Genomic DNA, 55,384 nt, shown 5'->3' with positions numbered 1-55,384 from the left:
ACAATGAAAAATTTATTCTTGCCAACATGCAATTAATTAGGCACAGCGAATAACTGGGTGCCAGTTAAGTACTTATTTAATCAACGTAGATATTTTTCCATCTTTTTCCCAACGTTAGACCTAAACTGTGGTCCTTTTCCCAACGTTACTTCCCCCTTGGTCGCTCTCATGGAAAATGGGTGAGGCTTTCCAATTAGTGGAAGATTTGGCAAACTAGATGTTAAGGTCCCCGCAACGGTTTATGGTGCATGAGGTCCCACGAATTTTGATTGACTCAAGCGTTTTATATTAAAATGTGATTTTTGGTCAATTATTGCTAATTTTATTATCATTTGTTGGGTAATTTGGTGAGAGGCTCCGCTGAACTGAAAAAAAAAAATTTGTTGAAATTAGTTAAAAACTAATTAATTTGTTTGGGTTTTTGGTTTGCGTAAAAGAAATATTGAAGTTCTTATTTGTGTAAGGTGAATCAGCAGAATAAGTTAATGAAGATCATCATATTCAATTTAAGTAATCTGAATTACATGTTCTTAGCTTCAAACAGTGAAATATGGAAAGGATTTCTGTCCATTTATTTTGTGAGGTAAATTGATGGAATCCCAGTTTGTTATGTAATGAATTCTTCAGATCTACTTTTCTGTACTATTTTCAGAAACAGTTGCAAAAGCCAACTCTGTTTTAATTTATTCCCTTGAATAGCAACCCCACACCTTCAATTAGTTTCAACTATACGAGTTAATAGAACAACATGGACTTGGTACAAATTAATTACTTTATATATGCCAATGCCAACTGCTAAAAAGTACGATTTTGGTGGCTGAATTGCGGTTCGGTCCGAATTTCGGTTTCGGTATTTGGTTCCAAGTGCTCACTCCTAATTAGAAAGGTTTTACTTATCTTCCTTTAGGAATGTTATTTTCAAATATTCAAGTCTTTTATCCTTATCTCGTTTTAAGTTGGCACAACACGTACCTATCACTTTCCACACATTTGAGATCACAGAGTTACCCAAAAACTTGACTTCACTAAACCCCGCACAGCTGTTTATTGACTCCTACCAATCATCAATCTTTGACGGTGTACTTGCTCTTAATCTTAACGTCTCTTATAATTGGAATGAAATACTTTTTGTCTCTCATGTTGTGTTGTTTAATCATTGTAATTTATTTAGAATCTCGAATATCTTTTATGTTCACATATTAAGTTGAGTACATTGAAGGAAACCGAACACTAAATTCTTATCGCATGTATCTTCACTGTCGGAGCTAAACTCTAATGAGTCGAGTTGGGTTAGTTGCAGGTCAGTTTTCGGAACCAAGTTAATTTGTGGGGTCGTGCTATTGATTTTTCGTAACACCTTTTAATGACGAAAACAACAAGACGTAATTTACTTGTTCAATTTCTGGATTGAAAAGGCAAACCAGATCCGTGATTTGACTGTAGGGAATTAAGGATAAGTTCATTCTCTCAGAAATCAAATTGCACAGAAGTTTACCTTTGCAAATTAAGGGGCACTATGTTTATATATAAAACAAAGATTAGCAACAGAGTCCATAAAATTCCTACCAAACTCTACCATTTTCAAGAAGATCCTGTCAAATTTAATCTTAATAACTTATTATTTTCATTAAAAATAGTATATATTTCAACTAGGAAAATTGTAACTCAAGCTTGGTTTGGTTACAAGCAATGATGTTATTCTAAGATAACCTAAAGAGAGAGGAAAGTCACAACTTGGAGAACAATATATCGAACAGAAAGACTCTAACCATTAGAGCAATCAAGCACCTGCATAATTCAAGCTTGTTTCTTTTTACTAGTTGAATTTTTCTCTTTCTCAAATAAAAAACCTCATCAAACTTATACAGAGCTTGAAGTTTTCGAGCAAGAAAGTAATTTTTGCACACTTAAGTTTAGTGTTTTACCTTTATATTTTACAAATCAAATAAATTTAATAGGCAAAAATGAACAAAAATGTTGCAAAATAAGAGAAAACAAATCCAGAAAACCATTTCCCCGTCAAGAATTGCCCAATTTGGTATCTCACATTTTGATGCATGTGCATGGAAACGGAAAAGGATTTGAAAGAGAATCAGATTTGAGAAAGGTAAGCCTGCAGCAAGAATAGGTTGGCCAAAAATATCAAATGAACAAGTCTTATTGGGGTTTCATATGGCAAAGTCAGGGGCGGATCCACCTTGGGGCAAGGTGGGTCAGCTGATCCCAAAGCTTAGAAGTTCTCCACCAAAGCGTTGGCTGATACTCTTTGAAAATATCATGTCCTTAAATATTGTCTGCCAACTGCTCGAGGAATTACCTTTATGTGCACTGGACAGGGTAGCTGCTAACCTCATTCATTTGTATGCATTTCTATCGGCATCTTTTTTATAGGCTTACTCGGCATATGTTCGAATCTAACGGCATGACCACTCAAAAGCTATTGACATTAGTTGACATGCTCGCTCGGAAGTTGTTGACATGCCTGCAAAAATGACTTAGCAAATGACCTCAGAGCTACTAAGACTCAATGAAATACCAATTTGCATATTATTTCGTCCAAAAAAATTTTGCGTGCAACATAGTATTCTTAGTGAGCCCTCAATGATATTTACTAGATACGCTACTAGACAAGTAATGGAATTTCAAAGTTTTCAGACTGCGAAAGAATCCTCGATGGAAATTGATTTGTAAACCAAAATTAAACAAGTAGGTGAGATTTGTTTTTGGACAAACGGTGGTCATCCACAAATCAGGTATGTCAATTATTGCAATTTCAACAGCTATCCTTATTGAAAAAAAAAATGTAACAATCTCGAAATAGGGCCGTGGCCTAATTGAAAACGAAAATAAAAATTATGTCTCGAGAGGAATTAAATGCTACCATATTTGAGGTCACCAGACTTTGATTGTTTATCAAATTGTTGTTTTGTGGACCTATAGTTTAATGGGTACATACATATGTGCCCCATTTGCACATATTTTTTCTAGAACAAGAAATAATGTGAAGCATGTGAATCTACTAAATACAAAGGATGTAGAAATTATATATCATTTCTTTATATTCAAGCTACGTGAGGATAGAATAATCGAACATAGGATTTTATGTGTGTAAACTAATACTCTTAAACATTTGAGTTACAAATTCTTTGTATAATTTAATCATTTTAAGTTGACATTTAAACGACCATATTGTTGTTCACCTCTTAAATATAGACTAACCACAATTGCAATAAGACCCACATGTATTAGAAAGGTATTCAGTAATATAGCTACTGTGTTTACGAGAAAACCTACATGTATCAAAGAGGTATTCAACCTCATGATCAGTTTTTACGTCTAATGAGCATTACTCATCTATTATACGTAAAATCACATGTGTTAGAGAATAATCAACGATGTAGTTAAGTTTACATATCTATAATATTTTGTCCACCAACTTAATGAGAGAAATATTTACCCTACAATCATTAAGAGAGCTCCTCATTTTGTGAACTCAGAGCATAGCAACAAAATGTCGAATGTGCCCTCATTCTTATTGACAATTTAAATGATGAATGACGTATGTTTTGTTGGCAACAATGTAAGAAAATTACAAAACTAGCCGTTGGAAACCACAATTTACCATTTTATTATATATATATATATATATGTATATATATAATGTCGATATTCCAAACCTACAATTATCATTGATTGTATATAAAGAAAATAAACAAATCCAACATTTTATTTGTGGGAAAGAAAAAATCCAACAAAAAATCTCCGGTGTAAATACCCATTAAACGAAGGGTAAAACTGTCATTAACCGGGATTCTTAACCAAAGTGCTGGAATACTTCAGGGACAATTCTGAGATTCCAACGTTGTCCGTACATGTCTTTCGTGCGTCCGACATCTTGCGGCGTGAAATTCCATTTAAATCCCAAACTTTAAAAAACTCTCTCTCTCCTCCTCCTCCTCCCTCTCTCTCTCTCTCAAATCCCTATGTCGATCTGTGTCCACGATTCTTGGGCTTCCAAACCGAATAGCATCCGGAGAAAGCACCCCTCGCTTTCCACAAAAATAACGGGAACGCCCCTGCCTTAGCGAGTTGACCAATATGCCCCTGATGGATCCCCACAATCACGGCATCTCGCCCACATCGTCATCATCTCCAATTCTCTATCTGTGTCCCCCTCTCACAACTCCCGAGAATCTGATTATCTGTGAGCAAAGCATCTGCTTTCCTTTTTCCACCGGCTTTTTCAAGAAAGTTGGTCAAAACCATTACCCTATCATATAATTTCCCCTTTAAGGTAGGCTGATGAGTAAAAACCACTTTCACTTCTCGGGTATTTAGTATTGACCTTTTAATCAAATTGTTTCTTTCTTTTACGTTGGCATAAATGGTTACTTTGATTTTTTAAATTTGAAATCGATAAAAATGATTTTTAAATTTGTTCATCGTTAATTACTTTAATCATGCTGTAAAAAATTTCTATTAAATAAGGATCAAAATGACAAAATACCCTTAATTAATAAATAATAGACAAAATGATTTGGTAAAAATTAGGGGTATTTTGGTAATTTTATCTTATTTAATTAATATTTTTTATTGAAAGGCTAAAGTAATTGATGATGGACAAACTCAGTTACTAGTTATATCGATTTTAAATCTTAAAGAACAATTTTGGCTAAAAAACCCTTTACCATCAAACATTTCAAAAATGTAAACTTAAAATACGGTTTTATTCATAAAAAAACAATTTGGTTATGATAGCCGCTAATTAGTCGGATGATCAAAATTTCTTATAAAGGAATTAATCTCACAGTATTTCGATATCATTGAATCTCACTTAAGTTATTGTGAGAGTAACCTAACCAAACTGCCCGCAATCGTTGCTCTATCAAAAAATGTACTCTTGTTTAGTGTTTATTTTATTACAAACAAGGATTTTCACTTCTATTTTGCCTTCTATTTTATCAACAAATGCATATAGTTAATATCAACCTAAGAAGCCACTTAGTACTGCGGTCTGAAAGTTTCTTCAATTGTAAGTGAATGATCTTATATTTGATTTTCGTCCATATTATTACTAGTTCATTATGAGGCTTAGTCTACTCGTACTCGTTCACCTCTTTATATAGATACATCACCTTAGGTGTAAGAGGTCAAGTCTGTTTTAATATAGTCAAAAGAGGTAACTGTTAGGTACAGGATTTGATCCCCCTTGACTGGTGAGTTAAGGCTCTAGGGACAACCAACCACTGTTTTAGTAGCAGCAAGATAATGATGTTGGAATTTTACTGTGGTGGCCACATAAGTCATTAAACTCAATTTAATTAAGCATTTAATCGTCGGTTTGGTGCACTATGCAAATCATTGGCTTATCTATACTACATGTTAATAAAATATTTTTAATGAAATCTTTACCAACTCATAATTTTTATGCAATATTTCATAATATTGACACTGAAATTAACATTAAATTGTGAAGTAACAGAGAGTTTATATAGAGTCCCACTTTGAGAAATTCTTCTTAGCATTTCCCATACTATTTTCCATGCATGATTAAAAGAAAATATCACAAAAAGAATCATAGACGTTAAAGTAGTTTTACAACATATTGCCAAAGCATGTCTCTAATTTTTTTTTTTTCCTAAAAAAATTATTCAACTCCCACTTTTCATCTTTCTTTCACATTTCTCTCCAACTTCCTTGTCACATCCCCGCCCGGGGGGACCACTTCCCGGGCCCGCTCCACCACCATAGCACGATATTATCTGTTTTGGGCTTACCATTCCCTCACGGTTTTGTTTTTGGGAACTCATGAGCAACTTCCCAGTGGGTCATCCATCATGGGATTGCTCTAGCCCCATTCTCGCTTAACTTCGAAGTTCCTACGGAACTCGAAGCCAGTGAGCTCTCAAAAGGCCTCGTGCTAGGTAAGGATGGGAATATACATATAAGGATTACTCCCTTGGGCGATGTGGGATGTCACAATCCACCCCCCTTAGGGGCCCGACGTCCTCGTCGGCACACCATGACCAGGGTTAGGCTTTGATACCAATTGTCACATCCCGGCCCGGGGGACCACTTTCCGGGCCCGCTCCACCACCATAGCACGATAGTATTCGCTTTGGGCTTACCATTCCCTCACGGTTTTGTTTTTGGGAACTCACGAGCAACTTCCCAGTGGGTCACTCATCATGGGATTGCTCTAGCCCCATTCTCGCTTAACTTCGAAGTTCCTACGGAACTCGAAGCCAGTGAGCTCCCAAAAGGCCTCGTGCTAGGTAAGGATGAGAATATACATATAAGGATCACTTCCCTGGATGATGTGGGATGTCACATCCTTCTCCTTCATATATATAATTTTTAAATCTTTTATATTTTACACGCGCTTATATGAGCTTCATCTAGCTTGTATTAATCCAGAAACTTAAAAGTATTCTTTTTAGAAAAAAAAAAAAACTTAAAAGGAATAATTTATATCGAAATCAGTTTTTTTTTTTAAATGATTAATTTATAACAGAATCAGCTTAAAAAGTGTCATTGCAAATTTTAAAAAATATCCAACTTTCTTCTCATTCATATATATAATTTTAAAATATTTTATATTTTACACGCGTGTTATATGTGCTTCATCTAGCTTGTATTAATCCACAAACTTAAAAAGATTCTTTAAAAAAAAAAAAACTTAAAAGGATTAATTTATAACATAATCAGCTTAAAAAGTGTCATTGGAAATTAAAAAAAAAAAATATATATATATATATATAATTAAAAGCTTGTATTAATCCATAAACTTAAAAAGATTCTTTAAAAAAAAAAAAAACTTAAAAGGAATAATTTATAACATAATCAGCTTAAAAAGATTCTTTAAAAAAAAAAAAACTTAAAAGGATTAATTTATAACATAATCAGCTTAAAAAGTGTCATTGGAAATTAAAAATATATATAAAATTAAAAGCTTGTATTAATCCATAAACTTAAAAAGATTCTTTAAAAAAAAATTAAAAGGAATAATTTATAACCTAATCAGTTTTTTTTTTTTTCAAAAAAAAAAAGGATTAATTTATAACATAATCAGCTTAAAAAAGTGTCATTGGAAATTTAAAAAAAAATATAAAATTAAAAAACGCTAGAAGGAGGGTTCGAACCTCCGACCTTGTGGTTAACAGCCACACGCTCTAACCAGCTGAGCTACTCCAGCTTGTTGTTAATTATTATTCAATTTTATATTTAATTTAATTATTATGTATGAGACACTTTAAGCCTACGTGGGCTTTTCTCTGTTGCTTGCGCAACATTTCAGCAAATCCTTTAGGCCCAGCCACTCGATGAAAATAAAACTCGTACTGGGATTTCATCCTTCTTAAGAAGATGCATCTCACCAGCTCAGTAGGCTATGGATTCCAGAAGTCAATCAAAATAATAAGGTTCAAAAGGACCATTAGAATATGTAAATCTCCACTATATGTCTTCAATTCTACCTTATTCCATCTTATTTTCATCTATAAATGTTGTTTGATGTGCGGAACCGTCTTTCATCTAAACCATGAGTAGCCAACAATCAATGAAGTCGGAAATCGCCTGGTTATCTAAATTTTATGAACCTAATACGTTTGTTTATGTTTGTGTCATTGTTTTATGTAAACTCATAGGTCACTTAACACATAGAACAATATGAAGTTAGAAATATATTTACTTAATATAATATTAGCTGAACAATGTTATTTTGTCCGAATCGTGTTGATAATGATACAATAGTCTTGTGTCGTTTTATGTCAAATTCTATAAAGAAAAATTTAATATACAGTTACATAATCTCTAGAAAACTCTACAGTACAAGTGTATCCAATCCATGCCATAAAGGCCTTTCTCGCAATTAACCATTTCTGGGTATGACAAAAAGGGTAGATTTGGTAATATGACGTCATAAATTGTACGCCGGACTGTTACATGTAATCTGACTGTGAAATTGTGAATGACTGATACATGGTCATTTTCCACTTCAGCGAGTCAGAAAGAAGAAAAAAACTAAAAACCGACGAGTCGCGGGGCCCATACCCGAATCTACTCCTGCAGATGACGTCATCCTGTGGGGCCACCGCATTAATCAAAGGCAACTCCTTCGAGTACGATTATCAATTTATCACTCTTTATGTTCTTTCAAATTTTTATTTCTTTAAAAAAAAATAAAAATAAACAACCGATAGCAAGTGACGATTATTCGCTTATTTCGGAGATCGAGAAGATTCACAAAAGTATTTCAGTCTCTTCTTGCCACAAGTCTGGTTTCCACACCAGTAGAGAGTTTCAAATCCGAGACCTCCAATTTTTAATTTTAATAAAACCTCGTGATCTCTCATTTACTACTAAGTTACCTGTTTTTTGTTATTCCAACTTTTTATTTAATTTCTTTATAAAACCCCCTTTTATTGCATATCTCGCCAATGTAGCCATTTCTAACCCAAGAAGGTTTTAAACCAAATTATCTCGTGTGTGCGTGTTTGGTTTTTATTTCAACTTAAAACTCTTATATTTGAGAGAATTGTTAATAATACTCTCTATTTTATGGTCTTTAAGAATTAATTAATTATTGTTACTTAATATTATAATTTAGTGATATTTCTCTTCACTTATAAGTGAGAAGTTTTAAGTTTAACTTTCGTCAAAGGTGAGTTTGAACAACATTATTACTTACCTATTGTGAGGCTAAGTCTGACTCTTTAAAATAATATTAAAACAATATTATTTGTTAAAAAAAGTTAATTATTTAAAATAATATTGAAACAATTAACATTAATTATAAGCTCTTTAAAAACGTATTTTTCTTTTCAGTATTTAAGAGCTCCTGAATATTTGTCTTGGACGTGGATCGTTAAGGAGCCCATTAGAAATGCTTTGAGACTATTATTATTTTGAACAATATTTAAATATTTAGGCACACGAAATTGATAAAATTTATGGTAACATTATTTGACACGTGTGAAAACACCATAAAATAGTAGGGCCCACCTACGTTAGTAGTGGTTTTTTTTTGTATGTCCAAATGATTTAATAGTTTTAACCAAAATTTACTTACTGTTCAACAAGGGATGGTAAACGTTGTGATTTCATCTTGTCTCGTATCTAGACTATACTTGGATGCTTTAGTATTTAAGTTATTATTACTATTGGAACCGGATCCTCTCCTGAGCTTTGTAAATTGAGCCTCCTGAGCAAATAATCCGGACTGTTGAAATTTGATCGAACGGCTAAAATTATTATAACTTTTAGAGGGCCTTCTGTTTGTAGTCATTGAATCAAATTTCAACGGTCCAGATCCTTTACTCAGAAGGCTCAGTTTACAAAGCTTAGGAGGGGATCCGATTCCGTTATTATTATTCTTTTATAAAAGCAAACATTAGAGGTGAGGGAGTTCGATGTTGTGATTTTGGGTATAAAGATACAAGCTATGTCTTAATTGATTGGGCTAAAAGCCATATACAAAAAAATTTCTTTTTGAACAAATAATATTATCTACATCAAGGAGTTAAAGAGTTGGCTAAGCCTCACAATGGGCTAGCAGTAATGTGGTTCAAATTTGTTTTTGATAAGAATATAACCTAAGACCTCTCACGTACAAGTGAAGATGAATACTACTAAATCATTAAGTGGCAACTCTTTGCAAAATATAACATTTTAATATGAACAATTAATATAATTTTCTCACTCTCGTCAATTGTCAATTAAGATGTTCATGAGTATCTACAAACTCTTTGCAAAATTTTATATTTGAAATGCCTTAATTTTGATTCTTATGAACAACGAGTTCCATACTTAATTATGACTAACACATTATGTGGCTTAGCTGATAACTAGCTCTCTCACTATCATTAATTGTAAGGAGAAAAAAAAAAAAACACCATATACCAACGTTGCAACTCTCTTTCTTATATGACATCCCTTGTGATGACATACAATCCGTTGGTATGAAAGGTGTTCAATGGTAGAAGGGAAATCCGAGAACCCTAGATAGGATAATGCTAGGAAGAGCAAAATTTTAAACCGAATTTGCAAATCAATTTATATATCACCAATAAGAAATAAGCACGTTAATCAATGCTTGAGTAATAATTCAATTATCAACAACCACATCATTTAGTTTGTAAATATGGTTTAAAATTTGTTGTCTCCCTAACTTGCTCTAACCTTTGGCAAATTCCGGCCAGTGTTTGACATTGGGTTAGTGGGCCCCCACACACACAGGTCATGTCGGCCACAATAATGAGCCCAACGACTCTTTAACGAATTGAACGGTGTTGGATATTGGACTGTTAGTTGATCCCACGGTCCATATTGAAATGTATTTAAATTTTAGTTTTATATTTATAAATTCATTGAATTCAACAATTGATATCTAATATGATCAAATCTCACAGTAAGAAAAAAGGTATAACAACCCAAAATTAAATCCAACAGCTAAAATAATGAAAACATAGATCAATATACTTTTATGGTGGCGGTTTAGTGATGTTTCAATAATCTAAATATTTTTAGGTTCAAATGTTCATAAAATAAAATTAAGATAGCCTACATAAAAAATAAAAAATAAAATTAGTCTAAATTCATTTTTTGACAATCTCGGACTAAAAATTTAACTCAGAATAATTGAAACAAAAAGATTTTAACCCAGGATTGGAGATGGACTGAGGATGTCTAAAGAGGACAAATTCAATGATCACAATTGGGATCTATGTCATCACAAAGAATGCTACATGTGCGTTAAATAATCTATTAGTTAGCGTGTCCAAAATAATCTCTTTTTTTGGCTTCAATTCCTTTATATTTGTTCTCAAACAAAAATAAAAGACATTAAAAGAAAAGGAGAAGAAAATCAAATTAAGAAAAACATATTGTGGTTTCAAAATAAACTTCAAAAATGTCAAATATATATATTTTTTAGACTCCAGTTCTCGGAATTATGTATTATCCTTATTTTCTTCTTACCCAACTCTCATTTCTCTCTCCTTTCTCACATTTTTTTTCTTCCGTTTTCGCTTTGACTACAAAAAAACTAAATTAGAAAAAAATTATTTTACCAAACATACCCCACTTCTCCACCTCACATTTCACCATTCAAATCATAGAGGGAAGCATGATCCTATATTAATCCTTTTTCTTTCTAATCTGAATTTCATAATCACCTTGAAAGCTTTAAATCAGAAAATCAAGAAGGAAGATCAGTTCAGTTTGAATCTGTCTATTTAGTTTAGATTCGATTAAATCATTAGGATATCTCTCGAATCAAGAAAGAAAATCGATCTTTAGTTTGTCGCGAGCGCACCAAGAGTACGTAGGAATGGTGAGCAAAGGAAACTCGATGGCAGCAATTCTATGGGTGGCGCTGTTGATTGTGTTCTTGGTTTTCCATTTTAATCTCTTATACAAGTTGAGATTTTACTCAGAACACTGTCATTTGGTTGCAACTAGGACTACATCACCAGGTATTTGCCTCTCACTCACGCACGATAATTTTAAATGTGGTTGTTCTTGTCTTTGTTTTTCATTTTTACCCTTTTCTTTCTTCTTTGGCTCTTTATTTCTTTTGTTATTTTTGTCGGATTAAAGATAGTAGTAGTCACAACATAACAAGGAAGGAATCAAATGTCGATTCCCCACTTATTCTTTAGCCCTTCCATTGTAGGGCGGAAGATAGTGATTGTGAACTCACACAGGAATCACACTTTTACAGTGGTTCGGAAAATTTGAGTATGATACAAATATATTGAATTGAATTCATGAGTGTGATATTAATATATTGAACTCACATTAGTGCAACAATACTATTACAGGTAACAAACTCAGGTTTTCTAAGTCTTATATATAGGCATCAGACTCACTCAAAGTACTGTGACATACCTTAGTGTTAATACGTCAATGCATTTGAATAACTAAGAGCTCATTTGGATGTGCTTCTAAAATGATTGAAACCGTTTTTGGTGAAAAATATTTTTGAAACCAATCTTTTGTAAAAATGCAAGTAAATTCTGGAAAAACACTTAAAGTGCTCCCTGGAATTAATGCTTCTTGCAGAAAGCACTTTAAGTGCATTTGGAATCCAAGAACATTTTCTCTAAAAACGTTTTCAGTCATTTTAAAAACACATCCAAACAAACCTTAATAATATAGTCTGACTCGGACTGCTCCATTACACTCTTTTCAAATATAAGTCTTCGCTTATCACAACACGAGAAAAATTAGTCACTCGTCTCTAGCAATTTTCGTCATGAACATATGATTGTCTTAATCATGTTTGAAAAGTGTTTTTTTCTTCCTATATCTGAATTCATTTTAAATTACATATTTCATTAATGGTGTGTCTTTTATTACAAATCCGATCTAATTAATGGAATTATTAGTATTTTTTTTTGGGTACAAAATTAGTGGAATTATTCATAAACTAATAACTAATGCGTTTTTCCTACAATTAATTTAATTTATGATTGCAGAAATATTCCAAAAATTGGGATCCAAATCAATGAGCGAGCGGGACCCAATGATCAAGTGCACCCGTTCTCACAAGTATTACGATTACTGTTTCATCGACGGTCCAGCAGTTTTGGACCCCACCACCTCTACATTCTTTGCAGCGGACCCCACCGGCCCAACCTTGGTGGAAAAAATCAAGCCCTACCCACGAAAATTTGAGAATTCAACAATGTCTCGAATCAAAGAGCTCACTCTCATCTCAGGCCCACCAGGCCCAAAGTGCCAGATCCAACACACTGGCCCGGCCCTTGTATTCAGTGCAGGCGGGTACACCGGCAACGTCTTCCATGATTTCAATGACGGGTTCATCCCAATCTTCATCGTCGTCCATTCGATCTTCCACGATCAGGCTCCCATCCTCGTGATATCGGAAGCACGCGATTGGTGGGTTAGTAGGTATGCAGATTTACTGAAGATTTTTAGCAAGCACCCGATCATAAACCTCGATAATGATACCGCCAGCCATTGTTTTACTTCTGCCAGCGTGGGGCTTATATCTCACGGACTTGTCACCATAAACCCTACGTTGTTACACAACCCTAAAACGATGGTACATTTCCATGCGATCCTAGACAAAGCCTTCGGAAAACACCTGCCGCGATTCCAAACCTTCGACTTCCAGGCCACGCCTCGTCTTACTCAGACGAACCCTAGGCGTTGGCCGGGCGATCTTGAACCAGGACGATGCGAGGCGAGCAGCGGAGAAGGTTGGTTTTGAAGTTGTGATTTTTGAGCCGACGTCTACAACTGACATGCACTTTGCGTACGATTTAATTAGTAAGAGCCACGCGATGGTGGGCGTGCATGGCGCGGCACTTACGCACTTGTTGTTCATGAGGCCCGGCGCGGTCTTCATGCAGATTGTGCCTCTCGGCACCAACTGGCCGGCGAAGGTGTGCTATGAGAGTCCGGCTAGGGCTATGGGGCTGCAGTACGTTGACTATAGGATTGATGCAGAGGAGAGTAGCTTGGTGCACAAGTACGGGAAGGATGACATTGTGGTGAAAGATCCGGCTGCTAAAATTGGTTCCAATTGGGATATTTTGATGAAGATATATTTGAAGGAGCAAGATGTTAAGTTGGATTTGAATAGGTTTACTTGGTTTTTGAAGTCAGCTTATGGGAAGGCCAAGAAATTCATGGAGAAGGAAGGGTAGTGCCGTTTCGTCAACTGTGTTGTTTTTCCTTGCTCTTGATTGAGTTTTAAAAATTATTTCATTCTATACATTATGTATGATCGCGTTTAATAACTTGCAAAGTTCGAAAAGAAGGTGAGTTACGACACATAATATCTGATTGCATCTTCAATAGATTTAAAACTGGTGAGAATACCGCAAATTAAATACAATAATATAAAATAGGGCAAGCATAAATTAAGAAATGGAACCAACCCAAGCGGGCAAATTAGCCAAAATACAAAAAAGTGGCCGAGCAATTCTTTGGTATATTCAGAACACGATCACGTGAAATTACTTCACTCAAATTATGACATTTGAATTTTTTTTGTTAATATATTATACTCTAGAAGTATGACATATCAATTTTATCGATTGCCTAATTACAATACGTGAAATAACGCACCATCTGAATTTGTGTTACCGAAACCTATAAAAATTTCTCCAAAAAAAAAAAGGATGAGAAGGAACTTAACTAGTTAAGAGCATCTCTAGCGGAAGCTCAATTGCTCTCTTTGGACCAATTTTGGTGCTCCAACGGTGAAAAAAAAGCAGGCAACTAGGTGAAAGGTAGGAGCCCAATGGGCTGCCCTGCCAGTTGTTGCATGGGCTTGCATCCTCTTTTATTTTTTTAGTACAACGATATATTTTATACTAATGGGAAGATGAGTTCAGCTAAACCGCACAATGAGCAATCTAATTTGGTATCGAATTTGCCATACACGAGATTCAAATTTAAGACCTCTCACTCACAAGTAAAGAGGAATACCACCATACCGTAGTACTGAGTGGCTGCACACTTTTAATCAACAGGAGGAAGAGGGAGGGTCCCACCCATGCGACAGCCCAGCCTCCATTAGCACAACCCAGCGTCTTGCTAAAAAATGCTCTTTTATCAGTGGGATTTTCAACATTAAAAAAAATTGTAAATAACCAAAAAAAAAAAAAAAAAAAAAAGAGGAAAACCAAAAGATTCAAACAAACAGAAAAACGCAAAAAAATTCTTAAAAAAATGCAAATGTTTTTTAACAACACACTTAAATTAGACACAATTAAGAAACTTCAAGAGTTCAACCATATTCTCCATTTGCCTTTATTTTTAATTAATTATGCTTGTTTGTAATGCTATGCTTTGTTTTGTATTTAAAATTAAATTTTCAAAGTAACCATTTAGTATTACAGTCTAATGATATTCATTTTCACTTGTAAGTGAGAGATTTTAAGTTCGGTTCTCGCTAAAGGCGAATTTAAACCATAATGTTGCTATCCCATTGTGAGGTTTAGCCAACTCCTTCACCTCCTTAGCGGGTGGAGATGCTCTAATTAGTTAAGAATTCATGTAGAAGGAAGGGTATTGATGATATTATCTTGATTTACTGGCAAAAGATGACAGCTGACGCTATGTTGTGTAACTGACTTGCATGCAACGCACTTCCAAGAAAATTAAAGATTTTTCATTAATTATAAAAGAATCTAATTGGATTGCAAGCTTAAGCAAAGCTCCTCTTTGATTTAATTTTTTTTCACTTTTTTTTTTCGTTTCTTAACTTTGTATCCATAAATGTATCAACGTGTTTACGAATGTGTCATCTTTTTTCTCTTTCTCTCCCACATTGGCATTGTTCTCCCCAATCTTCTTCTACAATTTCAGAACCCTAACATCTCTCCCTCCCCCCCTCCCTCCCTCTCTCTCTCTCTCTCTCTCTCTCTCTCTCTCTCTCTCTCTCATATTTTATCAGCATCCAAAAGCAGATTCAAAGTTCTGGTTGTTCTCCAGTGGTTCATGCCACCTACGTCGGCATCCTGTGAATATATATATATATATATAGCTGCAGAAAACTGGTCACTTCGTTTTTGAAATAGGCATTGCCGGCAGCCAAGCCCCTTCCGCACAAGGAGGATGAAGAAGACAATTTCCTGCAGGGCTGCGACGGTGGCTTTGGCGGCCTTGTGTTTGTTTTTCATCGTGTTCGAAATCAGCGTCTCTTCAACCTCCAGATTTCTTAAATATGCTACTACTACATATTCAGCCAAGACTCAAGGTACGAGAAATATTTTCAATCACTCTGCTATTTTTTCATTTTTTATTTATTTATCAGAGTCAAATTATTCTGGCGTCAATTTTGCATGTCCTCCACTCGTGTATTAGCTATCTTCTTCATTAAGAGCTCGTTTATAAGTTTTTTTAAAATGACTCAGAGCTCTGTTGTGAAATGTTTTTGAGTTCAGTCATTTTCTTTAAAAATGTGCTTTTAGCCATTTAAAAATACTTCTAAACGACATAATATCATTGACCTTTACTACTCAATATCCTCACTGATTTTGATTCAAACTTTGATTTCAGAGGAAGGGAATCATGAAAAAACGAAACTGATCAATCGGCCAAACTCTCACCCTTCAGAATACTTGCAACTTCCTGTGAAAAGACGATTCATCTGCGACCGTGCAGATGTACGCTATGATCTTTGTTCAATCAACGGTCCAACTGTCTTGGACCCAAACACCTTCACATTCTTCACTATGGGCTCAGCCCAACCCCCACAGGTGGAAAAAGTCCAGCCCTACCCTCGAAAGTTCGAAGGCTTCATAATGCCTCACATCAAGAACCTCACCCTCACTTCCGGCCCACAAAGCCCACCATGTAAAGTCCGTCACAGTGTTCCAGCCCTAGTATTCAGTGCGGGAGGGTACACCGGAAACTTCTTCCATGATTTCAATGATGGGTTCATTCCGCTCTTCATCACCGTCAACACAATCTTCCCTGATCAAGAGATCGTGATCGTGGTTTCCGAAGCTCCCAATTGGTGGCCTAGTAAGTATGCAGATCTACTAGCAATGTTCACCAAGTACCCCATCATTATCCTAAAAAATGCTACTACCACCCATTGTTTTCCTTCAGCCACCATAGGCCTTATTTCACATGGTTTCATGACCATAAACGAAACTTTACTACCAAATCCAAAATCGTTCATGGATTTTCGGGTCCTCCTAGAAAAAGCCTATGGCTCAAAAGCCCAGCCCAAAGTCTTAACATCCAAGCCCACAAGGTCACGCCCGAGACTCGTGTTGGCCAACCGCGAAATGGCACACGCGCGCGTGATTATGAACCAAAAACAATTGATTAGGTTAATTAAAAAAGTGGGTTTTGAAGTGATTGTGTTTAATCCCAAGAGGATGACCCCGTTGCATGAATCTTACGCGTTATTGAATTCGAGCCATGCTATGATCGGGGTCCATGGAGCCGCATTGACGCACTCTTTTTTTCTTCGACCCGGTTCTGTGTTTGTTCAAGTGGTTCCGATTGGGATTGAATGGGGTGCATATGCTTTTTTTGGGAGGATGGCTAGGGCTTTGGATTTGGAATATTCGGAGTATAAGATTGGTGTGAACGAGAGTAGCTTGGTCGACAAGTATGGGAAGGAAAATTTGTTGCTAAAGGACCCATTTGCCCTTCAGAAAACAGGTTGGCCACCTGAGGTTATGAACATTTACCTCAAGGAGCAAAACGTCAAACTGGATTTGGAAAGATTTAAGAGTTGTTTGAAGAAGGCTTATACAAGGGCTACCAGATTTATGGAGAAAAATGGTTAATTAGTTTTAATTTTTATTTTTTGTCTGTCAATGTATTAACTGGCCAGCTTGTGCTTTTTTTTTTCATCTGAAATAATATTTGATTGCGTGTTTAATAGATTTTGTTTTGAAACCACCACCCAAAAAAAAAAAAAAAAAAAAAAAGCTAGGAAACAAAAATAAATTAAAATCAAAAGGGCTACATCAAAGTTAATTGGTTACTTACAGCACAAAAGTTTACTGATGTTTGTAACTGTATCATTAACATTACGAATAATATCATTAACACAAAATCAAAAAAATAATCAGAGTACTCCGATATTAAAATTCATGGTATCTTTCTTATTATTAACAACATAGAATTTGAATAAAAAATAAATTCATTTGATAGAAAAGCATTAACAACAGAAATTTTTTATTTATTAAATTTAATCAATTAATTGGTTGTAAAATACACATCAAGTTTAGATTCTAAAAGACTTTTTTTTTTTTGTTATAAAATACAAACAAGTAAGAATCGATTTAGAGGATCAAACAAAAATTTTAAAATTATTATTTGATGCAATTAGAACTGTTCCCAACGATAAAATGATTGAAAAATTCTATTGAAATAAAAAGAAATTAATAAAAAAGTTCATCGATGGTCGGACTTTATAGAGTAGGGTTTCTGCCCTTCCTTAAGTCCAACATCTTTTCTTTTTGTCCGACCTCCAATAAACCAATCACTACTATCCACTCCAAAAACATTAACAGCTTTTTCGTTTGCTCATAAACCAAGCCTATATCGAGAAGTCCGTCACAAAATCTTTGCATCCAACCCCACAAACTCACAACTGGTACTCGTGTGAGTCAACCGCAAAAAGGCCCAAGTGACGGAGCTGATGAAGGAGGTGGGATTTGATGTGAAAGTGTTTGTGCCCAACAACAAAACCCCACTGACAAATAATCATATGCACGTATTTCTCCGGCGGGGATCTGTGTTTATGCAGGTGGTTCCGGTAGGGTTAGATTGGGCGGCGCATGCTTTCTATGGGAAGGTAGCAAAGGATTTTTAAATTTGGAGTAAACGAGAGTAGCTTGGTGGACAAGTATAGCAGGGACGGTTTGTTGTTAAAGGACGCATATGCCCTTCAGAAATAAAAAAAAAAAAGAAAAAAAGTTGGCCGACGGACATTACGGTCAGTTACTTGTGCCAACAACATGCCAAACTTGGTTTGACCAGGTTGGAGGAGTAATTTTTCGGTGTACCCGGTACACCAAAAAAATTTGGTGTACCCTCACTCATAATGGTGAGGGTACACCAAAAAAATTTGGTGCACCCTCACTTTTTGTACACCAAAAAAATTCTAATGAGTGAGGGTACACCAAAAAAATTTGGTGTACCCGGTACACCTAAAAATTTTCCCAGGTTGGAGAGTTGTTCGGAGGAGGTTTATGGTGAGGTTAGGAGATTTATGGAGTTGAATGGTCAGTAACTTAGTACTTAACTATATGTGTCTGAACAAAGGAAATGAATTTGGAATGCAGACGAAAGTTTAAACATTTATAGAAAGGAAAGGTGACAAATCAATCTGTTTAGTTGCTAATGAGTTCCCTTAATATCTATTTAGTTTAATTTCACTTTATATCATAACCTATATCAATCACACATCTATATTACGAAGATATCAAATTTACTGGTCTTAATGATTATCCGTTAACAATCTAATGAGTTGATTTTCCACCTCTACTCTACTCGGAAGCAAGACGTGCAATTTGCAAGGTTTGTGCTTTGACTTTTGTTATATATGTCGCAAATCAGCACCTTCAAATGATTAGATGGCAAGTTGTATATAATGATTTAAAATTTGAAAGTCCTCACATTTTCGATTCCTATCTGTTTCTTTAAGCCAAAACGTATCGATGATTTCATGGGATCTTAAATTATTTGGTTAAACACTAATAAACAATGTTCTTTAAGCACCATGTGATTTCCTGGGATCACATATGACATATGTATTGTGTTGTGATGTAAATAAAAAGGAAAACTAATAAAAAAAAAGTTTGAAAACTTTAAATTTTAACAATAAGGACAAAATAAAGGGTAAAATGAATATTATCATGATTGATTTTTTAGTATAAAAATGTAAATTTTCGTTAAAATGAACAGTACCTGAAGTTTTTCATTAAAGCTCCTTAAATATAATTGTATAATAATTAGCAAGTTAAAAGACCTTTTCTAAAGGAATATCTTAACGTACGAAAGACTTGAAAGTCAATTGTTTGATTTGGAGAGGAAAGTTTCCAAATGATGACATTTCCAACAAAGTAGAAAGAAACAAAACTTGCTAGTTGCTACTCCTGCTCGTACAATATTTTTTTATTATATATATATTTTTTATCATTTTTTAATAAAAATCAAACTTATATGTGTTGGTAGGTCATACATCTAAATATGATACAAATATTATTTACATTAAAAACCTGCTGCTTCAAGAAGAGATTTGTATGAGAATATTTTTGGTCACCACCCTAAGTGATGTTGAATGTATCAGTTACCACTCCACTTTATTTATCGTTAGATAAATTTAATTTTCGATATCTGTGTAGTGGTAGACACAAATTTCAAAATTTAAACTAATTCAATAATAATAAATAAGATGATAAGTATTACCATCATTAAGAATGATGAGCAAATATACTACCAAAAGAGAAATGTTAAGGAAATTTTTTTAAAAGTATACCGATATTAAATTGAAAGATGATAAAATAATTTATAAAAAACTCACTTTGAAAGATTCATATTTAGTTATCAAATTTCTTACCCTAACCATATTGTAGTCAAATTTGGCAATTAGCCACCAATTTTTTTGTCCCCACTTGTGAATTTGCGGTTTACAAAAGCCAAAGCAGAAAACGTTTATTAAGCACTTTTTGGTTTTTGCTTGAGAGTCCCATAACGTAACCAAATCCAAATCAAATCGCACCAGTGACCGCCATGGATGCCAAGCTCTTGCAAGCTTCAATTCCCAATGCTTCAGCCCACAGCGCCTCAAGGCCTTCACTACCCACTCCCCAGTTGGTCAACCACACCATTTTTAGCACCCCCAACGGTGTTTTCGGATCAAATCCCGGAAGAAAACTGCGCCGTCCTCTCCAAGTTTCTTCTTTTTCTGCAACTTCTCCCATCAGGTAAAGACGATCGTTTTGACTTTAATGTTCTTCAATTTTTAATTTTTTTACATGGGTTGTTTAGTGTTATGTTATTGCTGATTGGGGTCGTTAAGAATTAGGTAAATTGTCATGGAAAATAATAAAATTTATGGTTTTCTGAAAAGAGAGTAAATTTGGATTGTATATGGTTTGCTGATTGCATAATGTTCTTGCAAGGAAAGGTTGTCGTATAACGTGCGCCGGAGGAGCATTTCCCGTTAGGATTTTAACAATCTAATCACATTTTAGACAAGTTTTCAAAGGGTTTTGAGGTTTAATTATTCACTAATTTTCTGTTGGGCGTACTGTAGCTCTTTCGAAATTTGTGCAATCTCTAGAGAAATCTACTTGTTGCATTTCCAAAACCAGTACATTGTTGCAGTCCAACCCTTTTTTTTTTTTTTTTTTTTTTTTGGGAGTCCAACCCTTTGAGTTTACCAATATAGTTAAGCGGTTTGTTGTTTTGCCTGCTAGAAAAGTCCAATATTGGTTTATGAAAGAGTAAATTGTAGTAATGATCTCTTAATTTTAACTGAATTGGAGTAATGATTCTTTAACTAAAAATTCATTACCATTGATCTCTTAACTCATTAAAACGTGTAACTATGGTCCCTTAACTAAAATTCAATTATCATTGGCCCCTCAACTATAATCCAAGTTAAGAAATAATCCCTCAACTTTAATCCAATTGGAGCAATGGTTCATTAACTTTAACCCAATTGTAGCAATGATCATTCCAACATAACTTATTTTGATAAAATTTTGAGGAAGTTGACAAAAATGATCATAGCTACACATTTTGATGAGTTGAAGAATCCCAATTGTAGAAATGATCATTCCAACCTAACTTATTTTGACAATATTTTGACGAAGTTGACGAAAAGGATCATAGCTACACATTTTGATGAGTCAAGAACTAATGATAATGGATTTTTAGTTGAGGAACTTGCTCCAATTTAATTTATCTACAAACCATGAATTAAATAACATTAGCTGTCTCATTTGATGCTCTTTGTCTGTCAGGTGAGGTGAGGTGATTTTGTTATTTGTTTGTATTTGAGACTTGATTAGTCTATTATTATGCTTGACATCGAACGAGAAAATCGAGCTATTGTTACAATAAAATAGCTTGAGACTTGCAGCCAAGTGCTGCATGTTTTGTAAAATCATGTTAAGTTTCTCTTGGCAGCCGGAAATTTATCCGTGTGAACTCATTTCTGCTGCAATTAACATACTTGATAAGATCATTACTAGTTCAAATGTGCCCAACGATGCCTATGTATCAGGAGGTTTTATGTAAAAGGGAATGAACTTACTATTTCTCAACGAATCAATAATTTTTCGCAGCCTAACTTCTGATATCCGGCTTCTTTTTCGTACAGGTATTCAAGGAAGAAAAGGGTGGATGAGAGCGAAATCTTGACCCTAGACAGTATAAGGCACTCTTTGATTCGACAAGAGGATAGCATAATATTTAGCCTTTTGGAGAGGACTCAGTATTGTTATAATGCAGACACATATGACCATGACACCTTCTCGATGGAAGGATTTCGCGGGTCACTGGTTGAGTTTATGGTCAGGGAAACTGAAAAACTCCATGCCCGGGTAATCTAAATGAGATATAAAAGATTAATATAACTACTACAATCGTATTATTTATAAGCAGCAAGCTCTTCCTGAAGAAAGGATCCCCTGTAATGATGTTGGAGATTTTCTTAACTACGTTTCGTTTTTGCAAGCCAGGTGGGGAGATACAAGAGCCCGGATGAACATCCCTTCTTCCCAGCACACTTACCTGAGCCAATGCTTCCTCCTTTGCAGTACCCTCGGGTAAATTCTAATACACAACATGATAATTACCCTTGTGTTTGTAATTTTTTAAGTTCACTCGCATAATTCGGCTTGTTTTACTGTATGTTTTCTTAGTGATTTCTGACCTGCGTTTTCTCTGATAACGAAACTAGGTTTTGCATCCGCATGCCGATTCAATTAATATAAACAATAAGGTTTGGAATATGTACTTTAGAGATCTCCTTCCCAGATTAGTCAAAGCAGGAGACGATGGTAATTGTGGATCAGCTGCTGTTTGTGACACACTGTGTTTGCAGGTAAACCATTAAACCACTATTAACTGAAATTATTACAAACACGCATATAATAGTTTATTAAGTTGTCACATTATACTAGTTTAGGGAGTTAAGTGTCGTATGATAGTTAAGAGGTTTGTTTTATTTGTTTTTCTGTTTCGTCTCTTTTTTTGTCTGGTTGTTTAGTTTGTGACATCCAAACAACAATAACAACAAAGCCTTATCCCATTAAGTGGGGTTGGCTGTATGAATCATAGAATGTCATTTTGCGCCATATCTTCCATAACCTCCAAGTACTCCATGTCTTTTCGTAAAGTCTTTTTGCAAGTCTTCCTAGGGCTTCCTCTACCGCTTTTGTCCAAATATAGAAGGATAAAAGAAGAAATGTCACATTATAAGGTTAAGGCGGTATTAGTGAATTTTCTCCTAGCCTTGTCCATGACATATGGAACCTTTGCCTCCTCGTTGAGTTTGTTGAATTACTAAAGGTAGACAAAACTTAAGAAAGAATGACTACTTGCTGCAGTCTTCCTCTCTGAATTTTCAGTTAATATGCAAGTATTTGCAAAGCTACTTCTACGTTAGATGGGCTTGTGCTTAAGACTTTGCGTTGTTGTGAATTCTACGTTAATCCTTTTAGCGTACCCTTATTTTTTTTTATCTCCTTCCAATGTTGGATGTTTGTCACAGGCGCTATCGAAGAGAATTCACTATGGTAAATTTGTGGCAGAGGCAAAATTCCGTCAATCCCCTGCAGAATACGAGGCTGCCATTAGAGCACAAGTAAGCTTCCTCTTATATATGTTCCCCGATGATCATGGCTTTGCTTGATGGTTCATTATCTCACATATTGAAGTCGTTTTTTTCTTCTTGTGCCGGTGTGTGGTTCTTGCAGGACAGAAATCAACTGATGGCGTTGCTGACGTTTGAAACAGTTGAAGCAGCGATCAAGAGGAGAGTGGAGATGAAGACGAAAACATATGGGCAGGAGGTTAAAATCCACGAAGGGGAAGATAATGCAGCTAACCCTGCATATAAAATCAAGCCACATTTGGTTGCTAGTCTCTATGGGGATTGGATCATGCCTCTCACAAAGCAAGTTCAGGTTGAATACCTCTTGAGAAGATTGGATTAAGTGAAAACAATCACAATTGTCCAATAAACCCATGATTTCATTTTATTTAATTTATTAATACCGATGTGAGTTTTATGGAAAACTTGTTGCAAAACCAAGCGCAACAACGGTTTAGAATTCATACAACTGATCCTACTTAATGGGATAAGACTTTGTTGTTGTGATACAAATGTGAATCGCCTTTAGCATTGTTTACTAGTTGAGTTGTTATTTGGTAGACCTTTTAATCTTTTCATTCATGTCATTCGTTTGCTTTGGATTACTGAATTAGTTTTTGGATGTGCAACTTCGTTAAGGAAAAAAATGGTCACGTAAGGAGAGAGACACATGTGTTACAGTATGAACTCTATAAGTTTTAGCTCGACTACATTCCCCAAACAAGGGTTTGAAAGGATATCTATCATAAATGTGTCCAAAGTTGTCATCTGCCAAATGGCCTGGAAATTACGCGATTTGTGATCCCCACCATGTGCAGAAGAGCCTTTAGCATCCAAAAGGGGAAGAAAACGAAGGAAAATAAAAAACGAAGAATGTGACTTCTAATTCAAGTGATATTTTTGTTACCTTATGATTAAATGAGCACTTAAATTATCACGAAAACATCACTTCACCTTCTAACTTTTCAATTGTATCAATTTCTTTACAAACTTTCACTTTGTGTCATAGCCTTGTCCATTACTTCTTGACTTTTGCTCCATTATATTGATATTATTCTATGTTGACGTGATATTAATAATAAAAAGTGCACTTCAAGCTAACAAGGGGTTATTTTATTTTTTATTTTTGGCGATGGTAGAGGGAAAACGTCTATCTTACGTAGTTTTACTTTTGTTTTGCAATCCTGACTCAAATTGATGACATTTTGATCACAAAAGAGTAATATTTCCATTACGCTAAGACTCATCTCTGACATTGTATTAAGAATATGAATGAAAAATTGTTAGTACATTGAGTATTTTTTAAACAACAATTAACTAGCCAATATATGAAACAGACGTACTGGAATAACGTGAGATACAAAGAAAAAGTCCTAAGAAATTAAATAACAATAGTGAAACTATACTTATGATATTACACTTTATCTTAGCCAAAATAACAATAAAAAGTACACACTCATGATATTACACTTAGATCTTAACCAAAAGACCGAGGAAGATGTACATACTTATTCTTGCAGTCCTAAATTAATTAAGAACGTAATTCTGTAAAGTTTTATAAGATTTTTTAATATCTTTTACATAGTTTTCCGATTATAATTATATTCCTCGGCAATTAAGATTTTCTCTCCCTTATTAGTATACTTATGAAGTGTTTTCACTATTTTTCTGCCGCGCCGTTTTTATAATTCCTCAGTGAAATCGGTCTACAACACTTATGATATTGTTTAACGGATATGTTGATGAGCAAGCCTTAAAATAATAAACTCTGTCTGTGGTGTCGGTAAAAAAACAAAAGAAAAGGGGCAATAAAGAAGGGAAAGTTTGAACTTCTTTTTTTTTTGAAAGAATTTCGATCCTCGCGGGATCCCTTTTCCAGGATATAGGGATCAACGCACGAGGATCGTTGATAAAAAATAGTACGATTATAAATTTTTTATTTATATTTTTCATGCAAAACAAGATTAATTTATTTTTAAAAGTATAAAAAATATTTAATTGTAATCGTATAATTTTTTATCAACAATCCAAGTATGTTGATCTTAAGATTAGGGGATCCCGCGAGGATCCAAATCCTCCTTGAAATAGGAAAGTTTGAAGTTCTGAACCCATGAAAAGCAGTAATCGGCGGCCGGCTCATGTCGAAAGTACAGAAATACCCTTAACGTTGCTTCCCAAATAATTCGTCTTTGTTGATAAGTGTGAGCTGGGGATGTTTGTCTCCATCCGACGGCTTCAGATTTACCGAGAACAAAAAGCACTTTATATACTTATCACTGCTCACTCACCACCACCACAACCACCGCTGTACTCACTAGAGAGAGAGAGAGAGAGAGAGAGAGAGAGCGGAGGAGAGAGAGTGAGAGAATGGAGAAAGCTCTAACAAAAGTGAACAGCTTGAAAGTTGGGAGCTTGTGGATCTCGAAGAAGGCCAAGGAAGAATTCTCCAACATCTCCGACGACCTCTCTGTATGTAACCGTAATCTTTCTGTTTGTTCTCTTACCCTTTTAATTTTTCCTATGATTATTTTCTTGTTTTTGTTTTTGGTTGTTGGTTTTTGGTCGGTATTTGTGTAATGTGCCTTGAATCAAGTTTACCCAGTTCATGATTTTCTGCTAATCTTGCTTTAGTCGGTGGTAAATTGTAATTACCGGTGGATGAGATCTGATCTGTTAGGTTTTTATCCGTAAGAGAGTGAACTGGAAGATGGGTTTTGGGTGTAATCTGAATTGTATTTGCTGATCTGCTTTGATTTTTGGTAAATTGTGTTGTGGAAATAAAAGTTAAGGACTTTAAATTTTTCAAATTGGGAGTTAAGAATCTTAGGTTATGGGTTAATCGATAGACGTTCTCCGACGCTTGTAAAGCGGAGAGCCTTGTTGGCTTGGGGCCGTCCTTTTTAGAATAGAATATTGTCTGCTAAAAAGATATAGAAATCAAGGGAATGAAGTTAGAATATAACTTGTTGACAGCAAACATTCTGCAGAAAAAAATCAGATTTTGTCCAAGTCTTTGTGCTTTCTTAATCAGATTGTTTGTTGTTGCAGACATTCTCGAATACCGTCGAGGAGAAGGCAAAATGGGTTTTCAACAAACTAAAAGGTATGGAACAATCTTTACCATAATATCATTAGTATGACTGAATTGCAGATGGATGCAATATTTGCAGTACATTACTTCAGTCAACAATCTGCCTTAAAAATGGTAATGCTTATTGTTCGAATGACGAGTTTTCTCTCTTGTTTGATTCACCTACAGGAAAGCCGCCGAAAAGCTTGCCAGATCTCCTTCGAGAGTACAACTTGCCACCGGGGCTGTTTCCGCAGAACATAACCTGTTATGAGTTTGACGAAACAAAATCCAAGCTCATTGTGTATTTGCCATCAGCATGTGAAGTTAGCTTCAAGGATTCCTCTGTTATGAGGTACGCGACCCGGGTAAAGGCCATTCTTCTAAGGGGAAAGCTCACAGGGATAGAGGGAATGAAGACAAAGGTTCTGGTATGGGTTAAGGTCACTTGTGTATTGGTTGAAAGTTCCAAGTCCGATAAGGTGTGGTTTACAGCTGGTGTTAAGAAGTCGAGACCAAAGGACGTCTACATAACACCGCGTGACTCCGTGAAAGTTGAAGAATTCTGAGTTTAGAGTAAAATCGGCATTTCTATCGCCATTTGTGGGAAGAAGATCTGAATTCTTGCTAGCTGTTTACTTAATAGGCATTTCTATGACTGCTTCTTTTTTGACAATGTCAAATGCAGTGCACTGTTATGTGGTTACTGAAAATTTCACCATCCTTTTGGCTATTGGATGAATGCAATTGCTTCCGTTTTCTGTTCGATTGGCATTCTGTTTTACGCATATGATACAGTAAACGATGAGACAGCGATGTATTCTGAAATTGCAATTTAATTAGAAGGGAATCACAGATATCTTTTTACAGTGAAGGAATGTACGTAAATAATAACCTTCTCTGTTGACAATTTAATTTCCTATACCTACTTTGGCTGCTGTAACTTTTCTCATCTGCTTCGAGACGGAGAAGTTGCAGTTGAATCACGAACAATCTTGTATAGTGATACGATGTTAAGCTGCAGATGAATCACGAGCAATCTCGTACAGCGATATAATGTTTTCTATGCTCAACAGGAAGATGATGCACCATTCCAGAAGATCTGACTTTCTGTTTTGAAGGACTTCTTGCAAGAAATGAATGTTGTGCTGCGAAAAAGAATGGTTTAGGTTCAAAGAAAATATGAATTCATCCAAAAGGCAATATCTACACCGGCAACATACAATTCTCCATGATTTAAGAACCGAGGTGAATTACTAAGGGACGAACCTACCTCTACAAACTTTAACTTGAAATCCAAGTTTCCGAAGCGTTGTGTAACCTCGTACTCCTCCCGAAGGTACTCATGTATTTGAGCATACTTTGCATCCCTCCAAGCAATTTCTGATCTGATGGATAAAGAACCGAACAAATATTAAAAGCTGCAACGCCAAATTATAAACCAAACTGGTATATTCGAGCACTCGAAGCAATTCCAGATAAACGAAAAATGGCAACTGAAGAAAACCAAATTTAAGGTTACTCTGATCGTCGCTCAGCCAAGTCCATAGCGTATTTTCTGAATTTTACTATAAGTTGGTACCAAGATTTCTAATCCAGAAGGGGGAGAAGTTGAAACCTTAGGGTTTAGGGTTTAAATGCAATATTCAAGGTCAGTGAGAAATCTAGATCATCCAGCATACAGAAGGACCAACTTTAAATGCAAATGATTAGTGATCTTGAAATATCACTACAAACAACCGAAGAAAGCACAACGGCATTACCTCTCAAAAAGACCTACTTTAAGAATTACATCAGCTAAGTTCGAGTTAGCCTTCCCAACAAGTTGAAGGAGCTTCTTTTTATGCATTGTGAAAGTTCCAGTTTTCTCCATTCCACGATTTATATCTGCAAACTCTTCAACCATACCATCAACCTAGAAAGAAAGACCCGTGCAACCCCACGGATGGGAGGGGTTTGAGAAAGATATAGATTATCATAATCTAAGACCCAGGGTTCTCCAAATGCAACAACGTTGGTTTACAAAAGAAGCAACATATATTGATAAACTGAATCTGAAAAAGAATTACCTGCGAAACAAAATAATCTAAGGCAATACTTTGGCCAAGAACACTGCCAATAATGCGAATAGAATCAGTGTCCAAAGTTTTGAGAACTATGTAGTCTGGACCACCCTGCATGTCCTCTTCCAGCTGTGGCTTTTCTTTTACGGCATAATCTAATACAAGCACACAGAGATCCATACAGGGAATTAAATATAATTCAAACCTTTCTATTCCAGAAGAATATATTAGTATCTAGAACATATTAGCATTTGATGATTCAATGCAGTTGAACTCAACTGAAATGAAGTGTAAGATCACATCGAGAAATCAAATGAAATTTGGTTATATTCAAGAAATTTACCGTCTTTTCTCATCTCTGGAAGTAATCCAGAAGCATGTCTTGTAACTAGATTGAGATAACCGTCAACTTCATGATCCTCAACATTAAACAGAACAGCAGATCCATACTGGAATACGACCATGTAACGCCAGACTCCAAATTCCTAAAAGAAAGCAGCGAGATGATGAAAGGACTATCATATTAATTATACTCGATGCTGCTATTAGCTATTAGCCTATTACTGAAAAAGAAAAGCACACTTGTAGCTTTGGAGACGATGTCCTCACTCGAAAAAGTACACTTGTTTCTCTATATAAGCCAGGTATGACCCCGTGTATAAATATGGTTATGATGTCCTCACTTGAAAGTAGTCAGTCGGACATCAATTAGCCAATACATACATAGCCTACCCCAAAAAGTAAATGAACAAAATAGCTTAATCAAGTATGTAAAGTCAAGGATCAGTCTAAAAGTCAGTCTAAATTTTCTTTTAGTATTGTTCACAGACGAAAATGGATGCATTATGCCACCGCAACGGAAATTTAATGCCTACAAATGATTTCTTTATGCATATCATGAGGCAGAATAGTCTCAAAAAGGAAATTTAATCACACAAGAACTTCAACGGAGCAAATTATTAAAATGTTCAATGAATCATCATCTTACAGTATTTTCTGAAGGGAAATCGCAAAATCTGAGGGCAATGTAATTCGATGAGCGAGAAGTAGGAGGAATGACATTGCTTAAATTCTCGGCCTGCATGCTCTTCAAATTGATACTGCGAAAACCATGAATCTGAGAAAGCCAAATTATAAAGAACACAGCCGGAAACAACTGAGAAAGTGAGAGAGACAACGAAAAACGGAAGTGACCCAGTACAAAAACCGCGACAGACCCCGAAACAAAAATCAAATCCCAGATCAAACATAAGAAAACGAAAATCATAGCAGCATTAGAACAGTAGGAAATGGTCAGAATGTTCAAAACAAAACCTTAAAGCAATGTTCTTTAATGAAAGTCATCAGCTTGAAGAGACAATACGAGCTTATATCAAACTAAAAACACAAATGAAGACAGACCCACATAAACATATGACAAAACAATCAAACCCCAGACGAGGATTTGCAAAATTAAGAACTACGACGGCTAACCTGGTACAAAGGAAGAAGGCTTTAACGGGTATTTTTCCGGTTTCCACTCGTCTTCTTAGCTTGGCTCTGACTCTGAGCATAGCAGGATGGCTCAGAGTCGTAATCAGTTGGCTTCAACGGAAACCCGAGACGAGATTGCAGAGAAAGGTCGTGAATTGAGGAAGCGGAAGTGGAAGGAGGTGGAGGCTGAAGGGCGTGGAGATTGAAAGGAGGCTTGGCGGGAACAGAAGATTTAGAAGCTCCGGCGGCGGCTACGCGGCTGAGGAGAAGAGAAACAGCGGCTCTCCACCTCCCCATTCACTGAAGCTTCAAGGTTTTGGGAAGGCAAGTTAATTTCGCTGCCGTCTTTGAAGTGAAAAGCACAAGTTTTGCCGGTTGTGTGCTTCCGCTCCTCCTCCAGCTTTTTCGGAAGTACGACATGTCGTTTTAAATTTGAATAAAACGACGTGTAGTTTACTACTGTTGACTAGCAAGTAACAACCTCCTGAACCCTTGGACGGCTGAGACAGCCAGTCCCTTTGAGCAAACGAAAAGCGCCAGGAGGAAGAATATCTTAGTGAGCAGAGAGACTGAGGAAGAAGAAGAAAAATGGCGCTTTTTGGGGATCTGAGGGTCACGGCGACGCTGACTTCTCACTCGACGCACTCTCTCCGAACCCTTTTGCCCATTTCAAAGGTTTGAATTTATTTGTCTGGGTTAATTCTCATGTATTTTTGTCATATTTTGTCTCTGATTTTATCTGGGTTTCGTGCATTTCTTCCAATTTCTCTTTCTGGGCTGTTTGGTTCCCGGGAAAATGAGAGAAGGTGGCTGAAGATTTGGGTTTTGATTGAGGTCAACTGTGAGACTATTGTTTCTTTTGTCCCTTGTTGGAGAATTTTATGAATTTCTTTGGTGGCTTCCTTATTCTGTTTAGAAATGAAAATTTGAAATATTATATCGAATTTGTTGAACTACCAGTTAATTTACGAGCTTAAGTTAGAAGAATATGGTGCAATTTAGTTATTTTGTGCCCATTTAATTGAGGGTTTTTCCCGTTGGTCTTGTAGCTAAAAGGAAAATGATGAGGACTTTGTTGTAGACTGAGGGTACTTGAGAGTCTTGCTTGCTGTATTTCATCACCAATTCCGCTTGTAACTGTCGATCTGAAGCTAAAGAAGTATGCAAAATTAACAACACTCGGTTATTTTTCACCGGAGAATTGAAAGGGGTTCTCATCGTGATTGTTGACTAGTTGTCAAAGTCATAATGATGACGTCGGTGTCAGATTATATGGAAATACTTTCTTGTTTTGTTCACTTGCTATCATGTTGAATTGGGTTTTGTTGTCTGGGTGACCGAATCTTGTGTTCTTCTTAGTAGTTAAGTGATTTCATCGTAACAGCCTAACAGGGATTGAGGGTATGATAGTTGTCTACTGAACTATGATTTCATATAATGCATCACTGTTTTTCCATCTTTATGATCTTCCATGGTGTTTGTGTGCATTGTATAAGACTTTTCTGAACTTTATATTGAATCGAAATTGAAGTGTTTCTTTTCTCTATGGCCGGTTACCTGCTGTGATCTGTATGGTTGCAGTTGAACTGAGGCATCCCTAACGTTTTTCCTTGTTCATGAAGGGAACTGAATCCTCATTTCATTTTGTTATTGAAAAACCTACCTGAATGGAAGTTGAAATTTTGTTTTGCTCCTAATTGTCAAGTTACATAAGATAGTTTAATAAGATATGCAAATGTCTTCTGCTAAGTCTCTGCTCAGTTTCCAATTTTTGTACTGTGTAATAGGTAGAATTTACTAGCTTTCCAAATGGAGGGCCTTGCATTTCTGAGATTATGCCGAAGTGGCCCAGTATGTCATTTGATAGACGTAATATTCGTCAACATTCCAGGCGGTTGGCTGGAGATTTTCAATTGTCATCGAACTCAAGTTGCCAAGATTCCGAGAGCTTCCTCCTCAATGCCATCAACATGAGTTTCTTTGACCGTTTAAACTTGGCTTGGAAGATACTATTCCCGTCTCCAACATCTAGAAGGAGCTCTAATGCTAACATTGCCAAGCAGCGCTTGAAGATGATCCTATTCTCTGACCGATGCGCAGTTAGTGATGAGGCTAAAAGATTGATTGTCAACAACATTGTGCATGCTCTGTCAGATTTCGTTGAGATAGAATCGCGAGACAAAGTTCAGCTGAGTGTGTCTGCCGATACTGATGTGGGAACCATTTACTCAGTCACAGTACCTGTAAGACGGGTTAAGCCAGAATACCAGATTGGAGACGAGACTGGAACGATAACAAACATCGAGTACAAAGATACTGGTGACAGTTCTGGTTCTGTTGATGTCAAATTTGATTTCTTCATCCCTGACTAAAGCAACTCATTTGGTTTCTTTGGGTTCAAGAAATAGATTGTTGTGTTTTGACTGAAACCAAAGAAGTTTATGTTTTAGATGTTTCGGATTGGACCTGGTTCTTCTGTATATATATGAAAAATTTGTGTAAGCCGATTAGGAGGAATCTTCTTCTGCTGAATTCACGGTTTGGTTTTGTTATGGCTCTAGTTATACTACATATGTGAGTGTATTTGATCGTCCGCTCTAGTTATTTATATTTATCAAGGGCAATGGATTCGAACTTTGGGAGAACAACAATTTTGAAACTAAAAAAAAAAAAAAAAAAAGTTTTTCTATGACAACAGCTGATTGTATTGGAATGGATAAACCACTATTAATATTGAAGCACTATTCTCAATATAGAAGGAAAAATGAAAAAATTGTGGCAAACTTGGAGATCCGAGATGGAATAGCGTCAAGAAATTTTTTTCAGTTTCAATTCCTTGTTAAAGTATTAGAATCATTTTGAATATCATTTTGTTATAAATGATGAGCTCGAGATCAATGTGTTCATTATGCAACTGAGCTCAACCCTCTATTCTCAATATCCCAATCAAAGAGAAAAGAAGAAGAATCCCATTTTGTCAAAATAAAAATAAAATTCAGTGGGATTAAACCAGGATGATACATGACAAAGAAAAATAGAAAAAAATAACAAGCGGGGATTGAACCCGACGTGAATCGAACACGCAACCTTCTGATCTGGAGTCAGACGCGCTACCATTGCGCCACGGATCCACTTGTTGTTGAACTCATTAGTTAAATATATTTACACGTTTACAAATAAGCCTCAATTTAAATTCAACAGATATTTATTGTGCACTGAGCGGGAACTTTTCATCGTCTCCCTCCCTCCCAAATCCTCACTGGCAATTTCTAGGGTTTATGGAACCGAAAGAGGTGTGAATCCCAAAGCTCCATTTCTTATCAATTCTGAAAAAATTAGTGAAATCTCTGTCCAGCTCTGTACGTTGGACCGTTGTGCCAGTTCGGTCTACTAGGACCACAATGAGCGGAGCTCCTTTGAAGTTTGAAAACCCGATCCGAGATGCAATCTCCAGAATCCGATTCGCCCCGAAATCCGACAACCTCCTCATCTCCTCTTGGGACTCTGTGAGTGTTGCTCCACTTTTGTGCTTAGCAATTTGTAGTTTGTGGCACTTTTGGTTTTTCAATCGCAAAAATTGGTTCTTTATTTCTTTTTGCAGAGCTTAAGATTGTACGACGTCGGAAGCTCACAGCTCAGATTAGAGGCTCCGTCGGAAGCGGCGCTCCTCGATTGCTGTTTCCAGGACGAGTCCGTCGCGTTTGCTGCCGGTTCTGATGGCGTCATCAGAAGGTTTGTCACTGGGATTTGTTTCATTTTGCAGTGGGATTCTGTTGAAATTAACCTTGACCACTGTCTTAACACTTTATTTTTTAGCTTAAATTGATGGGTAATCATAAACTTATAAGTTAATGGGGTTTAATTTCTCATATTTTCTTGCAATATTTATGAGGGATTTAATTTTCCTTTCTATTGTCAAAGCAATATGTGCTGACTCTTTTCTGGGTTTTCTTATACTCAAGGTACGATTTACATTCTGGAATTCATGATTCAATTGGAAATCACGATGACATATCAACATGCGTTGGATATTCGGACGAAACCAGTAAGCTCTTACCTACCATTCCGCTCTCATTGACATTAAATTCTGATTTACCTTCTAAATACAGATTTTGAACTTTACATAAGTCATAGTTTGTCTTTTCCAATTTTCAATGGATATTAGGAAAAGCTTAAGACCAACTGTTTAATCGGAAATATATGTAGCACGGATGAGTATTATTTTTTCTGTTACAATTAAATTAAGGATTTTATGCATAATGTTTCATAAAGTTGGGAATTGCTAACTGCGGTATATGATCATTATGGCATGGGTCCTGGAAACGATTGAACTTATAGACTTAGTGGACTTACGATAGGCTGATAATGCTATCTTCTTCTTTATCGTGATGTTCTCTGTTATGATTTTGTGACTGAACATATTGTTAACAAATTTTATCCTTAATTGTTGTAGGCCAGGTAATTACTGCTGGTTTGGACAGGAAGATATTGTCTTGGGACACGCGTACAGAGAAGGGTTTTGTGTTTGCAAGTAATCTCGATTCGGAGGTGATGTCCATGTCACTCTCAGGTCTTGGTATGATGGTAGCCATTGGATCATCAATATACGTGTATGATTTGCGAAACCTAGAAAAGCCAATTCAATCAAAAGATTCACATATGGACGTCCAGATTTTATGTGTTAGCTCAATTCCATATGCTAAAGGTATTACCAGTACTACTATACTGCACGTAGCTGTGTATATTGTAAACCGTGTTCCAGCAATAGTTACTAATACCTGAATTGGTCAATTTATATGGACTCTAGGTCTTCTTGTTGATTTTGTATTGCAATCACAACCTGTATCTTATAGAAATTTTGAATTGTCTTTGCAGGATTTGCAGTTGGCTCGATAGATGGACGTAGTAGCATTGGAGATTTCCTGTCCGTCTAGTTCAGATGACATCAGGTCAATTCCTGGAGTCTATGTTCTTATATGATTGACATATCCAAGCCTGGCATGCTACATAATCTGCCTCGCTTAATTACAAACTGTCATTTGTTATGTTCTATGTTGTTCATGTTCGGAAGGAAGAAAAAAATTATAATGTTACTTGTTGTAATGCCTTTTGGTGCTTGAGCCACATTTGCTTCTATGAGTTCTATCATAGTACTCTTAACATTTGTTCAGATATATGTTCCGGTGTCATCCAAAGTCAACTGATAAGAGATATCACCTAGCATCGGTGAATGACATTGTATTCAATCCGCTGTATGTGCAACTCTAATACTCTATCAGCTTTGACCAAACTCAATTATGAAAACTTACTTTCGATTTAATGTTTCTGATCTAGCATCTATGGCGCCTTTGTTACCGGTGACAATGATGGTTATATTACTGCATGGGATGCTAAAAGCAAAAAGAGACTATTTCAGGTATTATGATTTTGCTTCTTCTGCTTTCAAAGTGAATGTATTTAACTTTTATTGCTTGACCTAGTTGATTTTATTATTAATTTATGTTTGGTTATTACTAATCTTCATTAATTCTCTAACCTTACAGTATTTTCAGTTGCCTAGATACCCAAATAGTGTGGCATCCTTATCGTACAACCACAGGGGACAACTTCTGGCTGTTGCATCAAGCTACACATATCAAGAAGCTAATGAAATGTGAGTATGTTTCTACTATGATTTACTACTTCTCTGTCCTTGTATGCTCAGTATTATGTATCTTTCTTTTTCGCTTCCATTTGTTAGAGAAGAGCTTCCTCTGGTATTCATTCATGAAGTTGGCAATGACAACATGAGATCTGTACCTGTTGGAAGTTCGAGCAGAAACTAATTGTACACATTAAGATGAAGGTAATGAACTTTAACCTTGGGTCAGATACTTATATTTAAACTAGGATAGGCCGTAATCATCTGTGATGTCTCAGACTTTGGAACCAAAAGCCTTTGGACTGCTAAATGTAATCAAATTCTGTTTAATTTTCAGGATCATGTGTAAAGTTATGATGTTTGGGGTACTTGTATATTAAGCTTTGTCCCTTTTGAACCTGATGCAATGATGTACCCGCCGAAATTATTTTTGATTTGCAGATTACAGCAGTCAGCTGCAAAGTTAGAATTCTAGGAATTACGCCTGTTGTAGAATGTCGTTGTGGTTAACTTATGTACCGTTCCTCTAAAGTCTAGACAGATACCACTTTCATGGGTTTTATTTAGTTTTACTTATCGGATCCATGAATTTCCAAATGGAAAAGCATGAACCATTGGCATTTGTAAAACATATGTGTTTGTTGAATCCTTTTGCACATCAGCCTGCAAATTATGAAACCAGTTGCTGTCTTGGTGTATCTGTTTTGTGTAAGTTTTGCTCCTTAAACTAATTCCCTTAAAAAATTACATCCATTGTGATCATATGTGCCATTGATGCCATAGATACTGTATCAATATTAAACGTACATTCATAACATGTTGGTATTACAACAATAACAACACATATTACTAAAAGCATAATGGCAGTTAATGGACGTTTGTTCAATAGCTGATTAAAACGTAAAGTACCAATGAACCTAATTGTGTTCAGTCCATATTAAAGCTCAAAAGAAGAAGATAAAAAGAAAATAAATTAAAGAAAACAAAACTGGAAAGACAATGTGTGTACAAGTGCAAAACAAAATATCCGAGTATGAAAAAAGCAGCACACGTGGCTTGTCTTTTTCACATTTCCTACCAAAATATAAATATCGTCTATTTTTAACTTTCTCTCAAAGATAACAGAACCCTAACATTCATGTATAGCGTCCATCATACTTGTATCACAATTTTTTGTGACAAAAATTTAGGCACTAATGACCTTTATGGTTAACATGTTAGTCTCGATGACCAACATATCATGAATCAACTGATTCTTAAATATGTAATGGATGTTTAGTTTTCTCCTATACCTCAAACTTTTAGAGTTCATTGTTTACAGTCATCTGTCAAAATATAAATAAGCAATGAGCCCAATCAACTAATTATTATGCAGTTACATAATGTTTATTATCACACAAATGTGATGCTGGAAATATAAATATATGTTGCGTGATATATCACCAAAATTTTCTTGTGAAATTCAGGCTCTGATAAATACCAAATATATGTGTTATTTGTTTTGAGGTATTAGTGGCTTCAAAAAAACCGTACATTTTTTTTTTGTCAAACATGAGAACCAGGCTTTCAAACTACACATACAGTTGCCAGTTTTTAATCACAAATAGAGCTAATGTCTAATCAGAGAATAAGTCATATATAAATCTAGATTTAGTGCGTTTAGTGTATCCATCTAGTTTTAGTGTCGATTAAAAGTTTTTAACCGGAACACGTTCTATTTGTGTACATTTATGGTGGAAAAAAAAAATACACCATGTAAAGTTAATTATAAGAGTAAATATCAATTTACTATTGTATGTTTCGTGGTTTTCAACATTTAGTATATCAAGTTTTTTTTCGTTTCAGAATCATACCTAAAGTGTTAATTGGACAGTCTCATTAAGTATGCCATTAACTGATCATATGACGTCTATGTGAATAATAACTGAGCGTTGCGTGTCATTAAGGTTTACGTGGATTTTTTTTTTTTGGAGAAGGAGTTAAAAAAAATTCAAAAAAAAAAAATGCGCCCCATCTTCTCCCTCCCTCATCGCGCTTCACCCTCTCCCTCCCTTCTCTCTTCTGCAACCCACACCCCTTCCCTCCCTTCTCTCCTCCTTACTCCCTTATCCCTCAATTCTCTCCTCTGCACCAACCCACCAAACCCTAGTTTTATAAAATTTCATCAAATCTGTCGGCTGATTAACAAAATACAGGCATATGTCAGTTCGCAAGCAGAATAATCCCAAAACTTTCATCGACCAGTCAGTGATTCTTTACAGTACACAGCTTCTATTTTTCATGTTGTTCCATTGCTGCAGAACAAGCTTTTGGTTGTAGTTGTTGGGTTCTGAAAGGTTGCAACGCATACACGAGTTTCGTGAACTTGGATCTGGGTTTGCCCTTTGATTGGTGGCCTGAACCGGGTGTGGGACGCATGCGGATTGTGAAGGGAAGTCCGCTTGTAGGTCCGACCTGGCTGTCGGGGTGTTGGTAATTGAGGAGCAGGTAGACATTGAAGACGAAGACGATGATGCAGAGAATAATGGCGACGATGACAAGTGCGAGGTTGAAATCACCCATCGCGACGGCGTCGTTTTAGCTGCTCTCGAATCAAATCGAATAGGAGAGACTGAGAAGGGGAATCAGAAATTAGGGTTAGGGATGTGAAATTGCACGTTCAAGTGGTCACAGATCTCTGTCGCTGGTCCGAAAATGAGCAGAGCCGTTAAGGAAAGAGAAAGTGAAAGGGTTGAGGGCTCGGTTCCAGTGAGGTGGTGAGAGGAAGGCGACGGGGGCGGCGTAGTATGGGTTGAGGTGGGTAAGGTTGATTTGGGAAGAGAAAAGGGAAGGGTTACGGGGGGATGAGGGAGGGAGGGAGAAGACGAGGCTTTTTTTTTGAATTTTTTTTAACTTCTTCTCCAAAAAAAAAAAAAATTCGCATGGATCCCCTAATGATACGTGGCACTCAGTTATTGTCTAAATATGCGCCACGTCATTAGTTAATGGCAGATTTAACATTAACACTTTATGTATGACTCTCGGACGAAAAAAACTTGATGTACTAAATGTTGAAAACCACGAAATATGAAGGTAGTAAACTGATATTTACCTTAATTATAATTATGCTATGTAACTTTATAAACTTGCTGAAGAACTGAAACTTATACGAGGTGATGAATGTTGGAAAATATTAGTATTTAGGTTTATTTTAGTATTTGGGTTTTGCTTGTTAGTTTAGGATTTGAGCCTAACTCGACTGAGTTAGGGTTTCTTAGGTTTAGTTCTCTATAAATATTGCTTGTAGTTTAGTTTGAGAAACAAGTTAGTTACAATATAACCTCTTGGGGATTTGTAGTCAGTTCCGGCATTCTTTTTGGTTAATAATATTCTTATTATTTTATAGTATTGTTTGTTCCGCACTCTGATATTAACTATGAATTGTTAACTTGTGAGTCTCGACAGATCCACTTTCATGGGTTTTGGTTACTTTCCACTAATTGAATCCTTAAGTTTCAGATGAAAAATCATGAAGCATAGTAGTTTATATTGATATGTAAACCTTGCTGTCACCACTGATGACATTGACATTTATAAAAGATGTGTGTTTGTTGGATCCTTTTGCACATTAGCCTGCAAATTTATGAAACCATTTGCAGTGTTCTCGTTATGCGTAAGTTTTTTTTTTTTTTTTTTTTTTGAGTTGATTGCCTTTAAAATTTACTTACTTTTGTTACTGTATCAATATTATAAACATATGTTCATAACATATTGGTACATCTTGTTGGGAATAACAACATCGATATACTACTAATAGCATAATGCCAATTAATGGACGCTTTGGGAGTAGAATTATCTCTCTTCTTATTTTCATCATCTTTCCTCTCTCTCTTCTTTAGGAGTAGAATTCTCTCCTTCTTATTTTCATTCCCTTCCCTCCCCTCATCTCACACTTTGCGTTTTGTCTTATTATCTCTATAAAAATATTAATATAAAATATTGACGTAACTTAATTGTAATCGTTCAAACAAAAATTGAACAAGACGAGAGAGAATCATCTTCCTTAACCAATGGGCCTAATTGTGTCCGGCCCATGTTAAAATCATCAAAAAATAAAAAAAATAAAATGGAAAGACAATGTGCATTCAGATGCAAAACAAAATATCCGAGTGCACATGCTGCACATCCAACGGTGGGCAGTGACCCTCACCCAAAAAATAAAATATAAAAAGTATTTAAATTCAGAAACCCTAAAGTATTAGTCTTCTTCTCATAAGTACCCTCTCTCCCAAATCTCCCGTCCTCCGCGTATCCTCTCTCTGGTCTCTCTAGCTTCCTCTCTCTCCTCTCTCAGAGTGATCAGAACCAGCCATGTCGGACGAGGAGCACCACTTCGAATCCAAGGCCGACGCCGGAGCTTCCAAGACCTACCCTCAACAGGCCGGCACTATCCGCAAGAACGGTTACATTGTCATCAAAGCCAGGCCATGCAAGGTTCGATCTCTCTCCTTTCTCCCTAATTTTCTTCCGATCTGCATGTATTTTAGGGCTTTGATTTCAGATCTTCGCGCGATTTCATTCGATCGTTGATATTTGTTTGCATGCCGTATGGATTTGTTGATGAATTATCTCGCCTGTTTAAGATTATGATCGGTACAGTTTTATTGAGATCGGAATTGATTTTAATCAGGTTTAATTACGATTTTATTGTTTTTCCGATTTTGTTTCTTCTGACTATTTAGATAGGTGTTGAGGTGATTAATTATGTATGAAATTATTTGATTTTGACTGCTAATGTTACTGATTGCTGTTCTCTACCTGTAACTGATAGTAATTATGGACGGATGGTTTTGATCTGAACACTTTCAAGTTTAATTTGTATACAGAATCCTGTTATCTTAACGGGGAATGCCGTTACTTATATGTGTGTATTTGCGCGCATACACACACAGCTGTTATCGCGAAACTTGTTCGAGGCTGAGCTCGTATTGCATCTTCCATGTCTGAATAATATTTGAATTTGTTTTCTTTTTCGATTTTTGTTTTTGTTTTGTCGCTGTCCATTGTGAGGGAGTGAATATATGTGCTGAATTGATTGTTTAATGTCTTCTCGTGATGTTATTATATCAGCTTGGATTTATATTGGTGGCTGTGATATGAACGTGAAAGACAACTAACTAATGGAATGTTGTCACAGGTTGTGGAAGTTTCCACCTCCAAGACTGGAAAGCACGGTCATGCTAAGTGCCACTTTGTCGGTATCGACATCTTCACTGCCAAGAAGCTTGAGGATATTGTTCCATCTTCCCACAATTGTGATGTATGAACCTCAAGTTTGTTTGGTTTATATTTAAGCATGTCTTTTATTTTCTTCCGTTGGGATATTAATGTTTGTACCTTTGTATTGCAGGTTCCACATGTCAACCGTACTGACTACCAGCTGATCGATATCTCTGAGGATGGATTTGTAAGATTGCAACTTCGTTTGTTGTTATAAAATTCATTGATTTTATTGTTTGTTGCTTGTTACTTGGATGTTCCCACGAGTTTACAATGCTTTGCCTGGCTTGAACCTTAATCTGTTGCTTACTGAAGGTGAGTCTGCTGACTGAGAATGGTAACACCAAGGATGACCTGAGGCTTCCAACCGATGACAGTCTGCTTACGCAGGTTAGTTTTGTAACATGGCCCCTGTAACATTCGTCTCTTCCACTTAGTTAGTTTGAATGGGATAGTGTGCTTGTACATGTCTGTTAGGGCTTCAATTGTCTTGGGGTTGTCTATGCTACTAGTTCGTCTTTATTCCTGAAAGGCTGTAGAATCCATGTGTGCTCGAGGATTAACTTTTACTGTTCGACACATTTTAAAACTTTTTCCTTTGCTTAACTACTTTTATAACTATGTTTCCCGCTGGTTATCCTTGTAGAGTCTTAAATGGTTTTTGGTATCTTATGCAGATCAAGGATGGGTTTGCAGAGGGGAAGGATCTGGTTGTTTCTGTCATGTCTGCTATGGGAGAGGAGCAGATTTGCGCCCTCAAGGACATTGGTCCGAAATAGATGCACTTTGTTCTTCGGGAACGCTAGTTTTCAGATTCAAAATGGAACGGTTAACAGTATCTTTCGGGTCATCCCTTTCAGGAACTGCTGTTCTTGATTAGAGGTGGCCTTGGGTTATAAGTTGATGTTGCCATTAATTAGCGTGTCGTTATCAATATTTTTGTTCTGTTACTGTTCTGAACCAATCCCCCAATTTCATGGTATGGGCTTGAGTTATATTGAAGACTGTATAGTACCTTCACTTGTTCTTGACTTCAAAGTTTCCATGGTCCTGGTTTTTTTGTCACTTGACGGATTCTTCGTGTTGCATTGTGTTTGCCTGGTATTTCTGTGTTAAATTTCTCTCTTGCCAACTTGTACTGTGATTGTGGTTTTGCGCAAAGTTACCTACCCTGCGGTTGTGCAGTTTTGCTTTCCTTTGGTAACAAGATGGTCTGTTTGGTGTTTTGGAGCTCGTTTGGAATTGCTTCTCTGAAGTGCTTCTATGAATACAACACTACTTTTTGTGTCAAACTGAAACTAAGCGAAGAGAGATTCTTTAAAATTCATGAATCTCGTGGTTGCCCGGTACCGGCAAGTTTACCTATCCAACCTATTAGAAGAAGCCATAACTGGTCAATCTCCCTCTCTAATAAACGACCGGAGTATCGTTGGGTGTCGCAGCTCTGATATTGCATTAAGTCTCTGTCTTACTCCAAATGCCGGCATCTTGCGTGGGTCTCCAAATAATGTTTAACACCGCGATTGTTGCTGCCTTCACAGTTCACTATGTACACATTGATTCCGAGTTTTGCAATCGCGGCAGCTTCCGATATCTTGGTGATCATTCCCCCTGTTGTATCATGGGCTGCTGCTGCTGTCTCGACGGTTGACATGACAACCATGAAGGATCAACGAAATAGACGAAAGCAAACTTAAAGCAAAGTCGATAGATGTGAGAGAGATTCAATGAACACAAATGATTAACCTTGACAAGGGGTCGGTAGTACCAACCCACCTTTATTAATACAAACGTGTTCATGTATATGAGTCGGATATTATCAGAGACAAAGTAACATGGCATTGTCGTGGAGCTACCAAAAATTTACTTGCTTGGCTCCTCGTCGAAAGTAGCCATTATTCGTTTTTGCAAATCAAATTTGACACATATACAACATAAATAACCTACGAAAATAAGAAAAAAGTAAAAGAAATGTGCATATCAAACTGTAATGTTTAAACGTAAAACGTGCATATTATTGACATTCAATTTTGTGTTGATGCCCATTTGACCAAATACAAATAGCAACAAATCTCCGACAATCATTTTACAACTATTTTTTAGTCATTAAACCGTGCAAGAGATGTTTGGCATGACTAAGAATGTGCTTCTCACATCTAATTAAACGAAATTCAACCGAACATGATTAGTTAATGAAAAATAGCATTTTATATAATTCATTGAAATGGGTATATTGACCAAAAAAATTAGACCGGGCCCTCTATCTAGGAAAGGGATCTTCTCCAGATTCCTTCCTCCTGATTTACCTAATCAGGAGATCTGTGTCGTTGAAATTTGATTCAACGGTTGAAGTTATTATAATTTTTAAAGTGGGCCCTTGTTTGTAGCCATTAGATCAAGTTTCAACGGCATGAATTCCTTGATTTGGTGGATTAGGAGGAAGGAATCTGGAGATGATCCCCTGCCCTCTATCTAAACGGTCCCCTTTTTTTTTTTAATGAAAATGACTTGAAAACTTTGAGTTTTAACCAAAATGAAGGTGTTGTAAGTTAATAATACCATGAGTGACTTTTTAGAGTAAAAATGTCCTTAACTTTAAAAGTTAACAGTATTATGAGTGTTTTGTTAAGACTCATTTATATATATATATATATATATATACACACACACACACATATATAGGAGTGAGATTAGTCGTGGGGCTCACTTTACATTGAACATTAACGATTTGAACTTTTTATTTTTCAAGTTGCACATCATAGGTCATCCTTGCAAAATATTAGCTAAATCGAAAATGTTTGAGGTATCTAATTGAGTTAAAGAAAGTTGACAAACACTATGTTCTAAAAAACATTGAAATTTCATCATGATAATCAAATGTGTAAATATTTTCAGATTTAATTGATTTTTGCAAGAATATCTATGAAATGCAACTTAAAAAATAGACGATTCAGATCGTTGAAATTTAATGTGAAATAAGCCCCACAACTAGTCCTCATTTCTTTAAAATAATGGCGATCCCCTTGAATAAATGCTTTGAACTACGTGTCACAATGCAGAAAGAATTTGGTGAGCTAGTAAGGTCTACTAAGTTTTAAACTAGTGGTTAATACCAACTCTAATTAGGTTTGTGCAAATGAACAATATCATGTTGTATTAAAAAATATATATTATGATTTAAAGAAATAGATCAACATAAATCACATAATATTGTAGTCCCACTCCAAAATCAACTGTGAATACACGAAGCAATTTAACTCTAAACATTTGTACAGAAGTGACCTTTTATCACAGTGGTGAAAAAGAATTCAGCCCTTACATATCCCACATTATTTATGGCTTGTGTAACATCCCACATTATCCAAGGGAGTGGAACCTGTAAGTTTTATGTGTATATTCTCAAGCCTTTTGGGAGCTCACTGGCTTCAAGTTCCATCGAAACTCCGAAGTTAAGCGAGTTTGGACGAGAGCATTCCCTAGATAGGTGACCCACTGAGAAGTTCTTGTGTAAGTTCCTAAAAACAAAACCGTGAGGGTGTGGTAGGGATCCAAAGCGGACAATATCGTGCTACGGTAGAGTCGAACCCGAGATGTGGTGAGGGTCTGGGCGGGAATGTGACAGCTTGTCTCATGTAACAGACACGTATAATAACACGTTGAGCTACTTATACGGAGGGGTTCTTTATTTGGACAATAACTCCTGGCACAATATGTGTGGACACCAACTAACTCATCTCCTTGTAGGAGTAATATTCATACGTATTAATATATTATCCACTAATATATAAATAAAAATAGAAGGCACGTTGTCCGCAAATTCATGAATTAATGTATTTATCTACCATATTTGTTGGATTTGTAAATAGTAGTTGTTGGAAAGGGATTCTCTCGGATCATTTCTACCAAATTCATCCAATCATTCAATTTGGATATTTGAAATTTGATCCAACAGTTAAAAATAGGAAGTCCCTTTAAAAGTTATAATAACTTTAACTCAAATTTCAAAGGTCCAAAATAGATGATTGGATGAATTTGATGGAAGGAATCCGAAGATGATCTATTTTCGTAGTTGTTAACTCCTTCTTTCCAATAATTTAACAAAATACTATAATACTAATTTACTAATAGCTCGTTATAAAAATGTACATATAACATTATATTATTAATCGTGTTACGGAGGAGTTCGAAGATGGAGGGGGTGAAGACAGACAAATAATTTTGAAAATGGTCAAGTTGTAACATGTTACATGTATTTATGTGCAGTTTGTGAGTGCGACTGTCCGTCCCGTGAGACAACATGTGACAGCTCTCTTTTCCATGCTTTAATTATATATGCCAACCGCCAACACGTTTCCAACGCATTTGCTTTGTTTGGTGTATATATTTGGCTCTAACCATATTTTGCTTCTCAAAGAATCTACAAATAAATCTTTTCATATTGTGTATTTGTCTTTTTATAAATACAACTTATAAGTTATATCGATCATTCATGTTAGAGCATCTCCAAGATGCCAAGTGTTTTAGTCCGAAGATGTAAATAAAAAATGTAAATTTATTTATTTGTTTTTTGTTAATGAGAAATCAAAGAGAATTACATTTATATCTCTGAAAATGCAAATTGAGATTACCGTTCGAATTTGAATTTTTTATTTTTTAGACGAAATTTTTTTTTCTATAAATACCTAAGTCATTCCTACACCATTTCTCACATTCTTTTCACCATTTGGTATTATCGTACCTCATTTTATTTCAATTTTTCACATTCTATCTGAAAAATTATTGAGATTATATAAAAATAAGAAATCCGGAGGCTTATTTATTTAGCGACAAGTGGCACTCAAAATATGTCCAAAAATCTTATTTTAATATGATAATTTAATTTAGTTAACCATATTAATTTAATAAAATAATAAATTATTGAGGGGCTAAAAAATAGCCCCCTTTAGTTGGAGATGAGTTTTTTGTCGAACGACTATATTTTGGCCTATGACTCTTTGCCCCCTAGGTTGGAGATTATATAAAATATGGTATTGGGCTGAGCAACAGAATATGCAATGTATTATTCTAGAGGGTGATGCCTTGCAGGTTGTTCAGGGCATTGGGAGACTGAAGCAAGGGTCCTCTTCTTTGGATTTATTGTTGGATGATGTCCGGGAGTGTCTAAGAGGTTTTGGGTCCTCCAAAATTTGTCATGCTAGTCGTTCCGCTAATAGTGCAGCTCATAGAATGGCCAAGTTGGCCTTAGATTTTTTATCTACCTTTCATTGGTTTGAGGAACCTCCGGAATTAATCCAGGATATTCTCTTAGATGATTGTATGTCGATTTCCTAATAAAATAAGATCGCTATCGTTTCAAGTCAAAAAAAAAAAAAATATATATATATATATATATATCTTTTAGAATTATAAGGCTAAACATAGTCCTTTTACCCTCTTTTGGTAGGAGATTACCTAAGCAGTCCAGAGATATCATAGTACAATCCATAATCCAGATATCTAGGGAAACGACTCTACTTCTTCCCCTTCACTACCCCTCTATTTTCACACTTGGAAGATGGAAATTTCGTAGTTCCTAAAAGTCTCAGGGCCATCACCGTCATTTCAAGCATAGGCTTAGTAGTTAGCAACTTTAGCCTCACCGGCCCACCAACACCAAACAACCCAAAAGCTCATAAATAAAATAGAATGAACCATGATTTGATTTCCTGAATTATCGTCGTAGTTGAAATTCGCTCTTAAATTATTTTTTGATAAGTTATGAACCTAAAATATTTAAAAAATAGCCAAATTTTCCCTAGTCATTTAGTTCATCCAGTTTTCCATTAAGTCACCAATAGTGACCAATAAAAATATGCCACTTTTATTGGTCATTAATCGTGACTTAACGGAAAACTGGATTGAACTTAACGATAAGAAAGAATTGGGCACTTTTAAAATGTTTAGGTCCTGATCAAGGATAATAAATAAAATTAAAACAAGATAAAATCATATATTGAAACGACTAGTTTGGAGCTGGCCGGTAATGGACCTACTTACATGTTGACTAGCTGTGGAGCTAACCCTTGCTCTATTGGTTTGGTGGTTGCTACCAGAGGAATAAGTCTCGTTCGATAAGTTCAATTCTTTCAATATGTTATCTTTGCTTAGTCTTAAAGACACTTCCTCGCCCCAGCATGTTAAGACCAGAGCATGCCTAGGGAGCGGGTTTTAATTTACCAAAAAATAGTTCGATGGTTCAATTTCAATTGAGGTATTAATTCAAAAGTCAAACGATAGTTTATCTAATAAATGAAATCTATCCAAAAATAATAATAATAAATAAAAAATACTATGTAGACTATCTTTTAAAATCATATTTTGTATCATTCGGTTGATGTTTGAATTCATTTTTTATGACTTAAAGTAAAAATGCAATCATCAACCACTATATAATATGATTTACAAAATATGATCGAATAAATAATCTCGTTAGCGTCACCGATTATAAATGAATACCCAAAAATTAAATAAAACCAATTTTTATTTTAAAGGAAAATCAGGAAAGGACTTTCAGGTATGTGCGGCGTGGACTTTTTGCAGAATTTCAGATCCCCTAATCCGAAAAATACAAAAACAAAACAGAAGGACACAAACTTCCCGCAGAAAGAAAGAAAAAGAAAACGAGAGTTTAAAGTTGAAACATTTTCTTGCTTTTTTTATCCCCTTTGTTTTCGGATTTTGATCCAATGACCGACAACCAAGAGCAGCCGCCGGGCCCCCCGCCGCCAGGATCATCGCAACCGTCGAAGCCCGCAGCGACGCATGATCCTCCGCGCCCCACTATTACTCTCCCGTCGCGCACCTCTTTCGAATCAATCTTCAGCTCCGGCACCGGCGGGAATACTGGCCCGGGTCTGGGCCTGGGCTTCAGCCCCGGGCCCATGACTCTCGTCTCCAACTTCTTCTCCGACGGTGACGACTGCAAGTCCTTCTCCCAGCTGCTCGCCGGAGCCATGACGTCTCCATCCCCGGGGGAGCCGGGGTTCCCGCAGCTAGAAAAGCGAAATTCCGGCGATAACGATGGCGGCTCGGAATTCCGGTTCAAGCAGAACAGACCGCCGCCGATGTTTTCGGTCCCGACGCCGTCCGGGTTTCTCGACTCGCCGGGTATCTTCTCACCCGGCCAGGTACTCCACTCGTCAATCACTTCTTCCATCTTCTGAATTACTGTTATGTTACCATTGGCTGTTTGCTTATTAGGGAGCTGGGATTTTTTGAAAAGTTTCCTTTTTTATCCGATTTAGATTAATATCTCGTCTTTAGTTACTCCGAAAACAAAGGCAGAGGATTTGAGTTTCTAAATTTAGTAACTTTTCCCTTTTTGCTTCTTATGGCTGTGATTTCTGAATCGTTGTAGGGACCCTTTGGGATGACACACCAGCAGGCGCTAGCACAGGTCACGGCTCAGGCTGCTGCACTCTCTCCATCGTTTTTCAATTTCTCAGCCGAGTTTTCAACGTCTTTCTCGACAGCACCCGCCACATCGTTGACGCACCCTCCATCCCTTACTTCCGAGACAATGCCACCCCAAGAGATACCGTCTGGAACACCCGACTCTGCCGTTGCCACAAAAGAATCATCTGACATTGCCCTTTCGGATCAGATATCCCAACCGTCTTCATTTGCTGTCGATAAGCCTAACGATGATGGTTACAATTGGCGGAAGTATGGGCAAAAGCAGGTCAAGGGTAGTGAGTTTCCTCGAAGTTATTACAAGTGCACGCATCCAAATTGTCCGGTAAAGAAGAAGGTTGAACGCTCGGTTGACGGACAAATAACTGAAATTATTTACAAGGGCGAGCATAACCATGAACGTCCTCAGTCCAAGCGTGGAAAGGATCCGAATGCAAATAGTCAGGCGAATTCCGACATGGCTTTGCAAGTTCATGGTGGGAATTCGAACAAATCAAAAGAAGGGACAGGTCCTTATTCAATGTCTAAGAAGCGTCAGGAATCCAGCCAAGCAACACATGATAATTTATCCGGGACAAGTGACAGTGAGGAAGTAGGAGGTGCTGAAACCAGAGTGGATGAGAAAGATGAAGATCAACCTGACACCAAGAGAAGGTAGATCTTTTATGTTGATAAGCATATGCCATGTTTGTCGGAAGTTAAGTTCCTTGTTTGTCATGTATTCTTAACAAAATTAACTTTTATTTTCCAGAAATACAGAGGTCAGGTCAGAACTGGCGCCAGCTTCTGCACATCGGACTGTGACAGAGCCTAGAATCATCGTGCAGACAACCAGTGAAGTCGACCTCTTAGACGATGGCTACAGGTGGCGAAAGTATGGGCAGAAAGTCGTTAAAGGCAATCCTTATCCACGGTAATACTGCTGAAACTACAAGCTATTGGACTCTAGGTTAATAGAATCATATCAGCAGATAATTAAGAATAGCATGTGGAACTTATCTTTATCGTTCTTTGTTTTGTTTCAGCAGCCGCAGGGGTAACATAATCGTATATGTTACTGAATATTAACAAATCTACCTCCGTATAAATTTAAATCCTGGAAGAATAATTTTGAAATATTGTTCTGTACTCTGAAAGCCGAACCTTCTAGTTTTATTCCATTGATGTTGCTCTGTTTTCAATTTTGTGTTGCCTAACGTATTCAATCAAAGGAGTAATTCCTTGTTGTATTTGCTAAATTTTACAGGAGCTATTACAAATGCACATTCCCTGCATGCAATGTCCGTAAGCACATAGAGAGAGCCTCTACAGATCCTAAAGCTGTCATAACGACATATGAGGGAAAACATAATCATGAAGTACCAGCTTCTAAAACAGGCAGCCACTACACAGGCAACAACAACGCATCAAATCTAAGATCAGTCAATCCAGGAACTGGGAAGATGGACAAGATCGATCTTAGAAACAAGGACCAGCAACCTGTAGCAAGTTTACGTTTAAAAGAAGAACAAATAACATAGTTTCTGTGAGTTTCAATCAGGAAAGCAAGCACGAGGAATCAGAGAATGTAAAGTTTCGACGAAGCAGGCAAAAGTTGTAAGTCTTATGTTTGCCCGAATCTGTCTTTCACTACAGGCCGTAGTTTTGATCAAGGCCCAGTTACCGAATTGCTAATGTACAAAGGAAAGAGGTAATTATGAAAAAGAATAAAGGATAAGGAAGAAGTCAGGTCAAATTTTTGTTGTACGTAAACTAGTTAACAAGCATACTCTGTTGAAATTTACAACTTCTGTTTATTCTTTTGTATATGGAAGCAGTGATGTTGTTTTATATGATTATTTACACTCGTGTTTGGTAATAATGTATCGATGTTTGCCTGAAACTCCAAGAAAATTACTTCCACTGTCGGGTTGCCTATTTCGATTGTGTACTTCTCCTTTTGTTCTTGCTTGGTACTCCTTTTGTTGCTGTGTCAGCACGCACCAATCTCTGCGCACATCTGACATTGTAGAACAAAACTTTGTGCTAATCATCGTTAGTCGATGGCATGTACAAGAAAAAGCGCTAATCAGGTTCTTACGGCCTATTATGTCCTCTTTCTTATAAGCTTTATCGCGGTGATTAGATACGGGTCACAGGTTTAATGGTTGAGGACGGATGGCAAATGCATGGTGTCAAGTGTTAACTATAAAGCATAAGAGTACAGATACTGATGACATTTTGTACAGGATCAATCGTAATGCATTTGCAGTTCATTTCTCTGTCTTCCTATTCTTGCACCATTGGATTAGGTCGAAGCGCGGTCGAAGCCCCCGAATGTTTACAAACATTTGCTTGGTGTTTTGGCCGGAATTATAGAAACCCTCCAGGATCCAGGTTCGGTGCCTGTCCGATTTAATCGTCCATAGTTACGAGAGTCGAAATTTGACCGTGGTTCACAAAATCAATCTTGTTCAAGCGTAGACAGCACAGGACTTGCTCTGGCAGTTCCTCTTGTTTTTGTGCCTGCCACCACCAACACCGTCAAACAAAACTCAAATTTACAGAAAAGCAGGATGCATATTTACTGTAACAGTGAATGGTAAGTTTGTGAGTTTACTTGGATTGTCAATCCCAAATCAAGTACCCCATTCTTCAAACGGTCTCTGAATGATTCAAGTCCTTTCCTGGATATGTAGCTAAACCTATGTATATCCAGGTCAATCTCAAAGTAATTAGGCCCCTGTCAAATAAATTACATAAAAACAGTTACGTTAGTTTAAAAACCTAGAAAAAATACTCTAGTAGGACAGCCTGACCATATGACCCGTCAGACACTCTCACAATTAGTGGGAAATTATACCCATGTAAGGGACCGTTCCTTTATGAGAGTGGCCTGACCAGCCGCATGGTCAGGCTGCCATATTGAAGTGTTTCTCGTAAAAACATCAAACTAGAGAGAATTTTTCGTAATCATCTTACCCTGAAGAAATTATGTTGGGGGCGTGAAAGCACCGGCTTATCGTTGTAAGCATGTATGAGCTTTCTTTCGGTAGAACTCAACTGGAGGTCATCTGGATTGACCAGTCCAGCCATGATCTTTAGCCTTTCCCTGAAAGGAACCAGAGACTCCTTTGCAAACCCCTTCACCTTCTCGGTCTCATCCTCAATGAATTTCTGCGACAGAAAAACAAAGCTTCGTTAATAAGTCTGTCTTCTTTGCACCCGGATCAGATATGTGGGAATTGAAATTTTCGCGACGAAACTTACTATGATGCTGTCTCGAAACTGAGATGAGATCTCTTTTTCGAAGTTTTCATTCACTTTGAAATATAGCACAAGACTCATGCCTTCCCCATCTGAATCGCCGAGGAACATTGTTGTAGGATAAGTAGGCAACTGCAACAACAAGAACACCAGAATCAATATCACCAAAAACACAACAAAAACTGATCCTTCAGCGAAGTATTTTGAGGTAGAGAGAGAGGGGACCTGTATGTTAACAATGAGGAGGGAAGGAACTTTGTCATGTGGTTTTACATAAGGAAGCTCAAGATGCTGAGCAATGTGATCTCTCTTTCGGGGACAGATGAACAAATCGACACCAATTGGTACGTACGAGCTGCAGTTTGCAGCAGGGTACTTCTGTTTATCCCTGCATGTCGGAAAAATTTTCATTTTTTAGACAGCCGAAATGAATGACGAAAACAAAACAAAATTGGCAACAGGAAAACAAGTAATGTACTTGAAATAATTCTCGCCACGGAGCTTGAATACTGAAGGCGGAACTGGAGACCAGGATCCCGGAGCTGACTTCTCTTCAGTTGAGCAAGGGATTCGAAGTCCTGCTCTTGGACGGAATAAGTACTTCTGATCGGACGCACCTGTTCATGCATTGTTACACGTTTAGTATGTAGAAGAGAGCATGTAGGCATACATAAAATGTTGCTTAGATTCTAACTTCACATTTTGATCACATTTAGATTTAGTACTCACTGTTCCCTTCGCTGTCGTCAACAGACTTCCTCTTATAAAGCATGATCACCGCCGGGTTCTTCTGACTCTTGTCGTTGAAACTCACTTGGGTTTTCTCGACAGAATGGCGTGCATTTCCATCGATTTTTAGATAGCTTTCGTAGAACCCTTCGTACTTACATCCATTATCTACGATGCATGATGCACTTTCATACTGCAGCAATTGAGCATTTGGGATGTTCCCTGCTAAAGGAAACCCATCTGGCACCCAAAAACAAAGAACTAGTTTCAGCCACCGAAAATTCGCAATTGCCACAAAAACAGAAAAGATTGAAATCAATTGGCGACATGAGTGCATTACCTCCATGCACACTGCAGAAATCATCTTCTGAATCAGATTCCAGAATGCTTAGTGAGTCAAACCATGCTTCCCCTGGGCCTTTCCCTACACAAAGTTTTAATCTTTATGGTCAGAAATTACTTAACACAGAAAAAATCGGGAAATAAGATAGAACTTTTCGCAAATCTTCGATCAAACACGTTAATTTTTCGCAAATCTTCGATCAAACACGTTAATTTTACCGTCCATTTAAAGTCCCTGTAGTGAAAAAGTTTGTATACGATATGACTGAAGATTTGTAAAAAGATTTTATTTATGTTTCCCATAAGTATTTGAGGTAAGATGGGTTCTGTTGGTTTTAACTTTTCATGATGTAAACTAAAAACCAAAGCACGTTTATCAAATGGGCCTTAAACATTTGAAACATACCGCCATTTGTATCAATCTGACTGTGGTTCCACTGAAGCTGAGTGAGATGATATGTTCCATTAGAAACCTCAGATCTCTTGCAGGTGGTTGCAGCACCTTTCTCAAAGTCAAGATGCACAAACTCACTCACAGACCGTCTTTTGGGCGCATCAGGGATGGCGACGGAAGCAACCTTCTTCGTCTTCTTCCCCTTACTCTGGCGCTTGCCGTGTCTGTGTACCTTTTTCTGATGAGGGTTGATAGTTTCATGTGGTTTTGAGACACAGACGCCCATGGCAGCAAGTTTTTTCAAGTAATGTAGAGGACTCTCCAGATGTACTTAACCTACAAGGCAAAAATAAAAGTCCGGTTTAGAAAACCACATGACTTTCGTTCGGTGCCTAGGATTGGATTGAATAGGATTATAATAAATAACTCAATATAATACAGAACATCATTAAAGAATACAGAACACTATTCTGCGTGACGGAAATTCTTCATGCATGACGTTCATTCTTATTATACAAATATTTTCGAATATGTGTAGATAATGTGAATTATCTAAAAACGGATGTTCTTTCCATAGCCGGACTATTACGCATGATTGTAAATTACGAGGAAATGAAAATAATTGCATGCACAGAGAGAGAGAGAGAGAGAGGAAACCAGTGAAGGGGTTAGGAATTAATATTCCGACATGAAACAAAAAAGAAGAGGAAAACCGTCGTTCCCTGGTGAGGAACTCGGCCTCCTTCCCTTTGGAACTTGCTCTGTTCTTCTCTCTGTTTTCGGCCACCTTAAAGTTTTTTGCTTTAATTTCCAAATGCAAAAACAGAGATTACAAGACAGAAAACACCCTGTCCTAACACAAGAGAGAGAAACAGAGGAAGGAAAGGAAGACAGGTTCCGTTGTACTCGGATCCTATTTTCCTTTTAAATCTCCTTCTTTCTCTGTCCCTCTCTGTTTCCTCTGCTTTCGTCCCCTCCTTTATCTTTTGTTTTTCTTTTTTCGGGTTGCCTTCTTTTTTTTTTCTTGTTTTATCTTAGTTGGCTTTCTAGTTGTTTTTAGGTTTTTTTCTTTCTTGGATTAAGTTTTCAATTGCAACAAGAGTGGTGATATCCACGCATTATTTTTTACTTTTCGCACACTCTTTTTAATTTCTGACTATTGGATCAAATGAATTAAACAAGATCAAATGATAAAAAGTAAAAAGGGTGTGTGAGAGGTAAAAATCAGTATGTGGATACCACCCTTTCAACAAAAGAAATGAATTTTACACACCATTTGTTTTTTGTTGTTTTCATTTTATTTTCTCAATTCAATCTAGCGGTCAAATATAAGTATCAAGTGTGTGTATGAAGGAAGATAGTCTTGAAATCAGTTCTCCTTAAAAGGGGGACAATTAGTGACGAACTACAATTATCCATCATTTTCAGGTTCAGAGGAGGCTAGTTGGGAATTGCACCCTACCCATAACCACAATCAAACAAATTCACAGCTTGTAAAGTATCGAACCCAAGACCTCTTTTTTTTTTTTTTTAATTGTAAAAACTGTTGTTCGTACTTTTTCTATTGAACCACTTTGTCGTAATCTTGAAATCAGTTCTCTTTCAATAACCATAAACTTGGTTAAAGTTAAAAGAAAGAAAAAATGAGAATTTCCCAATTTGTGACCTAAATATGTGTATATTCTAACTAATCATAGATTGAAGCATTTTGAATCAAAGTAAGTGACTGCAGGCAAGTATGCTTATGTGAGCAATAATATTGCAATTGAAATCTTGATTCGACCGTACTCCGAAGTTTTGTTATACCAATTACGAAAGAAAAATAGTGCCTGGATAGGGAGGTGGCGATTGGTAAAGGCAGACGCCAAGTTTTAATTTTTGTGCACGTCCGGATGCGAATCAGTCGGTTGAGACAAGTGACGAATGACCATTACTGTTGCTATATGAAAACAACTCTCCACCAACCTCTTATTCTTATTTCAAATTATTGATAACTCAACCCCCCCACTTCTTCAAAAATATGATAAATGTGATTGATTGGTAGCTAGCTACTACTTAGGACGGCTACAAGTGTTGTGTTGTTAGTCCGAGGCGGAGCCATGAAGGACTAAGATGGTCTTAGGTTCATTTTGATGTGTATATATTTTTTTGAAAAAATTAGTGTTATGTTTATGATTTTTAATGTTTTTCTTTAGGCTCACGATTCCAATTCGATGCTTTTCCTTTTATTTCTTTCACTGATTTTGATTTTTTTTTTTGGTCAAAAGATAGATTTTATTTATAATATACTCGAAATGTTTATATCCATAGCAAGAATGGCAGTAAACGAGGTAACCGTGTGAGCAGCTAGGTTGTACCCTGCAGCATAAACCCAATTTTG

The 55,384-nt window shown here is 36.5% G+C and overlaps 9 protein-coding genes, 2 non-coding genes and 1 pseudogene across 12 annotated transcripts; 8 read left to right on the top strand and 4 right to left on the bottom strand.

Moving 5' to 3' along the window:
• Positions 1 to 7,121: 7,121 nt before the first annotated feature.
• Positions 7,122 to 7,195, bottom strand: TRNAN-GUU. Its single transcript has one exon. It is a non-coding gene; the product is annotated as a tRNA-Asn (tRNA).
• Positions 7,196 to 12,508: 5,313 nt separating this feature from the next.
• On the top strand, positions 12,509 to 13,676 carry LOC125477732 (annotated as a pseudogene).
• Positions 13,677 to 15,507: 1,831 nt separating this feature from the next.
• On the top strand, positions 15,508 to 17,445 carry LOC103947352 (xylan glycosyltransferase MUCI21-like). The gene is made up of 2 exons (XM_048585309.1): positions 15,508 to 15,736; positions 16,039 to 17,445. Exons 1-2 carry the CDS (start codon positions 15,595 to 15,597, stop codon positions 17,283 to 17,285), a joined length of 1,389 nt encoding a protein of 462 aa, XP_048441266.1. The 5' UTR covers positions 15,508 to 15,594; the 3' UTR covers positions 17,286 to 17,445.
• Positions 17,446 to 20,134: 2,689 nt separating this feature from the next.
• LOC125477572 (chorismate mutase 3, chloroplastic) lies at positions 20,135 to 23,876 on the top strand. Its single transcript, XM_048584806.1, has 6 exons — positions 20,135 to 20,435; positions 21,839 to 22,061; positions 22,200 to 22,286; positions 22,421 to 22,564; positions 23,234 to 23,326; positions 23,439 to 23,876. Exons 1-6 carry the CDS (start codon positions 20,242 to 20,244, stop codon positions 23,676 to 23,678), a joined length of 981 nt encoding a protein of 326 aa, XP_048440763.1. The 5' UTR covers positions 20,135 to 20,241; the 3' UTR covers positions 23,679 to 23,876.
• Positions 23,877 to 25,571: 1,695 nt separating this feature from the next.
• On the top strand, positions 25,572 to 27,170 carry LOC125477673 (uncharacterized protein At5g01610). The gene is made up of 3 exons (XM_048585066.1): positions 25,572 to 25,804; positions 26,384 to 26,438; positions 26,595 to 27,170. The coding sequence occupies exons 1-3, from the start codon at positions 25,703 to 25,705 to the stop codon at positions 26,972 to 26,974; spliced, it is 537 nt and encodes a 178-aa protein (XP_048441023.1). The 5' UTR covers positions 25,572 to 25,702; the 3' UTR covers positions 26,975 to 27,170.
• A 53-nt stretch (positions 27,171 to 27,223) lies between these two features.
• On the bottom strand, positions 27,224 to 30,293 carry LOC125477671 (protein RETARDED ROOT GROWTH, mitochondrial). Of its 2 annotated transcripts, none has more exons than XM_048585064.1 (7): positions 29,942 to 30,293; positions 29,457 to 29,585; positions 28,812 to 28,953; positions 28,475 to 28,623; positions 28,169 to 28,320; positions 27,679 to 27,793; positions 27,224 to 27,553 (listed from the first exon to the last, which is right to left on the bottom strand). In XM_048585064.1, exons 2-7 carry the CDS (start codon positions 29,550 to 29,552, stop codon positions 27,419 to 27,421), a joined length of 789 nt encoding a protein of 262 aa, XP_048441021.1. In that variant the 5' UTR covers positions 29,553 to 29,585; positions 29,942 to 30,293; the 3' UTR covers positions 27,224 to 27,418. The 2 variants fall into 2 exon arrangements, with proteins under 2 accessions (XP_048441021.1, XP_048441019.1); XM_048585062.1 differs by having other exon boundaries at positions 29,457 to 29,568.
• Positions 30,294 to 30,427: 134 nt separating this feature from the next.
• Positions 30,428 to 32,531, top strand: LOC125477672 (cell division topological specificity factor homolog, chloroplastic). Its single transcript, XM_048585065.1, has 2 exons — positions 30,428 to 30,616; positions 31,729 to 32,531. Exons 1-2 carry the CDS (start codon positions 30,530 to 30,532, stop codon positions 32,311 to 32,313), a joined length of 672 nt encoding a protein of 223 aa, XP_048441022.1. The 5' UTR covers positions 30,428 to 30,529; the 3' UTR covers positions 32,314 to 32,531.
• A 469-nt stretch (positions 32,532 to 33,000) lies between these two features.
• On the bottom strand, positions 33,001 to 33,072 carry TRNAW-CCA. The gene has a single exon. It is a non-coding gene; the product is annotated as a tRNA-Trp (tRNA).
• An 85-nt stretch (positions 33,073 to 33,157) lies between these two features.
• On the top strand, positions 33,158 to 36,148 carry LOC125477787 (mitotic checkpoint protein BUB3.3). Its single transcript, XM_048585251.1, is given in 10 exon segments — positions 33,158 to 33,447; positions 33,543 to 33,673; positions 33,904 to 33,986; positions 34,395 to 34,646; positions 34,817 to 34,845; positions 34,847 to 34,890; positions 35,113 to 35,193; positions 35,276 to 35,357; positions 35,494 to 35,594; positions 35,682 to 36,148. Coding segments are annotated over 10 exon segments (993 nt in total). The 5' UTR covers positions 33,158 to 33,342; the 3' UTR covers positions 35,767 to 36,148.
• A 3,716-nt stretch (positions 36,149 to 39,864) lies between these two features.
• On the top strand, positions 39,865 to 41,906 carry LOC125477788 (eukaryotic translation initiation factor 5A-2-like). The gene is made up of 5 exons (XM_048585252.1): positions 39,865 to 40,055; positions 40,759 to 40,881; positions 40,972 to 41,028; positions 41,157 to 41,231; positions 41,519 to 41,906. Exons 1-5 carry the CDS (start codon positions 39,933 to 39,935, stop codon positions 41,618 to 41,620), a joined length of 480 nt encoding a protein of 159 aa, XP_048441209.1. The 5' UTR covers positions 39,865 to 39,932; the 3' UTR covers positions 41,621 to 41,906.
• A 5,533-nt stretch (positions 41,907 to 47,439) lies between these two features.
• LOC125477799 (probable WRKY transcription factor 3) lies at positions 47,440 to 50,210 on the top strand. The gene is made up of 4 exons (XM_048585269.1): positions 47,440 to 48,007; positions 48,238 to 48,947; positions 49,045 to 49,206; positions 49,540 to 50,210. The coding sequence occupies exons 1-4, from the start codon at positions 47,567 to 47,569 to the stop codon at positions 49,811 to 49,813; spliced, it is 1,587 nt and encodes a 528-aa protein (XP_048441226.1). The 5' UTR covers positions 47,440 to 47,566; the 3' UTR covers positions 49,814 to 50,210.
• Positions 50,211 to 50,359: 149 nt separating this feature from the next.
• LOC125477800 lies at positions 50,360 to 54,525 on the bottom strand. Its single transcript, XM_048585270.1, has 10 exons — positions 53,662 to 54,525; positions 53,017 to 53,340; positions 52,609 to 52,692; positions 52,269 to 52,508; positions 52,018 to 52,156; positions 51,765 to 51,927; positions 51,543 to 51,671; positions 51,255 to 51,449; positions 50,893 to 51,015; positions 50,360 to 50,798 (listed from the first exon to the last, which is right to left on the bottom strand). Exons 2-10 carry the CDS (start codon positions 53,288 to 53,290, stop codon positions 50,688 to 50,690), a joined length of 1,458 nt encoding a protein of 485 aa, XP_048441227.1. The 5' UTR covers positions 53,291 to 53,340; positions 53,662 to 54,525; the 3' UTR covers positions 50,360 to 50,687.
• Positions 54,526 to 55,384: the final 859 nt, after the last annotated feature.

The sequence above is a fragment of a genome, unplaced genomic scaffold (assembly GCF_019419815.1).
Source record: "Pyrus x bretschneideri cultivar Hongxiangsu unplaced genomic scaffold, Pyrus_bretschneideri_v1 Contig22, whole genome shotgun sequence".
Lineage (NCBI taxonomy): Eukaryota > Viridiplantae > Streptophyta > Magnoliopsida > Rosales > Rosaceae > Pyrus > Pyrus x bretschneideri.
The sequence above is the reverse complement of the archived record's forward strand: the minus strand, read 5'-3'. Positions and strand labels throughout refer to the sequence as shown.

Bases quoted from the DNA above. Each gene is read 5' to 3' on its own strand.
- LOC103947352 (XM_048585309.1), top strand. From the start codon at position 15,595: ATGAAGAAGACAATTTCCTGCAGGGCTGCGACGGTGGCTTTGGCGGCC. The intron at 15,737-16,038 runs GTACGAGAAATA...CTTTGATTTCAG, and splicing joins ATATTCAGCCAAGACTCAAG to AGGAAGGGAATCATGAAAAA.
- LOC125477572 (XM_048584806.1), top strand. From the start codon at position 20,242: ATGGATGCCAAGCTCTTGCAAGCTTCAATTCCCAATGCTTCAGCCCAC. The intron at 20,436-21,838 runs GTAAAGACGATC...TTTTTCGTACAG, and splicing joins TCTGCAACTTCTCCCATCAG to GTATTCAAGGAAGAAAAGGG. The intron at 22,565-23,233 runs GTAAACCATTAA...TGTTTGTCACAG, and splicing joins GTGACACACTGTGTTTGCAG to GCGCTATCGAAGAGAATTCA.
- LOC125477673 (XM_048585066.1), top strand. From the start codon at position 25,703: ATGGAGAAAGCTCTAACAAAAGTGAACAGCTTGAAAGTTGGGAGCTTG. The intron at 25,805-26,383 runs GTATGTAACCGT...TTGTTGTTGCAG, and splicing joins ACATCTCCGACGACCTCTCT to ACATTCTCGAATACCGTCGA. The intron at 26,439-26,594 runs GTATGGAACAAT...ATTCACCTACAG, and splicing joins GGTTTTCAACAAACTAAAAG to GAAAGCCGCCGAAAAGCTTG.
- LOC125477671 (XM_048585062.1), bottom strand. From the start codon at position 30,021: ATGCTCAGAGTCAGAGCCAAGCTAAGAAGACGAGTGGAAACCGGAAAA. The intron at 28,321-28,474 runs GTAATTCTTTTT...CTTTCTTTCTAG, and splicing joins TAGATTATTTTGTTTCGCAG to GTTGATGGTATGGTTGAAGA. The intron at 27,554-27,678 runs GTAGGTTCGTCC...TCTTTTTCGCAG, and splicing joins TCAAGTTAAAGTTTGTAGAG to CACAACATTCATTTCTTGCA.
- LOC125477672 (XM_048585065.1), top strand. From the start codon at position 30,530: ATGGCGCTTTTTGGGGATCTGAGGGTCACGGCGACGCTGACTTCTCAC. The intron at 30,617-31,728 runs GTTTGAATTTAT...ACTGTGTAATAG, and splicing joins CCCTTTTGCCCATTTCAAAG to GTAGAATTTACTAGCTTTCC.
- LOC125477788 (XM_048585252.1), top strand. From the start codon at position 39,933: ATGTCGGACGAGGAGCACCACTTCGAATCCAAGGCCGACGCCGGAGCT. The intron at 40,882-40,971 runs GTATGAACCTCA...TTTGTATTGCAG, and splicing joins CATCTTCCCACAATTGTGAT to GTTCCACATGTCAACCGTAC. The intron at 41,232-41,518 runs GTTAGTTTTGTA...TATCTTATGCAG, and splicing joins ATGACAGTCTGCTTACGCAG to ATCAAGGATGGGTTTGCAGA.
- LOC125477799 (XM_048585269.1), top strand. From the start codon at position 47,567: ATGACCGACAACCAAGAGCAGCCGCCGGGCCCCCCGCCGCCAGGATCA. The intron at 48,008-48,237 runs GTACTCCACTCG...GAATCGTTGTAG, and splicing joins GTATCTTCTCACCCGGCCAG to GGACCCTTTGGGATGACACA. The intron at 49,207-49,539 runs GTAATACTGCTG...TAAATTTTACAG, and splicing joins AAAGGCAATCCTTATCCACG to GAGCTATTACAAATGCACAT.
- LOC125477800 (XM_048585270.1), bottom strand. From the start codon at position 53,290: ATGGGCGTCTGTGTCTCAAAACCACATGAAACTATCAACCCTCATCAG. The intron at 52,509-52,608 runs GTAATGCACTCA...TTTGGGTGCCAG, and splicing joins TTTCTGCAGTGTGCATGGAG to ATGGGTTTCCTTTAGCAGGG. The intron at 51,672-51,764 runs GTCCCCTCTCTC...TTGTTGTTGCAG, and splicing joins TCCTCATTGTTAACATACAG to TTGCCTACTTATCCTACAAC.